General features: G+C 47.8%; 1 protein-coding gene across 1 annotated transcript; it reads left to right on the plus strand.

Moving 5' to 3' along the window:
• The first annotated feature begins 5,416 nt into the window (after positions 1 to 5,416).
• Positions 5,417 to 31,031, plus strand: LIMK1 (LIM domain kinase 1). The gene is made up of 16 exons (XM_081255518.1): positions 5,417 to 5,674; positions 7,378 to 7,474; positions 14,138 to 14,276; positions 14,600 to 14,709; positions 16,194 to 16,400; positions 21,265 to 21,370; positions 21,460 to 21,626; positions 22,721 to 22,904; positions 23,756 to 23,842; positions 24,165 to 24,296; positions 25,600 to 25,659; positions 26,033 to 26,098; positions 26,476 to 26,632; positions 28,635 to 28,690; positions 28,912 to 29,069; positions 29,147 to 31,031. Exons 1-16 carry the CDS (start codon positions 5,620 to 5,622, stop codon positions 29,307 to 29,309), a joined length of 1,944 nt encoding a protein of 647 aa, XP_081111644.1. The 5' UTR covers positions 5,417 to 5,619; the 3' UTR covers positions 29,310 to 31,031.
• Positions 31,032 to 71,463: the final 40,432 nt, after the last annotated feature.

Here is a 71,463-nt window from a genome sequence, read left to right on the forward strand (position 1 = left end):
ACCGATGAAATGGGAGAAGATCTTTTCAGACCATACATTTGATACAGGTTAATATCCAAAACATATCTAGAACCCAAGAAACTCAACATTTGAAAAAGAAAAAGAACTGGGCTTCCCTGGTGGCGCAGTGGATGAGAGGCGGCCTGCCGATGTAGGGGACACGAGTTCGTGCCCTGGTCCGAGAAGATCCCACATGCTGTGGAGCTGCTGGGCCCGTGAGCCATGGCCACTGAGCCTGCGCGTCCGGAGTCTGTGCTCCACAACGGGAGAGGCCACAACAGTGAGAGGCCCACGTACCGCAAAAAAAAAAAAAGAAAAAGAAAAAGAACTAATTTTAAAATAAGCAAAGAACTTGAGCAGACATTTCTCAGGAGAACACATATAAAGAGCCAATAGGTATAAGAAAAGGTGCTCAGCATCACCAATCACCAGGTCATGCAAATACAAATCAAAACCACAATGAGATATCACCCTCTACCTGTTTAAATGGCTATTATCAAAAAAAAAAAAAAAGATAAGCATTGGAGAGGATGTGGAGAAAAGGACACCCTTGTATACTGCTAGTAGGAATGTAAGGTGGAACAACCGTCATGGAAAACAGTGTGGAGGTTCCTCAAAAGAATTAAAATAGAGCTATCATATGATCCAGCAATTCCACTTCTGGTATATAACCGAAGGAAATGAAATCACCATCTTTTTTTTTTTTTTTGCGGTATGTGGGCCTCTCACTGCTGTGGCCTCTCCCATTGCAGAGCACAGGCTTCGGACGCGCAGGCTCAGCAGCCATGGCTCACGGGCCCAGCCGGTCCACGGCATGTGGGATCTTCCCGGACCGGGGCACGAACCCGTGTCCCCCGCATCGGCAGGCGGACTCCCAACCACTGTGCCACCAGGGAAGCCCGAAATCACTATCTTGAAGAGATATTTGCACTCTCATGTTTATTGCAGCATTATCCACAATAGCCAAGCTGTGGAAACAACCTACGTATCCAACAACAGATGAATGAATAAAGAAAATGTGTTGTATATCTACAGTGGAATATTATTCAACCTTATAAAGGAAGGAAATCCTAAATAAATAAATAAATACAGGAAGGAAGGAAGGAAGGAAACCCTGCCACATGCTACAACATGGATGAACCTAGGGGGCGTTATGCTAAGTAAAATAAGCCAGTCACAGACAAATACTGTGTGATCCCACTTATATGAAGCATCTAAAGTAGTCAGATTCATGGAAACAGAAAGTAGAATGGTGGTCACAAGGGCCTGAGGGAGGGGAAGAAGGGAGTCTGTTTAATGGGTACACAGCTTCAAATTTGCAAGATGAAAAATTTGGGGACTCTGTAATGACCAATATGGGAAAACAATCTTTAAAAAAAGTGGATAATGATTAGTATAACTGATTCACTGTGCTGTATGCCTGAAACTAACACAACACTGTAAGTCAACTATATTCCATATAAAGAAAGAAGTAAAGAAAAGGTTAAAAAAAAAGCTTTGGAGATCTGTTTCACAACAGTGTGAATATACAGTTTACCCTTGAACAACGCTGGTTTGAACCGGGAGAATTCACTTATATGCAGATTTTTTTTCAATAAATATAACACCTGTATCTTCATTTTACAGGTCTTTAAGTGTGGGAAAAAGTTTGTGTGTGATTAGAGATCACAATATGTAGAATCAAAAGAACAGGGGGTTGAGTCCTGATTCTCTCCAAACGGTTTCTGCTTCCTGACCTTGAGTGAGTCATTTATCAATTCCTTTGTTTTTGAGGCAGAGATAGCAGCGTTCAGATTTTCCACTGTGTGTGTGTGTGTGTGTGTGTGTGTGTGTGTGTGTGTGTTGAGGGCAGCGGGGGGAGGAGAGTGTGTGTTGGTGCCCCTAACCCCTGAATCATTCAAAGGTCAACTGTACTTAACACTATTGAAACGTACACTTAAAAGTGGTTAAGATGATAAATTTATATTATGTGTTTTGATGACACAGTTTTAAAAAGAAAAGAACCCGGAAGGGAGAAGGAACTGATTTCTCCTCTAGAGACTCTGGAATGAATGCAGCCCTTGTTTTTAGCCCAAAGCCACTGAGTTAGGACTTCTGGCCTCCAAAACGGTGAGCAAAATAATTTGTGACCACAGCCACAGGAAACGAATACAGTGAATAAATGATTAATTCTAACATCAGGTGAATCAGTGTTATGAGGATTAAAAGCCAGGGAAGGAGACGGAGAGTGAGAAAGAATGTTAAGTTAGCTGGGATGGTTGGGGCCACCTAATCTCAGGTCAAAGGCCCTGTGACGAACACATGCTTGGGAAGTTAGAAGAGCAGAGAGGTGCCCCGTAGTTAACTAGAAAGAGCAAAGGAGAGAAGAAATATGAGCACATAAGTAGCCAGGGACTAGGTCCCATAAAGGTTGCAGTAAGGGCTTTGGGTTTGAAAGCAAGGAAATGTCACACTTTGACCCTTCAGAGGCTCTGGAGGGTCACAGGGGTGCATGACTCAGGGGCTGTCATACTGTACACCCAGTTAGACCAGGGAGGGGAGAGGAGTGGAGGGAGAAGTGGTAGAATTCTAGATCTGCTTTGTACAGGGAGCCAATAGGATCTGCCAGTAGGATCTGCTGATGGATCGATCAAGTGCAAGGAAAAGGAATAGGGAGAGAGGAGAGAAGTCGAGGATGCCTTCAAATTTTGGCTGAGCCACTGAAGGACGGGGATGTCATTTCCTGAGATGAGAAACACTGGGGGAGGAGCAGATCCAGGCACAAATCAAGAGCTCTGATCCGGATGCATTAAGTTTGAGGTGCCCGTTTGCCATCCAAGTGGAGATGCCCAGTAGATATTTGGGTTCTCACATCCGCAGCTCAAGGAGAGGGCAGGGGAGTCAACGAGCCACGTGTCTGGCTGATGTCACGCAGAGTGGGCAAGGAGGAGGCAGGCTGCATCTGACAGCAGGGATCCCCTGATGCCAGCTCTCTTTTCCTCCCTAGGCTAGGACAGTTCAGGCTCTGGCCCCTGCCCTGGGTCACAGTCTTGGGCTAATCCAGTGAGTACCCCCACGGAGCCTCTTGTCGCCAACTTAACACATCCAAGCCAGAGCTCTTAATTTGCACCCAAATTAATATTTGTTCCCCAACACACACATAGACACATTCACTTATAAATTACATACATAATTGACTATATAAATAATAAAAAATATTCATCACATAACAATACAAGAGCAGAGTTTAAGAAGAATGTTCGAAAGATGAAATGAACAACAGTTGAATGCTTTTATTTATTAAAAGTACAAAATTGCATTTTTCCTTCATTTAAAAAAAGTCTTAATAACTTGGATGAGCAATGTGACCTAATATGTCAGATCTGTTGAGTTGGTCCTTGGTTTCACCGGGAAACGGGAAACGGGGCTGACAAGGAGCTCCGACAAGAGAGGGAAGTGCCAGCTCTGTCTTTTCGCTCGTCTTGCAGCATCAGCATCATCTTCAACCTGCTTTCTTTTCAAGACTCTTTTGCAGCCACAAGTCTACTCTGTAAGGGTTAGTTGTGTTATAAAAGTGGGTGAAAGGGGCTTTCCTGGTGGTGCAGTGGTTGGGACTGTGCCTGCCAATGCAGGGGACACGGGTTCGAGCCCTGGTCTGGGAAGATCCCGTGTGCCGCGGAGCAACGGAGCCCGTGTGCCACAGCTGCTGAGCCTGTGCTCTGGAGCCTGCGAGCCACAACTGCTGAGCCTGTGAGCCACAACTGCTGAGCCCACGTGCCACGGCTGCTGAGGCCCGTGCACCTGGAGCCCGTGCTCCGCAGCGGGAGAGGCCGCCGCGGTGAGGGGCCCGCACGCCGCAGCAAGGAGTGGCCCCCGCTCGCTGCAACTGGAGAGGGCCCGCACACAGCAAATATATATATAAATGAATAGATAAAAAACAAATAAATACATTTAAAAACAAAAAAACAAAAAACAAACGGTGAGATCCTCTACTTAACCAGGCACAGGCCCACGGCCCCTCTAGGTCCACTCAGTATCACCCTGCACCATGCACTGGGGCCCTCTCCCAAGCCCCTTCACCCAGGGGTGCTACCTGCTGCCACCTCCTGAGGCCATGAGTGTCTTCATGGGTTTCCCTTAATGCTGCCCAGTCCGTTGTAAAATCCCCTTTATTAAACTCTCCTCAATAATCCCTGCTGAGCGCTTCTCTGTTTCCTGCCAGGACCCTGCCTGATATATACCCTATAGGAAAGCAACAAACAAGCAAAACACGGTGCTGTCCAGCCTCCAAGGACCTCCACACCTCCTTGGGACACTTTACTATAACTGCTTTAGGGCCATCTGACCAGCAGACAGAATGAGGGCACCAGCATCAATCTGAATATTAAGAAAGGTGGGAGGGAGGGAGGAAAAGAAAGAAGGAGAGAGGGAGGGAGGAAGGAAGAAAGAAAAATTACATTTTGTTCCCTCCCCCAGGTAATTGTTTTGCACCCAGGGGTGAATGGCCCACCTTGCAGGCCACTGGACCCAAGCCCTGACCAGAGAAAAATCTATACAAACTTGATGGCTGGAGCTGGAGTGTGGGCAGTTCTTGTTCACTGGGTGAACTTAAGCATGTGGCTCAACCTCTCCCCGAATAGGCTCCCAGGCAGTAGGACGACGAAGTGGGCGGTGGGCCTCGCGGAGATAAGATTCTCCACTTGTTGGCAGGGTGCTCCACGCTTCCAGTGCTGGACTGAGCACCTGTGCGTTGGGGACCACCCAATTCCTCTGGCCACTTCCCTCAGCCAAAACCCCATTCAGCCGTGCCTCCTCCGCAACGCCGGGCAGGGCGGCGCCGGCTCCAGGTCTCCAGCACTGGGAGCAGTAAATCCCTGAGCACGGTTGTCACAGTCTCCCCCAGAGGCTGCTCCTTTAGCGCCCTGCCTAGCTGGTGAGAGCCTGAGACGTGGGCCATAGCCTTCCCCCCCAAACCCTGCTGGGGCCTGCCCTCCCTGCAGGCCTCAGAGAGGGAGAGGACCTGGCCGGCGCCCCTGCCCAAGGCAACCACTATGGTCCTCAGGGTCCATCCACAACGTCTCCTCCGGGTCGGATCTCGGTTCTTGGACCCCATACAGCAGGCTTGGGTCTAGGGGCTCCCCGCAGGGAAACCGAGGCCCCTAATTGGCGCTTCTACACCCCCTAGGTTGCCGCGTCAGAGAACGCATTCCACCTAAGCCGCAGCTTTGAGCTTATGCGTCTTGGCCAAGTGGCGCGGAGCAGTGTGTTGTCACTCCAGGAAGAATGAATGAAAGGAGGAGCTGAGCGGGGCGGGGCGCCGCCGAGGGCACGGGGCGGGGCCGCGCAGGGCAGTTCGGCCGCTCGCCCGCGCCCCGCCCCACCCCCGTGCCGCAGCTCCGAGGCCCCGCCCCGGCCCGCCTCTCCGCTTGCTCCCCAGGCCGCCGCGGCGCGGAGCCGGTGCTGGAGCCGGTGTCTGAGAGGCGGCGGCGGCGCCACGAGCCCCGAGCCCATCCCGGCCCGGCCCGCGCTCTCCGCCCCCGCCTCCCGGGCCGGCGGCGGCGGCGGCGACTGCGGGCGAGCGTGCGGGGCCCGGGCCGCCCCCAGCCCCAGCCCCGCCGGGCCCCGCCCCCCGCCGAGTGCATGAGGTTGACGCTACTTTGTTGCACCTGGAGGGAAGAACGTATGGGAGAGGAAGGTGCGCGGGGTGCGGGCCGGCGAGGCGCCGACCCAGGGGCCGGGCGGGCGGGGACGCCGCGCTGGGGGAGACGGGGAAGCGGGGGGCACGGGTGGGGGCCGGGCCTGGCCGCCGCGGAGGCTGGGTCTGCCGCGAGGCCGCGCCCCTGTGTCCTCAGGGATGAGCTCGTCCTTCCGAAGCCCGCAGGCCCCTCCCTGAAAAGCACCCACCCTGTTTCCCCCTCCTCGGCCCCGGTGGGCTGCCCTCCCGCAGTCTGAGGGCCCCTCCTCCCTTTCATCCCCGCCTTCTCCCAACCCCCGACCGACGACCACCCGGGAGGAATCCCAGGCACAGCCCGCCCAGCCCTGGCCTCCATCCGCGTGCTGTGTCCACCCGGGGCTCGCCCTTATCCCGTCTCTAACCGCCCTTGGAAGAAAGAGTCTCTGGGAACGCCTCAGCCCTGACTCGCAGCCCAGCGTTTGGCCGGCTCCGTGACCTTGAGCCAGGTGCTGCCTGCTGGGCCTCAGTTTCCTCGTTTGTACAGTTGAGGGCCGCACAGTTGGCCCGTGGTGCTGGTGGTTGGGAGCCTGGGGGCAGGATGGACAGAGCAGAGATGCGCCTCTGGGGAAGCTTTGGATGTATGCTGGGGCCCCCACCCCCTCTCCCTGCACCAAACCCAGTGCCTGCCATCAGTCTTGGCTGGGAGGATGACTCTCATCCTAGCCTCCTCTTCTGACCCTTCCCCCTACTGGGGCCCAAGGCTTGGGTTTGCAGGACAGTTAGGGTTATGAAGACCCCAAGATTCCTTCCCTGGGGGTCTCCTTTCCTGGGTTTCTTCATCTGAGCCATCTCATAGGTCCACCAGGTTCAACAAAAGTCCTATTATGCCAGCTCCTCCAGCCCTGCCCTCCCCTGGGGCTACTGCCAACCCTCCCCCAGGTCCTTGAAGGCCCACTTGGAGCAGGGGCCCACCTTACGGTAGCTCCTAGGTCACTGGGTCCTCATGGAGGGGCAGACTGTGGCCTTGGAGCCTGGCTGGTGACCCAGCAAGCCTTACCTTCTCCAGGGCTCAGTCTCCCCATCTGTACAATGGGAAGGGGCAGGCTGGGAGATCTTCCAGGGCCCACCCAGCTCCAAGGGTGTCAGGCCCCAGGGATGACTAAGCATGCCTAGTGGCCGTCTTGAAGAGGTGTCAGGCCTCCCTGGAGCAGGTGTCTGGGAGCCCAGCCCGATGGCCCTGGCCCCTTGTTAGGCCACGGCATAGCCAAGCCTTCCAGGGGGCTTCAGTACAGGATGCACCAACCTAGCCCTGTCCAGTCCCTGCCCTTTGAAGGGACTGGGCAGGCAGGAGAGGAAGGGGGCCTGTGACAAGAGTGTCACCCACTGCCTTATTTCTAAATCGTGCTGCTTTCTTTCTCCGCATTTACCGTGCCAGACCCTGAGTTGAAGGATGCCATTGCTGGGAGTTGGCAGACATCTGCTGCTCCTCCTCAGTTTACAGAGAGAGAAACTGAGGCCCAGAGGAGCTTGGTAGTTCAGCTGTGGTCTCAGCAAGACTCTCAGACCTGCATTCTTTCTGATGCTCTGTACAGTGACTGCTCAGCCTGGGCGCTGCGTGTGTACAGGAGGATTTGTGGAGGTGCATGTGGAGTTGGGGCAGGGCCGGGCCTGCAGCAAACCGCGCCTCCTGAGAATGCTTCCTAACGCCCTTTCCACCCCCGCAGGAAGCGAGTTGCCCGTGTGTGCAAGCTGCGGCCAGAGGATCTATGATGGCCAGTACCTCCAGGCCCTGAATGCTGACTGGCACGCAGACTGCTTCAGGTAGGGCAGGCTGACCTGAGCTCGGGTGCCCTAAGCAAGGCCTGCCAGAGACGTGGCGATTCCTCCTGGTGCCATCTCTGGTTGTGACTTCCAGCAAGTCCTTGGCTTCAGTTTTCCCCATCTGTGAAATGAAGCATTTGGACTAGAAGATCCCTGGAGGCCTTTCGTTTTTCTCATTCTAGACAGAAAAGGAGAGAAAAGGCGACACTTGCGTTTATGCTCGTAATACCAAGGCCTTTTGGCACCTTGGTGGGGGAGGAGTGGAGGGCAGTGCGCCCCTGCCTGCTGGGTGCTGGTGCTCCAGAGAGAGGCCTTGGGAGGAGCTGGGCCTCCTTCATGGGCCCCAGGCAAGTTTGGAAGATGCATATCCAGTAAGACCAGTCCCTTCCCTCCGGACACCCAACTCCCAAGTGTAGGAGAGTAGGATCAGAGCTGTGGTGGAGCACATGGGGACCCAGAGGTGGCCCGGCAATCCAGGAGCACCATCCTGAGAAACAGGGGCAGGGGGTAGCCTTAGATAGCTCTATAGGGCCAGAAATGGGTATGTGAGATTTCCCACATGGAGAAGTGTGGTAGGAAGCAGTTCCAGACAGAGGGCCCAGCAGGTGCAAAGGGTAGAATGGTGATGGGGCCTGGCCCAGTCAGTGAACAGCAGAGTTCAGGCAGGAAAGCACCAAAAAGGAGGGAAGGTAAAGTGGCAAGGCCCAGCTGGGGTCAGGGCATCAACCACCGGCTGAAGGAGTTTAATTTAGGCAGTGGAGGCTCCGACAGGGATTTTTTTTTTTCTTTTATAAAAATAATGTCTAGGGCTTCCCTGGTGGCGCAGTGGTTGAGAGTCTGCCTGCCGATGTAGGGGACACGGGTTCGTGCCCAGGTCCGGGAAGAACCCACATGCCACGGAGCAGCTGGGCCCGTGAGCCATGGCCACTGGGCCTGCACGTCCAGAGCCTGTGCTCCGCAATGCGAGAGGCCACAACAGTGAGAGGCCCACGTACCACAAAAGAAAAAAAAATGTCTAACATCTTCTACAATTTAGGAAGGGCCAGGCACTGTTTTAAGGACTTTTTACAGTTGGATACGTGTTGTCTCCATGAATCGGAACACAGAGAGGTTAATTCTCTTGACCAAAGATACACAGCCAGTGAGCGAAATGAGCACACAGTACCCACACTGGCTGGGGAGCCCAGAGGAGAGGCGGGCTCCGTGTCCTGGGGTTCCCAATCAAGTGTTGGGAAGGAGGCCTTCAGGGAGGAAAGGGCCTTTGAACAGGCAGAGACAGGGAGGTGGGACAGTGCAAACCGTGGAAGGCCCAGGATCAGCTCATCTGGTTGGAACAGAGTGAGTCGAGGGACATGATGAGGAGGCAAAGTTAGGATTGATTCAGTGAAGGGCCCTGAAGGCCAAGATAAGTAGCTTCTGAGGGCAGTAGGGAGCCAGCAGAGAGTGTCAGAAAGCAGGGGAGGGATGTGGGCAGAAGTGCTATTGAAAAATGCCATCCCAGTGGGCAGATGGTGGTAACATGACAGGGAAGGGACTGTCAGTAGTTCGGGGCTCTGTGCCCATAAGACCTGACATAGGACAGTGACTAAGAGTGGAGAGAGTTTCAGATCTAGAAGGGACAATATTTGGCAAGGATTAATCATATTAGCCACTATCCATTGGTGACTCTTTTAATGTCATTTCATTAAACCTTCACCATAACCGTAGGAGGTGCCATTATTTGCTCAATTTCCATGTAAGAAATGGAGGTCGGAGAAATCAAGTAACTTGCTGAAAGTTGCCACAGCCAGAGCTGGGACTCGAACCTATGTCTGTCTCACTCCAAGTCACTGCAGAGCTGAAGAAGTCAGGGGCTGTGGGGTGGAGCTGGGGGCTGGTGAGTGGCAGGGGCAGAATCTACAGCAGTCTGGTTTTTCACCCCGGGTGCAGAGGAGGCCAGTGGTCTGTTGGCTCTGGTGGAGCTGGGGGCCAGGTTGGTAAGGAGTTGTGCCCTGTCCTCGTTGAGGTGGAGGTGCAGTAGGCTAGCCAGGGTGGCAGTGCCCTCCCGAGAGCTGGCCGAGGTGATCTGAGACCGGTCAGAGGTGGGAAGGCCAGAGAGAACAGCCCACTCAGTGCTGGGGGATGGGATTTGAGAAGAGGCTGAGAGAAATCCAGGGAAGAACTTTGGGGGCCCCGGTGCATGGCGTGGGGAGGGAGGTAGAGCCTTGGGAGACATGGGGGAGAGCCAGGCTTGCAGCCACAGAAGCCACAGAAGGGCAGCAGTGGGGCAGGAGGCATGGAACCTAGCTTTGGAGGGGTCCCTGCCCTGTTAACCAGCAGGGCTGGTTAACCAGAGGGCTGAGGCCCCGGGAGGGGGCGGTAGGGAGGGGGCACGTTGGGTTTGGCCCTGGTGCGGTGGGGACACAGGGAAGGCTCCCACAGTGAGGGAGGGCCCACAGGCAGTAAGAGCCGTGGCTTCTACGTGATTCCACGACTTACACAGTGTTTCTGGCCCCGTGGCGTGTGGTTCTCCCAACAGCCCCCAAATCTGGTTGAGGCCAACGGTGTCCTCACTCCCATGACAGTCAGGAAAGCAGCTCAGAGAGGAGTCGCTGCTTGCTGGGCCCCTGGAAGCATCTCAGTGCCGTGAAGCGGGGCTGCCACCAGCCCCTGGGCTCCGAGAGCCTTGCAGCGAGAGAGTTGCTGTGGGCCCACAGAATGCCTCTGGCATTAGCACTAGGTGTCATTGTCACCGCAGAGCCAGCCCCTTTCTCTGTTCCAGTCTCCTGGAAGGTCATGGCCAGGCCCAGGGGCGTCCAGGCTTCCCCTTGCCCAGCTGCTGCCTCTGGGAGGTCCCTTCCCAGAAGCCTGCAGCGCAGGAGCCCTGGGGCTGCCGTAACTCAGGTAACATCTCCCTGGGGGCTGGTTGGGCTGACCCTGGATGAGGAGGGCTGAGTGCACAGCTGGCACTGGGGGCCGGAGCCTGGGCTGGGACGCCCCCCTCGTTGGGGGACTTTCAGGCAAAGAGGATGGACTGTCCATGGAAGTCAAGCTCTGTTCCCTCGGGGGCAGCACCAGAAGAAGCAGCTGCTCCCTGTCCCCAGAGAGTCTCCAGTGCCTTTGTCACAGCAGAGGCCGGGGGGCACGGAGCGTGCCTTTCTCGGGTGTGCAGGGCTGAGGACACAGTACCGGCCAAGCTTCCCCGCCTGCACCAGAGCCCAGGCAGTAGGCCCTTCAGCTGCTTCCTGTTGTGAGCTAAGACCAAGTCCTCTTGCACCCACATCACTGCATTATCCTCCTCCCCTGCCGTGTGGCCACGCTGGCCCCTCCCTCTGCAGCCTCCAATCCTGAGTGCCTGGAGCAGGATGGGGAAACAGCCTGTCCGGCCCACCCCTGCACTCCCCGTAGGCCTCTGGGGCCCCCCTGCGATAGGTGGCAGCAAAGGATGCTGGCCTCGAACCTGAGAAGATGCCGCTTCCTCCGAGGGGCTAAGTAAGTGGAAAGCCCCCTCCCCACCTGTCCCAGGCCTCGGGCAGGGCCCCTGGTGTGAGGGCTGGGGCCGGAGGCCATGGTGGGACAGACCCACCTGAGGCCGGGCAGTGGAGCAGGAGAACTGAAACTCCTTGGTCGCTGTTGGCCGCCTGTCGAGGGGAAGCAGGCCACCGCTGAGGCTGCTGGCCCTTCTGGTACAGGTCTCCCTTGAGGCTGGTCCCCCAGCTGCTCATTTTCACCCTTGGTTTCCAGGGATGTGGCTCTGGGTAGAGGGCACCCCTGGGAGGGAAGGACCTGTCGCTGTAGGGGTTGCCACTGCTTCCCAGCCTGGCCTGTTCGTGCCCCCCTCCAGCCCCACAGTGGCCTCCTCTCCTGCTCAAGCCTGGCTCTGCCTTTGCCTGCTCTGGGAGAGGGTTACACTGTACCTGGTATTACTCTCTTGACACCCTTTGTAGGGGCAGGGGCATTGGGGGGCACCCCAAGAGCCAGGCATGTCCTGCCCCACCTGCCTCCTCTGGCTCCTGGCCAGATGTGGGCCTGAGGGGTGAGGGGATGCACAGGGTCAGGGGCTTCTGTGTGCCTTCTTCCATCGGCAAAGGTCCACTGAGGCCCCAGGCGCCAGCCACCAAACCACTATGTGAGCCTGGTCTAGATCCCCTATCTGAGATGGAGGCTGAGCCGGGGCACCTTGGAGCAGTTCTGAGGACGCTGGGGGTGGGAACTGCTCCTGGTTGAGTGCACAGAGTGAGCCAGTCTGGCAGGAAGCACTTCTGTTCTCTTCGGGGACCAGCGTTTGTAGGTGCCTGGCCTGGGACCTCAGGGAGCCGGCAGGTTAATGGCAGAGGCTGGCGGTGCAGGCTGCGTGGGGGGCCATGGGCGCATCTGAGCAGGCTTCAGGGAAGTGGTTATCAGGGAGCTGACTGCGCTCACAGAGCTTGAGTGAAGCAACGTGGGGTCTTCCAGGGCTGCTACGGTGATGAATGTTTGTGCGTGAGAAGGACTAGGAGTTTGCAGGCAGAAGAGCATTCTCTCCCCTGTAGGAAGGCGGCCGCTCCAGAGCCCCGACTGACCCGCCCACCGAGGTGGGGTGGGGGGCTGCTTCCTGCAGCCTGGGGCTGTGGGGGAGACTCCCGCGGAGACACTCCTGTGACGCGCTTCGTGTCTGGCGGGTCTGGTCAGCGGAAGGGCGAAGTGAATCATCGATCCGCACAGGGAGTGGGGTATCTCCCCAAGGTCACCCTGCGCTGACTGCGCCCCGCCTCTTTGCGGAGCCTGCTCTCCTGCTGCGCACCTTCCTGCTAGGTTAGAGCCCCCTGGGGGCTGCGCCGGGGACCTCCCCGTCCCCGAGTGTCCTCCCTCCTGGCTCGGTGCCTTCGTTGCCTTGTCGCCCCGCCCGCCCCGTGGTAAGATGCCCACCCACTGCAGTCGCAGCGATTGTGGGGGCAGGAAGGGCTGCGGGGGCAACAGATGACGTCATGGCTCCCGTCCAGCCGCTGCTTCCGCTGCAGCCTCTCGCATCCCAGCGCTGCCTCCAGAGGCTTTCCCTCCCCACTCGCCATCCCTTTAAGAGACCTCATCAGACCCTGCCTTCCTGGCTTCCAAAACCCGGGCATTTTGTGTTCCCCAGCCCGCCCCCTGCCCAAAGCCCCAAGCTGTGGTCCCCAGCCCCTCCCCTCAGGCTACCAGACAATGGGGAACTGGCTGGATCCGCTTAAAGGGACAGTGTCCAGCAGCACTCTTGGCTGCTATGCGCTCCCTCCTTCTCCACCCTCCTCCCCCTCCCCCTCCCCAGTTCCCTAGTTCAGGAGCAGTCATTGAGTGGAGGCTTTCCGGGCTGCCTGAGGCACAGTGCTCTCTGACCCAGCCCCAGTCTTTCCTGCCCTCCTGTGACCTGGTTTGTTCCCCCACTGAGCCATGAGCTCTGAGCCTGGGCCCTCCTATCCCTATGCGACCTTGGTACATCACCCGGAGCACCCAAACAGCAGCAGAGCTGGACGGGTCCCCTAGCCATTCTCTGCGTAGTGTGTACTCTGGCCCAGACATACCTATGCATGCCAGGACCCTGGGTCAGGCTCTGCAGAACCCAGTGGGGCTCATGCCTGGGGTTGAGAGGGGTGTCGGTCACTGGGGGTCCCACATTTTTGCATTTGCTTATTACCCTGGCTTAGCTGAGCTGCTGGTCCCCACCCGACCAGGACGCTTGAAGGGAAAGATGTCAGGCATGTAGGTCTAGCTCCTGGCCTGGAGGGTGGCACCTAGAAAGAAGCCTGTACATCATTTCTCCCCATCTGCCCTTCAGGGGCCCCACCAGCCAGGCCTTCCTGCTACCTATGCTGAACCCCGTTCTTCTGACGGGCAGCACCTGTGGGGCTGGCTGAAGCCTAGGAAGCCGGGAGATCCTCTCTCTCAACTGACTGACTGGTCTATACTGAGCTGAACTCCTGCCTTGTATCTTGGTGGAACTGGGAGTATCTTCTTGGGGCCTATGGTGCCCATCTCTGTGACCTTGGGCAGGGTAGACCCTCCGAAGTTCATCTGCCTCATCTCTAAAATGAGGATAGCCATGCCTGCCTCATGGTGGCCTGTGAGGATTAATAAATTTATTAAGCAAGAAAATGGGAAGGTGCCAGCACTTAGTAGGTCTTCACAGCACCGAAAGGTCACTACCATCTACATCAGCGGCCAGAGCTGCCTCCACTTTGCTGGGAGGGGGAGGACGCAGATTAGACTGAAGAGTGGGGCTCACAGTTTGTTCCAGCCCCGCCCCCCGCCCCAACCTGAATCCCGGGCTCCCAGGTTCCAGCCCTCCCTGGGCCTGACTGGTGGGTGACTGAGAGTAACTTGCCTGCCCTCTCTGGCCATCTTCCTTCACGACAAGGGACAGGGGGCTCAGATGAGTAGCACCTCTCAGCCCAGGTCTAGCAAGTGGGCCAGACACCCTGGGTGCAGAACTGCTGAGGGTGGTTGTCCAGGCTGCACACAGTACCAGGGCTTCTGGCTGAGGGACCACGGCAGAGGGGGTGGGGGTGGGCGCTGAATCCATCCCCGGCTCCACTTGCCAAGCCCTGTGCCCCAGCACAGGCTGCTCCCGTCCAGAGGGCACACCTTTCTCTAGTGCTGCCTGTAGACTGGAAGGGCCCAGGTGTACGGGGCGGGTGGGCCCTTCTGAGCCCCAGCTCCCCTTCCACCCAGGTGTTGCGAATGCAGTGCCTCCCTTTCACACCAGTACTATGAGAAGGATGGGCAGCTCTTCTGCAAGAAGGACTACTGGACCCGCTATGGCGAGTCTTGCCACGGGTGCTCAGAGCACATCACCAAGGGGCTGGTCATGGTAAGCACCCCTCCCCCACTCACACACCTCACCTGTGTGTGTGTGTGTGTGTGCGTGCATGTGTATGTGTTTTCACAGGTTTCCCTGCTCCAGATCTCTCTCCCATCATCTCTGTTGTTCTTCTCTTCACTAGTTCTCTGATTCCTCTGTGCCTCCTGAGCCTGTTTGTCTGTATCCCTCAGCCCGCTATTATGGAGGCAACTCTGTCTGCCCCGACGTTGGTTTGGGGCTGCCCTTCTGAGAGGAGGCCGAGGGGAGGAGCTATGGGGGCTGAAGGGGCTGCTGAGGTGGCTTGTCCCCACCTCCCCCAACTCCCCTTCCAGGTGGCCGGGGAGCTGAAGTACCACCCCGAATGCTTCATCTGCCTCACATGTGGGACCTTCATCGGTGACGGAGACACCTACACTCTGGTGGAGCACTCCAAGCTGTACTGGTGAGTGCCCCGCCCCTCCCGGCACCTGGCGTGCCCACCTGTGTCACACGTCTCCCACGCCAGGGCCCTTCCCCTTTCCATGTGGGGGGCGGTCATAGTGACAGTGTAGAAACCACTGGGAAATATAAGACACAGCAATCAGATGGAGAAAGCCTCAGACATGAGCTTTCTTTTCTCTTCTTCTTTTTTTAAAAAATATTTATCTAATATTTTGGCTGCGTCCGGTCTTAGTTGCGGCACGCAGGATCTTTTGTTGTGGCGCGCGGGCTTCTCTCTAGTTGTGGCGCACGGGCTCTCTAGTTGCGGCGCGTGGGCTCAGTAGTTGCAGTGCACGGGCTTAGTTGCCCTGTGGCATGTGGGATCTTAATTCCCCGACCAGGGATCAAACCCACATCCCCTGCCTTGGAAGGCTTATTCTCAACCACTGGACCACCAGGGAAGTCCCACAGACATCAGCTTTCTTACTGACATCACTGCTGTGCAGTTCTGGCACCAACCCTCAGAGTTAGCACCAACCCTGTGAGCTCAGGACCTGTCCCCAGCAAGTTCGCCCTGACTTCAGTCACCGGCCACAAGTTTGGGGGTCCCCAGGCCGCTCGCATTTCTGACTGATTGGCTGCAAAGTCAGGGATTCCCACAACTCTCTCAGCTTTGATACTTCGCTCAATAACTCAGAGCTCAAGAGAGCACTATACTCACAATTATAGTTTTTTACTAAAGGCTACAAATCAGGACCAGCCAGATGAAGAGATGCAAAGGGCGAGGTCCGGGAGGGTCTCGAATGCACAGCTTCTGTGCATTCCACCCGTGGAATCAAGACGTGTGACCCGTCCTCCCTGGCATCACCAGAGTTTTTATTGGGGGTTCATTATGTAGCATAATTGATTGAATCACTGGGCACGGATTGAACTTAGTTTCCTCGAGGTCAGGCTGGGTTAGAGCCGCAGCCCTCTCACCTTGTGGTCAGTCTTGTGACCAGCAACCCCCTCCCCGCCGCCTGAGTCATCTCACTAACATTAGCTCAAGTGTGTGAAGGGCTCAAGAAAAAGGAAGATACTCCTGTTCCAAGGATTTAGAGCCTCTTTCCCAGGAGCCAGGGACAAAGACCAGACAAATTCTTTATTATGGCAACACTGATAAAGCTGGATTTGAGGGCAGCATGACTTTTGAGGATCCCAAATGGACTCTTAATGACTTCCTGCTGAACTGGATTTATCCCCAGGCCTCATCTTGGCCAGCTGACGGAGCATAGACAACCCAGAATGAGCCCCGGAGAGGGGCAAGGCTGGGCTGAGCATGCCCAGTTCCTGCTCCCAGCCCATCAGGCAGCCAAGGTCCTCCTCTTCCCTTGGGGAGCAGTGAGGGGAGGGTGGGAGGAGAAGAGAGCCTGGGGCTGAGGGATCGGGGTTGGGGTGATGCTGGTGACTGTCCTGACACACTTTTCTTCCCGCTCTTTGGGTCCCCACCGCCTGTGGCTCTTGCAGCGGACACTGCTACTACCAGACTGTGGTGACCCCCGTCATTGAGCAGATCCTGCCTGATTCCCCCAGCTCCCACCTGCCCCACACAGTCACCCTCGTATCCATCCCAGCCTCAGCTCATGGCAAACGTGGCCTCTCGGTCTCCATCGACCCCCCTCATGGCCCGCCAGGCTGCAGCACAGAGCACTCCCACACCGTCCGCGTCCAGGGGTGAGTGGCTGGCCTGCTGAGGCTGCAGCTGGTGCAGCTGTGGGCACGGATGCTCTAGGTGGGTGGCCGACTCTGGGGCAGGGGAGCCCTGAGACTGGGTGAGCACATGAGGCCAGTTGGAACCCAGCTCTGACAACCTGTATACCAGATGCCTGGTCCAGTCATTCCTCCAAAAAAACATAAGAAATGTTAGATAAAATATTTTAAATGTTTTCTTTAATCCCTGCATGACCCAACAAGAAAGAGAAGTAACCAGGTCAGGAATAAGTGAAGGAAGGAGCCCAGGGGTGTCATCAGAGCATGGAAGGCAGCCATGACTTAAGGGCAAATCTGAATTGGGTGAATTAAGCTTCAGTTTTCGAGTCTTCTCATGGCTGAGCCTCTCAAAGCCCTGACTTGCTCAAGGAAAGTGAGTCTGATAAGAGAACACCTCCCCACCCCATAAAACTGCAACCCCCAAAGGGCTCTCAGGGTGAGGAGGAACAAGAAATAAACCATACCTTCCACCAGCCCCCGCCCCCCCGCCGCCCCTGACAACCAACTCCCAGAACTAGAAAATTAACTGATTTGAACCTAAATGGAAGGGGAGATGGAATCTCCCCTGAGAATTCATACACTTGGGTTTGCCAACCAAGTTCACATGCCTGGGTTGTTCAGAAAACCTCCAGGCAGAATTGTAAAAGTTTAAAGTACTTCTCCACTAGGGGTAATGTCCTTAGGCCCTGACAGAATCAGATGCAGATCCTTTCTGGAGGAACCCACCTCCAGGCTTCACAGAATTTCTCGAGATAAGCATCCCAAGGAAGGTGAGCCGTTTGGTCAAAAATCATAGAGAACAAGGCACTGTGAGCAAGAACCAGCAGAAACAACAGGTGGCAGAAGCAGACCTACAAAACCTGCAGATAGTAGGATTATCAGAAACAATACAAAATAATTATGCTCCATATGTTTTTTTTTTTTTTTTTTTGCAGTATGCGGGCCTCTCACTGTTGTGGCCTCTCCCGTTGCGGAGCACAGGCTCCGGACGCGCAGGCTCAGCGGCCATGGCTCACGGGGCCAGCCGCTCCGCGGCATGTGGGATCTTCCCAGACCGGGGCACGAACCCGTGTCCCCTGCATCGGCAGGCGGACTCTCAACCACTGCGCCACCAGGGAAGCCCGCTCCATATGTTTTAATAAATAAGAGATCCTTGGAAAAAGTGAGTAAAGAGCAAATGAATTTGGAAAAGAACCACATAGAACCCCTAGAAGTGAAAGATGGGTTTAGCAGTAGAGGAGGGTTTTAAACAACTGAAGGGAGGGCTTCCCTGGTGGCGCAGTGGTTGAGAGTCCGCCTGCCGATGCAGGGGACACGGGTTCGTGCCCCGGTCCGGGAAGATCCCACGTGCCGCGGAGCGGCTGTGCCCGTGAGCCACGGCCGCTGAGCCTGCGCGTCCGGAGCCTGTGCTCCGCAACTGGAGAGGCCACAACAGTGAGAGGCCTGTGTACCGCAAAAAAATAAAAATATAAATAAATAAATAAATAAACAGCTGAAGGGAGAAGCAGAAACACAACAAGGTGAAAATAGGGAAAGAGAGGTTAAGACGTACGGAGGACAGAGTGAGCAGCTCTAATCCATCTAGAATCACAGGAGAAGAGAGAATGGGAGAGAGGCAGTATTTGAAGATATGATGGCTGAGAACTTCCCAGAGCTGATAAAAGATACCAATCCACAGACTGAAACCCAGTAAATCCCAAACAGGAAAACTAAAAAGAAATTCACCCATAGATTCCCCGACCTGGTGAAACTACTACACCAAAGGCAAAAGAAAAGACTTTAAAAGTAGCCATTGGGAGGACTTCCCTGGTGGCTCAGTGGTTAAGAATCCGCCTGCCAATGTAGGGGACATGGGTTTGAGCCCTGGTCTGGGAAGATCCCACATGCCGAGGAGCAGCTAAACCTGTGTGCCGCAACTACTGAGCCTGTGTTCTAGAGCCCGCGAGCCACAACTACTGAGCCCGTGTGCCAGAGCTACTGAAGCCCTTGCATCTAGAGCCCGTGCTCCGCAACAAGAGAAGCCACTGCAATGAGAAGCCTGTGCACTGCAACGAAGAGTAGCCCCGACTCGCCGCAATAGAGAGGAAGCCTGCGTGCAGCAGCAACGAAGACCCAATGCAGCCAAAAATAAATTTACTTAAAAAACAAAAATTTCCTCCAAAACCAGAACAGGCTGACAGCTGATTTCTCAACAGAAACAATGAAAGCCAGAAATAGTGAAATGATATAGTCAATGCACTCAGCAAAAAAGAACCATCAACCTAGAATTCTATACTTGATGACAATGTCCTTCAAGTATGAAGGTGAAATAAAGACATGTTAAGGCAGACAAAATGGGACTTGATACCAGCAGATCATCCCTAAAGAAAACTCTGAAGGTTGTAGAAAAGGTCCAAGATGTAAGAAGAAATGAAGGTTGAGGGGCTGACGCAGTTGATAACATGCTGTGAGACGTTGAGCAGGTCCCTTGTCCTCTCGGGGCTTTGGGGTCTCTGTCTGAACAACGAGGGAGTCAGATACCTTGGAGCCGTCTAGGATTTCTCCTGGGCCTTCATGGACCCTTGAAAAATAGTTTTAAACATTCCCTATGTCTGGGTGTGGGAGCCACGTGCCAGCTTTCTTTGGATTCAGTGAACGTTTCTCACATACCTGCCAGGTACCAGACCCCATGCCTAAGCACTGGTGAGAAGTGAAGATGGTACTGGGGGAGGAGGAGGAGGCTGGGCTTGACTCTGTATCTCCACCCCCATCTTGAGCATCAGCCAGGCCAGCAGCTGCCTTCCATACACAAGTGAGCAGACAGATTGGTGAGAGAGATGGGGAAACTCCCAGACCAGCTGGCCCCTGACAACTGGGCAGAATTTTAGAAGTAGAGGGTGCATGGCACCTCCTCCCTGCCTCCCTCACTGGGTGAGCATTCTTTCCTGCTTCTTTTCCCCGCTTTGGCCACACCGTGCAGCTTGTGGGATCTTAGTTCCCCCACCAGGGATCGACCTGGGCCACAGCAGTGAAAGCACCAAGTCCTAACCACTGGACCACCAGGCTGTTCCCTAAGGAATATATTTTTAAGGCTATATCCATAAGAAGTCTTTATCCATGAAAATATATTCACTATTTTTTAACTTTTTTAATCCTGAAAATTTCAAATTTACAGAAAAATTACTAAAATAATAAGTATATTGAATACCTGTACACCTTTTACCTAAGTTCACCAGTTTTAACTTTCTGCCACACTTGAGGTATGTGTGTCTCTCCCTGTGTCTATATATTTGCGTGTATATACATATATATACTTATTTGTATGTACACACGTACATATTGCTATTTTTTACTAAATCATATGAGTGGAGGTTGACCATCCTCCCCCCACATAGTTCAGACCTTCTCCTAAAAACAAGGGCATTCCCTTACATAATTATCCATTGTATCTTATAGTGTAGTTATGAAATTTAGGAAGTTTAACATTGATACTTTTATTCAGTATACAATCCACATTCAAATTTTGCCAGTTGTCTCAATACTGTCCTTTATGGCAGTTTGCCCCTTGATCCAAGATCCAATCCAGGATCACACATTGCATTGAATCCTCGTGTCTCTTCAGTCTCTTTTAATCTGTGCCAGTTCCTCAGCTTTTCATTGTCCTTTATGACCTTGACATTTGTGAAGAGTGCAAGTCAGTTAAGGAAGCGTGCCCCTCCATTTGGGTTTGGCGGAGGCTTCCTCTTCCTTAGGTTTAAGTCATGCATTTTAACCAGATACCTGATTTTGAGTCCTTCTCTGTGCATCTTACTGGTCGACACAGGATGTCAGTGAAGAGCGCCCTTTATTGGGGATGTCAACTTCGATCATTTGGTTAAAATGCAGTCCACTCTCTCTGCTGTAAAGGATTTTTTTCCCCTTTGCAATGTAACCAGTTTGAGTCATCTGTGAGATACGAGTCTGTAAATATCCTGTTCCCAACAGCCTTTCACTAACTCTAGCATCCACAGATAATTCTGTGATGGCTACAAAGTGGTGATTTTCTGTGTTCTTCCTGCTGTATTTATTAACTGACTTTCCTGTGTAAGGAAGCACTTCTCCCCCATGTGAGAATATACTCTCATAATTGAAAAATTGCTAACAATCTGTTTTTCTTAAAGCTCTCAGTCTCCTTTCTGTCCTGCCCACCCTCCCCCAGCCCTTCCCCATCTCAGGGCACAGACAAAGTGACCATTCTTTGAAAAGCTTTTACAAAGACAAAATGACAATCAGATAGTTAACACCAAGGAGTTAAAAGAAGCAAGTAAATTTGGCCAGTTGGCCATTCTGTGAGTTAGTTTATGGCCAAGTAATCCAGGGCACCAGCCCCATCTCCACCCTGCAGCTGTGGCTCAGCCCAGGCTGCTCGCTCCTTCCCGCCGATCCCAGAGGAGTGGAAGCCTTAGCTTCATCTTGCAGGGCAAGTTTGGGGGTCAGGTAGGAAGCAGTGGGTCCAGACCCTCTTAGGACTCTTTGACACTTCTCTGCCCCACACGTACCAGCCAGGTAGAAGGAGAGGTCTGTCCTCTATGGCAGAGACAATGCTCTGTTGAACAGGAGGCCCCGAGCATCTAGTGTAGGGGGGCAAATACCTGGAGGGCATGCCACTTTTCTCCAGTTCCACACCCACAGCAAGCATTGTATTAGTACAGAGCTCTTCCCACCAAACCAGAATTCGGTGTTCCTGCCAGTTGCCACCTGCTGATCACACGAGATAGAACGGTTTGCCCCCACGCTCCCGATCTGATCCCCTTGGCCTTGGTTTCCTAGCGGGGTGAGCAGGGGTCTGACCACCACTCTGTGCCCACAGAGTGGACCCGGGCTGCATGAGCCCGGATGTGAAGAATTCCATCCACGTTGGAGACCGGATCCTGGAAATCAATGGCACGCCCATCCGGAATGTGCCCTTGGACGAGGTACGGGTCCTGAGTCTGTGGTTGGAGGTGGTGCTCCCCTGAGAGCACCACCCCTGAGACTCACCTGTCCACACTCCTGCTCTCCCCAGATTGATCTGCTGATCCAGGAAACCAGCCGCCTGCTCCAGCTGACTCTTGAGCATGACCCCCATGACACACTGGGCCACGGGCCGGGGCCTGAGTCCAGCCCGCTGGTCTCCCCGGTTCACACTCCCAGCGGGGAGGCGGGCAGCTCCGGCCGGCAGAAGCCTGTCCTGTAAGTCAGCCCTGCACCTTGATGTACTGTATCTTGGTACTTTCACTGACGCTGGGCCTCAGGGGGCATGGGACCTGGTCCCTACCCTCCGGTAGCTCACGGTCTGATGGGGGAGTCAGCCCTGCAAAAAGGAGGCCGGCAAGGGGTGCAGGGGGCTAGAAAGAGGAAGGAGAATGAGAAGGAGCAAACGGGGAAAGCAGCGCCCCCAGCTGGGGATGACAGAGCGCTTCCAGGGTGGACCAGCGCCCTGGCTTCGAGGAGCAGCTGGCCAGCAGCTCAGGATGCTGGGGCATCGGATGTATTGGGGAGTGGTGGGCTCTGAGGCAGAAACTCGTGGCCAGAGTCTTTGGGCTTTGCCCAATCCGGGGCGCCACCGAAGGGTGTTGCAGCACAGTGATGTGTTTCACAGAGACCACTCTGGTCCCCTTTGCAGGGAGGTGCCCAGGACCAGTGACAGCTGGGGGCCTGTTGTGGTGGTCCAGGCCAGAGGGGCCAAGTGCCCTGTACCCTCTTAAAGGGAGGTGGGGGGGCACCAGGAAGAAGCCCAGAAGCAGCCTGGTCCTCATGCCACTCACTGCGGGGGTCTGCTCAGGACTCCTGGTCAAGGCTTTGAGGGGGACACCTGGGATGACAGCTTTTATGCTAAGAAACAGTGATACTGAAGGCATGTGTTTCCTCCTCCCCTGCATTTGTCTGGAGCTCAGGCCGCCCTGCAAGACCACCTGTGGGCGTCCTGGGCAGGTAGTCTGCCTCTGCACTCCAAGGCCTGGGACTCAAGTGCTGGGAGGCAGAGCGTCTGATCCAGGGTCACCAGGCAGAGAAGGCCAAGGGCAAACATTCCTACCTTAACAGGAAGTGCAAGCCAGACAGGGCACTGGGTGCTGGCATCGGGATGGGGCGAGAGCCTCATGACTCCCCCAGGAGAGCTGTCCTGTGCCGCCCTTTCTGGCTGTATGGGTGACTGTATGTAGAGTGGCATCGATGGGGCATGGAAGGCAGGGGGAAGGGGGCAGGGCCAAGACCTGGCCTCCCCCCAAGGGGGCCTCGTCCAGGTGCCCACCTGGTGGCAGCGGGCGCTGGGTGTGTCCCCCCAGGAGGAGCTGCAGCATCGACACGTCCCCGGGCGCCGGCTCGCTGGGCTCCCCGGCCTCCCAGCGCGAGGACCTGGGTCGCTCCGGGTCCCTCCGTGTGGTCTGCCGGCCGCACCGCATCTTCCGGCCTTCGGACCTCATCCACGGGGAGGTGTTGGGCAAGGGCTGCTTCGGCCAGGCCATCAAGGTACAGGGCACGCCAGGCAGGGATGGGGTCGTGGGTGGGAGCAGGGGGGGCAGTCTGTGTGTGACCCATTGGTCTTCCACCCTCTTCCCACCAGTGTCCCCAGGAAGCCCCACTGGAAGGGTATCTGGCTTCCAGACTCGCTGGCCAGAGCTCTCTTCTACCTGGGCCTCCCTGAGCTAGTTAGGGGGAGGGGACTTACTATAGACAGACCGCGTGGAGGAGGTTGTGGGAAAGTGGCTCCTCAGGGCGGGGGATGGGAGGGCAGCCCAGACTGACCCTGAAGGCTCCCTTCCCCAGGCCCCCTTACTGAGCCCAATGCCAGCCCCCTCCTGGCCTCTGGGCTGCTCACCCGCTTCACACTCTCCCCCAGCAAGACACGAGCCCTTCCCTGGCTCTGATGTCACCTGGCTATGACCAGACTGGAAGGTTCAGAGTTATACAAAAGGCACCAGCCAGGTTGCCCACGTGTGCAGACAGGCCCCAGCCCCTGTCCCTGGTCAGAATCTCTGGTAGAGCTACCATTTGACTTCCAGGAGGCAGCCCAGCAGAGGAGAAGAAAGAGGGCTGGCCTCTGGGTCAGGCGGTCCTGGACCCAAGCCCTGGCCATCCCCCTTCCTGCCACCTGGGTGACCGTGGGCCCTGGTAGGAAACCTTCTTGAGCCTCAGTTTCCTCACCTATAAAGGACTTAAGTCCCACCCCCTCGGGGGCTGGGAGCATCCCATGAAAAGTCTGCGAAGAGCGTGAAGCCGTCTGCCCATCTGCCTGGGGTGGGGATGGGCCTCCTGCAGGGCGGGCCTAGAGCACAGCATGTGCCTGTGCTGAGTCTCAACCCTTGGGCGTCCCCACGCAGGTGACACACCGGGAGACAGGCGAGGTGATGGTGATGAAGGAGCTGATCCGCTTCGATGAGGAGACCCAGCGGACGTTCCTCAAGGAGGTGGGTGAGGGGCCTGCTGCACCCTCTGCACCAGACTCCTAGGACCTGCCCCACCCTTCGCCATTGAGAGGGGGTGGGTAGCAGAGGGCTGCGGGAGGATGTGACGCTCAAGCCCACGCTGGAAGAAGAGAAACTATCTGCCAGGAGGGCGAGAGGGGCAAGGACGTCCCTGGGGGTGGGAGCAGCCCAAGCAAAGAGCACGGCAGCCAGCAGGTGTGACCCCGGGGGCTTGAAGGCTCCTCCATCTTTGGAACTGTCCGTGGGCCTCTGGTGGGAAACGGGGAGAAGGAGACATGGGCCCAGCCTGTTTACACCCCACCAGGTGAAGGTCATGCGATGCCTGGAGCACCCCAACGTGCTTAAGTTCATCGGGGTGCTCTACAAGGACAAGAGGCTCAATTTCATCACCGAGTACATCAAGGGTGGCACGCTCCGGAGCCTCATCAAGGGCATGGTGAGTGCAGGGCAGAGCCCCTGCCTGAGACCCGTCCCAGCTGCTCCTGCCCTAGGACCCTGGGCCCAGCGGCTCCTCTGTGGGTCCCAGTCTCCTCCCAGGCTCTTCACTGGGGATGGGCCTCTGGTGTCAAAGGCCCTCCAGACCCTGATTCTGAATCAAATAAGGGAGCAACTGACTCCATCTAAGGTGGGGGGAAAGATGGGGCCCAGAGAAGGGTGGCAGCTTCGCTGAGGGGACGCACAGGCTGTCAGGTTAACCCCGCGCACCTGCCATAGGTTACCTCTCCCAGAGGGTCTTTGTTTTGCTTCTAAGCAAAACCAAGTCACTTACTGTTTGCCATGATGTATAAAATTCAGAACTTGCTGTAAGAGCTTGGATGAAATTACCGATCCTCCTCTAAAAAAGAAGCGTTCGGAGGGGGAGCTTCCAGCTCTCCCGGGATGCTGACGGTGCCCCGGGATCCAACGCTCACCCACCCCAGCATCACCCTCAGACCCGGAGACCCTGTTCCCTTCCCTCGCCGCTGAGTCCTGAGTCCCTCAGGTTGGATTACCTGTTGTCGCCAGAGTGTGGTCCCTGCGGGCTCCGGACAGGTGTAACTTCTCAGAGGGATTCTGTGATCCAGTGCAACTTAGAAATGCTGGGCTGCACCAGCGCAGCCTTCCTGGCTGCACCTGAATCTTTAATACGCTCTGATGTCCTTGCTCTCCCACTTGAGGTCTCCAAGGAGATGGGGGGAGAGAATGGGGTGTTTCCCCAAATGATTTGAGTCCAGAGCCCTGCTCTCCAGAGTGACTCACCGCAGCTCTCTGCAGGCGACCTCGCCAGGCCCGTCTCTGCTGGTCCATGAAAGCAGGTTCAGGTTTTTTAAAAACTCGAAAAAATGGGATTTTGTAGAAAAAGTTTTTGTTCTCAGAGGAAGTGGGTCAGGAACTATAGAAGAGTATCTCCCACCCCATCACTGTTTGGAACCAGTTCTGTTAGAAAATTGTTTTGAATTATTCACCCACAGCCCTTAGAGGGGACAGTTGTGAGGGACTTCCCTGGCAGTCCAGTGGTTAGGACTCAGCACTCTCACTGCTGGGGCCACAGGTTCAGTCCCTGGTTGGGGAGCTAAGATCCCACAAGCCACGTGGCAAAAAAAAAAAAAAAAAAAGAAGGGACAGTTGTGGGTGTAGAAGAGAGTTGGGGGTGCGTCATCGGACCCTGCAGGACACTCACCCCTTCCTGTCTCTCTCTCACCCTATGTCCTGCAACTGTGGCCCTGATGGCTCATCCTGGTCATTCTTCCCACCTCCAGGACAGCCAGTACCCGTGGAGTCAGAGGGTGAGCTTTGCCAAGGACATCGCTTCAGGGATGGTGAGTAGGCTCTGATTGCCGGGGGCCATGTGGGCTGGGTGATCTGGCCCCACTTATAAAAGCATCTCGGGGCTTCCCTGGTGGTCCAGTGGCTAAGACTCTGCGCTTCCACTGCAGGGGGCGCGGGTTCCATCCCTGGTCGGGGAAGTAGGATCCCGCAGGCCACATGGTGCGGCAAAAAACAAAAAACAAAACACGTTCTCCAGCGCTCACCTCAACTTCACAAGTTTAGAAATGGAAGCCACAGGAAGCTTTGAGAGAGGACAGAGGAGATCCAGTGGGAGGGGGGAAGGTGGGACCCTCGGGGCGACCAGGGCGGGGCTGGGGGCCCTCAGCACGGCTGCCCCCTGACCCCTGTGCCCCCCACCCTCAGGCCTACCTCCACTCCATGAACATCATCCACCGGGACCTGAACTCCCACAACTGCCTGGTTCGTGAGGTGAGCGGCTTGGGCGGGAGGGGACAGCGGGGGGCCCGCCCACCAAACTGCTAGACGTGCGGGGGCAGGGCCTCTGCTGTGAGCATGGCCTTCACGGAGAGCGGCCCACAGGGTGGCTGCAGCCTACACCGGGCTGCACCAGGGGCTGCGGGCCCGGAGGAGGGCCCGGGTGTGTGGACTGGGGTGGTCAGGGCAAGCTTCCTGAAAGAAGCTTTGGGGGGGGATGTACTTCAGTGGGGGACAAGTGGGCCCAGGGAGCCCGGCGTCTAAGGGGTAGTGACTAAGGGACCACAGGCTGTCCCCAGAAGGCCGAGGAGGGAGTGGGCAGGTGGTGCCAGAGGCGTGTCTCAGTGTGGCTCTGCTTCCGGGTCACCCAGAACAAGAACGTGGTGGTGGCCGACTTCGGGCTGGCGCGGCTTATGGTGGATGAGAAGACGCAGCCCGAGGACCTGCGGAGCCTCAAGAAGCCAGACCGGAAAAAGCGTTACACGGTTGTGGGCAACCCCTACTGGATGGCGCCCGAGATGATCCACGGTGAGTCGGCAGCCCCGCCTGGCACATCCCCTAGGGCCCCGCGGTCCCAGGCGGAGCTGCAGGAGGTGGAGGTCCTGCCCTGCCCCTCTTTGAGTCCTGTCGTTGGTTTCCTTGTGCTGCTGCAACCAGTCATCACACACTTGGCTTAAAAAACACAAATTAGGGCTTCCCTGGTGATGCAGTGGTTGGGAATCCGCCTGCCGATGCAGGGGACACAGGTTCGAGCCCTGGTCCGGGAAGATCCCACATGCCGCGCGGAGCAACCAAGCCTGTGCGCCACAACTACTGAGCCTGTGCTCTGGAGCCCGCAAGCCACAGCTACTGAACCCCACGTGCCTAGAGCCCGTGCTCCACAGCAAGAGAAGCCACCGCAAATGAGAAGCCCGTGCACCGCAACGAAGAGTAGCCTCCACTCGCCGCAACTAGAGAAGGCCTGCACGCAGCAATGAAGACCCAGTGCAGCCAAAAATAAAATAAATAAGTAAATAAATTTATTTTAAAAACCCCACAAATTATCCTGTAGTTCTGGAGGTCAGGAGTCCAGTATCAGGCTCACTGAGCTGAAGTCTGGTGTCAGCAGGGCTGCATTCCTTCTGGAGGCTCAAGGGGAGAGGATCTGTTTCCTTTCCTTTTCCAGTTTCTAGAGGCTGCCTCATTCCCTGGCTCCTGGTCCCTCCTTCAGCAAGGCCGGCAACGTAGCCTCTTCTCTCTGACATCTGTGTCCATTGTCACATCTCCTTCCCTGACCCTGACCCTCCGCCCTCCTTCATAAAGACCTTGGTGATCCCATAGGGCTCAGCTGAAAGATCCAAGATAATCTCATCTCGAGATCCCTAACTGAGTCACACCTGCAAAGTCCCGTATAAGGCAGCGTGTTCACAGGGTCCAGGAATTAGGACGGGGACACCTCCGGGGCCATTATTCAGCCTCCCACAGATCCCCTTTCTCCCACTCCATTTCTTTTTTTTTCAGGCCTGTTACACAGTGGTCCCACGTGTGCCCAGACTGGGGCTTATAAAGCCTCTCCACAGGCAGGGGACATGCAAACACAGGGTCAGGGCCGCAGAACCAGGGTCATCTCAACACCAGCTCTGACCAAAGTTAACATAACCCACCCCCCAATAACTTAACCTGTAAATTGGGGTTAATAGCCCCTATCTTTAAGGAGTAATGTGAGAATTAGATAAGGTTTGTAAGCTAGTCAGAATTCAGTAAATGAGAGTGGCTGTCCTGATTATTTTTAATGTCGTTATAGAGGGTATTGTTTCCATTTTACAGCTGAGGCAACTGAGGCTCAGAGAGTATGTATCAGTCCCTGAGGCTGCTGTAACAAATTGCCACAAACCGGGTGGCTTAACAACAGACACTTATTCTCTTGTAGTTCTGGAAGCCAGAAGTCTGAAATCCAGTAGAGCTGTGCTCCCTCCAGGGATTTTAAGGGAGAATCCATTCATTGCTGCTTACAGGTTCTGATCCTGGCGTTCCCGGACCTCTGTCTTCATGTGACTGCCTCCTCCTCTGTGTCTTTTCCTTTTCAGTCTCTTTTATAAGGACAGTTGTGATGGCATTTAGGGCCTGCCCGGATAATCCAGGACTGTTGTCATCTCAGGATCTTTAACTTAATCGTAACTTCAGAGACCCTTTTTCCAATAATATTCACAGGTTCCAGGGGTCTGACACAGTTATCTTTCGGGGTCACCACAAGGTCCATGACCTGCCCGGAGTCACATAGCTGGTTAGTGACTGAGCTGGGCCTGGAACCCCTTGCCCAGGGCTTTCAGCTTTACCCACCGCCCTCCCCCGCCAACAGGTTGGCTTAGACTGGGTGGGCTCAGATAGTGTCAGAGCCTAAGGCCTGATCCTACAGAGGTTTCTAGCATCTGCCTCCTGTCCTGACCTGCTGGCCAGGGCATCCCCCCGGTGGGCGGGTCCCTGGCCCAGCACCCTCACCAGCTGGCATCCCTGGCCCCGTGCCCCTGCTAACAGTGGTCTCTTCATCCAGGCCGCAGCTACGATGAGAAGGTGGATGTGTTTTCCTTTGGAATCGTCCTGTGCGAGGTAGGTCCGGGGTGGGCGCACACTCCCAGGCTGCAGGCTGAAGTCTGCAGGGGCCCCAGGCCAGGGAGGCTCTGGGAATGGGGCTGCCCACAGCAACCTGCATTCCCGGGGGTGTGGTGGTCCAGGGGGTGCCAGACCCTGGTGTGACCTGCCCTCGAACCCACCTGGGTGATGCCCAGTCCCAGGGGCCCCGGGTAACTGCTGGGCTTCGTGCTGGACAGATCATCGGGCGGGTGAACGCTGACCCAGACTACCTGCCGCGCACCATGGATTTTGGCCTCAATGTGCGAGGCTTCCTGGACCGCTACTGCCCCCCAAACTGCCCCCCAAGCTTCTTCCCCATTACTGTGCGCTGCTGCGATCTGGACCCGGAGAAGAGGTGAGTGGGGTGGGGGCTTAGGGTGGGGTGGTCCCCAGCAGAGCCCGAACCCACCATCCCCCCGCCTGTCTCCCCAGGCCCTCTTTCGTGAAGCTGGAGCAGTGGCTGGAGACCCTCCGCATGCACTTGGCCGGCCACCTGCCACTGGGCCCACAGCTGGAGCAGCTAGACAGGGGCTTCTGGGAGACCTACCGGCGCGGCGAGAGTGGACTGCCCGCCCACCCCGAGGTCCCCGACTGAGACCGGCCTGCCCAGCTGCCCCTGTCCCCGACTTGGGAGAATCCACCCTGCACCAGATTCCTCTGTATGCGGTGGCCAGGTGTGGCACCCTCAGCGGGGCAGCGGACACCCAGACCCCTCCCCAGCGCCAGGCCCTAACTTGCCTTCTACCCTGTGGGCCGTGGCCCCTGCCCTTTCTCTGCCCCTGGCCCCAGAGCTGGCCTGGCTGCACAGACACCATCACCTCACCCTGCCTTACCTCTGTCTTAGTGGGGCCACCCCCTCACGCTTCTCCTTGCATGAGCTGGAGGACCCGTGTGAGCTGTACCCCATCCCATACCCGGTACCCTATCCGACACCCGCTGCCCCGGCTGTCCTGTGCACACTCTACCCATCTGCAGCTCCTCCGAGGCTGGGCCAGAGGACAGACAGCCTCAGACCGTGGCTCATCACGTGTATTCCCAGGAGCCAAACGGAGTCTGGGGCCCATCACCCCACAGGGGGTGTCTAGGTAGCGTCAGGTATTGATAATTATCCAAACCCCCAAAGCAGAGAGAGGTCGTCTCCTGTGGGGTGGAAATCCCCGTGGCTGGGCAACGGCCCTCCCTCGCTTTGGGTCTTTTTCTTTCTTTATTGAAGCCACTTTAGTGAGAAGCAGGTACCAGGCCTCAGGGTGAAGGGAGGGTCCCTGGAGGGAGAGGGGAGCCATGGTCCCAGGGCCAGAGCTGCTGGGAGGAGCAGCAGAAGGAGGCTGGGCAGAGTGGAGAGGCAGTGTCCACCAGCATCCCAGCCCCCTGAAGTTCATCTCAGCACCCATCCCAGGCCTCTCCCGGAGGCTCCCTGCCAGTGGCCAGAGCAGCCCCTGCCCCTCCCCATGCCCCTCTGTCCTCTGGGTTCTTTCTGTGTAATCTATTTTTTAAGAAGAGTTTGTATTATTTTTTCATATGGCTGCAGCAGCAGCAGCTGCTGGGGGCTTGGGGTTTTATTTTTTTGGCGGGCGGGGGTGGGGGGGGCCATTTTGTCACTTTGCCTCAGTTGAGCATCTAGGAAGTATTAAGACTGTGAAGCCTTCTCAGTGCACTTTGAACCTGGAAAGCAATTGAAACAGGCCCATGGGACTATGACTCAGGGAGGTGGGACACAGTCACCTCCATCCAGGAATCACGATGTCTAAGGAACAAAACCCAGACTCAGAATAATAAAATAAATTCTGTACTCCCCACCAGATCCCGCTTTGTGACATGTGTCTGGGGGCCCTGAGGAAACAGGAGGAGAGAGGAACTTTTTGGATTAGAAGCCTTGTGGGAAGACAGGAATGGAGGTGTGGACGGAGGGCATAGAGGGTGGGAATGGAGGTGGTGGCCCAGCTGGGACAAGTGAGGACTTTCCAAAGCTGGGTTTGGGGTTGGGGGGAGGATTGGGGAAGAGTGAGAGAGACTAGGGAATGGATTGCTCTTATTGCATGCTTGTTTTTTTCCTAAAATGTAAAGGGTCCAATCAGGAAAACAGAAACCACCCTAGTTATTTCTTTTTTTTTTCTTTTTTTAACATTTTTATTGGAGTATAATTGCTTTACAATGGTGTGTTAGTTTCTGCTTTATAACAAAGTGAATCAGTTATACATGTGTTCCCATATAGTTGTTTTTTTTTTTTTTTTTTTTAGTTTCTGCTTTATAACAAAGTGAATCAGTCATACATACACATCTGTTCCCACATCCCTTCCCTCTTGCGTCTCCCTCCCTCCCACCCTCCCCATCCCACCCCTCCAGGCAGTCACAAAGCACCGAGCTGATCTCCCTGCGCCATGCTGCTGCTTCCCACTATCTATCTACCCTACGTTTGGTACTGTATATATGTCCATGTCTCTCTTTCGCTTTGTCACAGCTTACCCTTCCCCCTCCCCACATCCTCAAGTCCATTCTCAAGTAGGTCTGTGTCTTTATTCCTGTTTTACCCCTAGGTTCTTCATGACATTTTTTTTCTTAAATTCCATATATATGTGTTAGCATACGGTATTTGTCTTTCTCTTTCTGAGTTACTTCACTCTGTATGACAGACTCTAGGTCCATCCACCTCATTACAAATAGCTCAGTTTCGTTTCTTTTTATGGCTGAGTAATATTCCATTGTATATATGTGCCACATCTTTATCCATTCATCCGATGATGGACACTTAGGTTGTTTCCATCTCCGGGCTATTGTGAATAGAGCTGCAATGAACATTTTGGTACATGTCTCTTTTTGAATTATGGTTTTCTCAGGGTATATGCCTAGTAGTGGGATTGCTGGGTCATGTGGTAGTTCTATTTTTAGTTTTTTAAGGAACCTCCATGCTGTTCTCCATAGTGGCTGTACCAATTCACATTCCCACCAGCAGTGCAAGAGTGTTCCCTTTTCTCCACACCCTCTCCAGCATTTATTGTTTCTAGATTTCTTGATGATGGCCATTCTGACCACCCTAGTTATTTCAAATATAGGTCATTTAATCCAGGGAATTGTTTATACAGGTGGCGAAAACACAGTGGAAGGGCGAAAAGTGGATACTGAGAGAACCATTTCTGATGAACTGCAGGAAGCAGCTGCTACCCCTTGGCTGGGGCATTTAAGGAAAGAGGAGGTTAGTTTAGTTATCTGGTGTCAGGTAACCCTTCACCCCTTAAATTTGGTGGCTTGAAATAACTGATCACTCATGGATCACAGCCGCTCTGTCAAGGATATGGGAGCAGCTTGGGTGGGTGGTTTTGGTCTGGGTTCTCTCCTAGGGTTGTGTTGGTGTTTTGGGTCTGGGGTCTCTCCTAAGTTTGTGGTCAGATACCGCCTGGGGCTACAGACATTTGAGGGCTTGAGTGGGACCAGAGGGTCCACTTCCAGGGGCCCTCTGTATGTGGCTCACACCCATGGCTGCAAATTGATGCTGGCTGTTGATGAGAAGCCTCAGTCCCTGTCAGGGGCCTCGCCATAGGGCTCCTTGAATGTCCCTACACCATCCTCTAGGGGTGAGTATCCCCTAGGGTGAGCGTCCCAAGAGACGAAAGCAGAGGCTCCACTGCCTTTTAGGACCTGCTCTCAGAAGCCACACAGGGTCACTTTCACCGTACTTCACTGGTCACACAGACCAACCCTGATTCAACGTGGGAAGTGTCTACACAAGGCTAGAAGTAACGGTCCAGGAGATATCACTGGGGTCTTCTTGGACACTGGCTAGAGACGTGGAGGGCGGAGCCCCAAGAGACCAGTGCTTGGATTTTTTATTTTATTGGGGGGGAAAGGTTGGATTCCAGTTGGTGCTGGAACTTCTAAGAAGGTAGATGCAGAAATAGTGCTAGAGCTAAACATTTGCTCCTGCTGCACTGGAGGGCAGTAGAAAGTCCTTCCTCCTCGTTCACATTCCAGTCTCCCTCAGCAGGTCCCTATTAGCAGGCCCACCTCAACAGGAATCCAGTTGCAAGGGGGTCTGGGAAATGTAGTTTTCAGTGGTCCAGCAGCTGTATCACAGAACAGAAAGTGGAGTGGGCTTGAGGCTGAGGTACCACAAGCAAGCAGCACAACCCACCCCTTTGGCTACTCATCACCCATACACATCTTTCTACCATATTTGATTTCCATACAACTCTAACAGCTTCATGCCTCCACCTAACAAGACGCAAGTATCCTTTGTACACAGATGTGTCATTCTCTTCCTAATACCGAAATCAGAAATAGTACAAGAGGAAAATTACACACCATTATCATTCTAGAAATATCTGAAAAGAATAATACACTATGACCAAGTAGGGTTTATCCCAGGAATGTAATAGTGTTTCAGTATTTCAAAAGTAAATCCATGGAAAACCACAGTGAGACACCACTTAACACCCACAAGGATGGCAGTAATTTTTTTTAATTTTATTTTATTTATTTATTTATTTTTGGCTGCATTGGGTCTTTGTTGCTGTGCGTGGGCTTTCTCTAGTTGCAGAGAGTGGGGGCTACTCTTTGTTGCAGTGTGCAGGGCTTCTCATTACGGTGGCTTCTCGTTGTGGAGCACAGGCTATGGGCATGCGGGCTCTAGAGCACAGGCTCAGTAGTTGTGGCGCACAGGCTTAGTTGCTCCGCAGCATGTGGGCTCTTCCTGGACCAAGGATTGAACCCGTGTCTCCTGCATTGACAGGCGGATTCTCAACCACTGTGCGACCAGGGAAGTCCCCATAATTTTTAAAAAGAAAGAAAAATGGTGGTGAGGACGTGGAGAAATTGGAAACTTCATTCTCTGCTAATGGGAATATAAAATGGTGCAGCTGCTGTGCAGAACAGTCTGGCAGTTCCTCAAAATGTTAAACAGAGTTCTGACCCAGCAATGCCACTCTCAGGTATATAAACAGGAGAAATGGAAACATACACACAGAAACTTGTACATGAAGGTGCATAGCAACATTATTCATAACAGCCAAAAAGTGGGAATAACCCAAATGTCCACCACCTGCTGAATGGATAAACAAAATCTGGTCTATACATACAATGGAATATTATTCAGCCATGAAAATGAATGAAATACTGATACATGCTACAACATGGATGAACCTTGAAAACATGCTAAGAGAAAGAAGCCAGACAGAAAAAGTCACATGCTGATAATTCTGTGTACATGAAATGTCCAGAATAAGCCAATTCATAGAGACAGAAAGTAGATTAGTTGGGGGAAGAAGGGTGCATAGGGAGTGATTGCTAATGGGTATGGAGTTTATTTGGGAGATGAAGAAAATGTTCTGGAATTAGACAGTGGTGATGGTTGCACAACTCTGTGAGCATGTTAAAAACCACTGAATTGTACAATTTAAAATGGTGAATTTTAAGGTATGTGAATTACCTCAATTTTTAATCCATCAGTCAACAAAATCCATCATATGACCAGATTATATCACATGATGTTGATAGTGTCTGACAAAAATTCAACATCCATTCCTGGTTTAAAAAAAAAATCTCGGGCTTCCCTGGTGGCGCAGTGGTTGGGAGTCCGCCTGCCGATGCAGGGGACACAGGTTTGTGCCCCCGTCCGGGAGGATCCCACATGCCGCGGAGCAACTGGGCCCGTGAGCCATGGCCTCTGAGCCTGCGCGTCTGGAGCCTGTGCTCCGCAGTGGGAGAGGCCACGTCGGTGAGAGGCCCGTGTACCGCAAAAAAAAAAAAAAAAAAAAAATCTCAGCAAACTAAAAATAGAAGGTAACTTCCTTAAGCCAAGTGAAGGCAGCTACAAAAAAAAAAAAAAAAAAAAAACCCACAGCTCACACTATACTTAATGGTTAAATAATGCACGCTTTCTTCCTAAGATCAGGAAAAAAAAGGTAAGGAGGTGTAGCCTCACCACTCCTATTCACCATTGAACTGAAGTCCTGGTCACTGCAGGAACAGAAGGAAACAGACAAGAAGTAAGATGTGTACAGTTTGGGAAGGAAGAAATAAAACTGTTCCTATTTCAGAAGACATGATTGTCTAGGTAGACAATACAAACAAATCTACCAAAACAAACAAACAAACACCCTCCTAAGAACTAAATTCAGCAAAGTCAGAAAATAAAAAGGTCAAAGTCAGCCTGAAAAATCAGTCTACGTACTACCAATGCACAATTGGAAACCAAAATTTTTATTTATTTATTTATTTATTTTGGGCCATGCCACGTGGCTTGCGGAATCTTAGTTTCCCAACCAGGGATCGAACCCGTGCCCTCTGCAATGGAAGCATGAAGTCCTAACCACTGGACTGCCAGGGAATTCCAAAATACTTTAAAAACACCATTCACAATAGTCCCTCCTGAAAGGAAATAGATCTAACAAAATCTAAAAGTTACAGATCTAACAAAATATGTGTAAGATCTGTATGCTGAAAACTGTAAAATGCTGAAGAAAGAACTCAAAGAAGACCTAAATAAATAGACATAGTGCTCATGAACTGGATTACTCAATACAGTTAAGATGTTAATTCTCCCCAAATTGATGTTGATTTCACACAATTCCAATAAAAATCCCAAGAACATTTTTTGTAGAAATAGACAAGTTGAGTCTAAAATTTATATGTAGGGGCTTCCCTGGTGGCGCAGTGGTTGAGAGTCCGCCTGCCGATGCAGGGGACACAGGTTCGTGACCCGGTCTGGGAAGATCCCACGTGCCGTGGAGCGGCTGGGCCCGTGAGCCATGGCCGCTGAGCCTGCGCGTCCGGAGCCTGTGCTCTGCCACGGGAGAGGCCACAACAGTGAGAGGCCCAAGTACCGCAAAAAAATAAAAAAATAAAATTTATATGTAATAGCAAAAGGACTAGAAAAGTTAAAGTCCTTTTGAAAAATGAAAAAGTTGAAAGACACACACTACCCAATTTCATGACCTGTAGGAACTATAGTAATCATGACAGGTTTGGTGAAGGGATAGACATGTGCACCAATGGAACAGAAGAGAGTCCAGAAATAGACCCACGTGTATATAGCCAATTGCTTTTTTTAAATTAATTAATTTCTTTATTTTTGGCTGTGTTGGGTCTTTGTTGCTGTGCGTGGGCTTTCTCTAGTTGCGGCGAGCAGGGGCTACTCTTCATTGTGGTAGGCAGGCTTCTCATTGCGGTGGCTTCTCTTGTTGCAGACCACAGACTCTAGGCACGTGGGCTTCAGTAGTTGTGGCACACGGGCTTAGTTGCTCCACGGCATGTGGGATCTTCCCGGACCAGGGATCGAACCCGTATCCCTTGCACTGGAAGGCGGATTCTTAACCACTGCACCACCAGGGAAGTCCAGTTGCTTTTGACAAAGATGCAAAGGTAATTCAATGAAGAAAGGATAGTCTTTCTAACAAATGGTGTTGGAAAAGTTAGACATCCATATATCCTAAATAAATAAAGATCCCAACCTAAACCTCAAACTCTATAGAAAAATTAACTCAAAATGGATCATAGATGGACTTGCCTGGTGGCCCAGTGGCTAAGACTCTGCACTCCCAATGCCGGGGGCCCGGGGTTCGATCCCTGGTCAGGGAACTAGACCCCACATGCCACAACTAAGAGTTCACATGCCACAACTAAAGATCCCACATTGCCGCAATGAAGATCCCACATGCAGCAATGAAGATCCCACGTGCTGCAACTGAGACCCAGCACGGCCAAATAAATAAATAAATAAATAAATATATATATATATATATATATTTTTTTTTTTTTTCTTTTTGCGGTATGCGGGCCTCTCACTGTTGTGGCCTCTCCCGTTGCGGAGCACAGGCTCCGGACGCGCAGGCCCAGAGGCCATGGCTCACGGGCCCAGCCGCTCCGCGGCATATGGGATCCTCCCAGACCGGGGCACGAACCCGTATCCCCTGCATCGGCAGGCGGACTCTCAACCACTGCGCCACCAGGGAGGTCCAATATATATATATTTTTAAAATGGATCATAGATCTAAATGTAAAATGTGAAAGTATAAAATGTTTATACGAAAACAAAGAAGAAAATCTGCATGACTTGGGTTAAACAAAGATTTCTTAGATGTGACACCAAAAGCACAATCAAAAAAAAAAAAAGGTTGATAAATTAGACTTCATCAAAATTAAAACACTTCCTCTGTAAAATACAATGATTGTGGTGGTGGTTATATGAATCTATACATGTGTTAAAACACCTAGAACTGTAAGTGGAAAAAGAAGTTAATTTTACTCTGTGTACATTTAAAATAATTTTTTAAAAATCATACCAAAGCAGATGGCAAGCCAGAAGAAATATTTGCAACATACAGAAAATATTTGCAAACCATGTAATAGTCAAAGAATTCTATAATATATCGAATATAAAGTGTTCCTACAAAAAAAAAAGATTGTCAAATTGGTTTCAAAAAATAATTTATATGCTGCTTACAAGAAACCAAATTGAAATGTAATTATATAGATAAAGTAAAAGGACGAAACGATACACCACACAAACACTAATTTTTTTAAAGGTGGACTGGCTGTATTTAGATTAGATGAAATAGATTAGATTAATATCAATCAAAGTAGACTTCAGAACTGGGAAGATGATTAGGGATAAAGAGAGAATTACATGATAATAAAAGAATCAACTAGCCAAGAAGACATAACTATCTGAAATGTGTATGCATCTAAAAACATTGTTTTGAAATACATAGAGCAAAAATTCCTAGAACTGAAAGGAAAAATAGATATTATAGAAGTACCACCTTTACAGCCATGTGAAGTAGTACCTTTGAAGTGGATTCCCCAGCCCTAGTAAAGCCTTCAGCTGACTGTGGTCCCAGTCAATACCTTGAATGCAACCTTATGAGAGACCCTGAGCCAGAACTGTCCAGATAAGTCACTCCTGAATTCCAGACCATCAGAAACTGATAAGTGTTTATTAATATTTTAAGACACCAACTTCTAGATGAATTTGTTACACAGCAATAGATACCTAATAAAGCCACCATAAAGCCTCTCTGGTTCTTTGACCATGTCTTAAGCTGAGAATTAAAAGCCCTAAGCTAGTCCCTTTCTTCCTGTAACTCTGCAGTGCAGTCAGAAATAGCCAGCCCACCTCACCATTCTTACAGTTTTCCTTAGCTGTTTGTTTTCACATGGCACTGGGCACTTCTCAAGCAACCACGAGTGGTAATCAGTTTATCTGAGATGTCTCTTTATGCCAGGGGACATCAGAATCCCATTTACATTGGCAAGGTGCTCAGCACTGAGTTCAAGGTCAGGGGCGTAACCAAATCAATTTCATGGTTCCACCTTTTAAGGTCTACTTCTCTTGCCAGCTGGCTTTCTTCTAACTTCTGACAACGGGAATCACTAAAGGGACCTTGGAAGATGGACAAAGAGGAAAAAGGGCTCCTTCCAGCTTTCCAGGGATTGTCTGTATTTCTCAAGCAACAACAAACACTTGACTTCTGCCCCCAACTACTTGCAGCAGGCATAGCCCAGGCTGCCCATAGCTCTCTCTTCACAGGTCTGAGTACCAGCCACATGACACAGCCTCCTCAGTAGTCTGGGTACCACCCAAGGGCTCCGTTTCCTCAGGGTTCTGAACACCAGCTACATGGAGATACAATGTAGAGCTCCTAGGTCTTGGTAAATTATAGGTTTGGTTTCCATTATCCTGACTAGTCCCTGATTGATATAGTACTTGGTACTGGAGTGGGGTTGAAATATTTGCTGGATAAATGAACAGAATAATGAATAATTGAGCTTGTAAGATCTAGGACTCCCAACTGCCATCTTACTCTCAGGAGGAGCAACTAAATTATTCCTTCAGTAATTAAATCATTCAACATCTGCTCTTTGTCTATGTTAACCTCTTTACCACTCCATCAAACGAGTCCATCAACGCCTTTCTGCTTCCACCTCTTAGCCCGATAAATTTATTTTTTTAAATTTATTTCACTGAAGTAGAGTTGATTTACAACGTTGTGTTAATTTCTACTGTAGAGCAAAGTGAGTCAGTTATACATGTATATACATTCTTTTTCATTTCTTTTCCATTGTGGTTTATCAGAGGATATTGAATATAGTTCCCTATGCTATACAGTAGGACCTTGTTGTTTAATCCGTTCTATATATAATAGTTTGCATCTGCTAATCCCAAGCTCCCACTCCATCCCTCACCTAACCCCCTCCCCCTTGGCAACCACAAGACTGTTTTCTATGTCTGTGAGTCTGTTCCTGTTTCACAGATATGTTCATTTGTGTCGTATTTTAGGTTCCACATATAAGTGATATCATATGGTATTTGTCTTTCTCTGTCTGTCTTACTTCACTTAGTATGATAATCTCTAGATTCATCCATGTTGCTGCAAATGGCATTTTTCATTCTTTTTTATGGCTGAGTAGTTTTCCATTGTATATATGTACCACATCTTCTTTATCCATTCATCTGTCAATGGACATTTAGGTTGTTTCCATGTCTTGGCTATTGTGAATAGTGCTGCTATGTATATAGAGATGCAGGTATCTTTTTGAAGTATGGTTTTGTCCATATATATGCCAGGAATGGGATTGCTGGATCATATGGCAACTCCATTTTTAGTTTTTTGAGAAACATCCATACTGTTTTCCATAGTGGCTGCATCAATTTACATTCCCACCAACAATATAGGAGGGTTCCCTTTTTTCCACACCTCTCCAGCATTTGTTATTTGTAAATTTTTAAAATGATGGCCATTCTGACCAGTGTGAGGTGGTACCTCATTGTACTTTTGATTTGCATTTCTCTAACAGTTAGCGATGTTGAGCATCTTTTCATGCGCCTGTTGGCCATCTGTATGTCTTCTTTGGAGAAATGTCTATTTAAGTCTTCTGCCCATTTTTTGATTGGGTGGGTTGTTTTTTGTTGTTGTTGAGTTGTATGAGCTGTTGTATATTTTGGAAATTAAGCCCTTGTCGGTCACATCATTTGCAAATATTTTCTCCCAGTCTGTAGGTTGTCTTTTTGTTTTATTTATGGTTTCCTTTGCTGTACAAGAGCTTGCAAGTTTGATTAGGTCCCATTTGTTTATTTTTGCTTTTATCTCTGTTGCTTTGGGAGACTGACCTAAAAAAACATTGGTACAATTTATGTCAGAGAATGTTTTGCCTATGTTCTCTTCTAGGAGTTTTATGATGTCATGTCTTATATTTAAGTCGTTAAGCCATTTTGAATTTATTTTTGTGTACGGCGTAAAGGAGTGTTCTAACTTCACTGATTTACATGAGGCTGTCCAGCTTTCCCAACACCACTTGCTGAAGTGACTGTCTTTTTTGCATAGTATATTCTTGGCTCCTTTGTTGAAGATTAATTGACCGCAGGTGGGTCGGTTTATTTCTGGTTAGCCCAATAAATTTAAATAAGACTCAGACTCTGCAACCCTCTGTTTGAATAAGAAATCCAATAGGTTTGGAGTTTTATTAAATTTTTGCAGGTAGGGAAAGGAAAAAATTGCCAATGATCCTTTCTTGACTTAATAAAAAGAAGATTAATTATATATATCTTTTGGAAAGCATATACATCAAATTAAACACTACTATAAGTGCAACAAATTATTAAATGAGATAACCAGAGGACTTCCCTGGTGGTGCAATGGTTAAGAATCCACGTGACAATGCAGGGGACACGGGTTTGAGCCCTGGTCCAGGAAGATCCCACATTCAATGGAGCAGCTAAGCCCGTGCACCACAGCTACTGAGCCTGCGTTCTAGAGCCCACAAGCACAACTACTGAGCCCACGTGCCACAACTACTGAAGCCCCCGTGCCTAGAACCTGTGCTTCACGACAAGAAAAGCCACCGTAATGAGAAGCCTGTGCACCGCAATGAAGAGTAGCCCCCGCTTGCTGCAACTAGAGAAAGCTGGTGTGCAGCAACGAAGACTCAATGCAACCAAAAATTAATTCATTAATTTTTTTAAAAAGGTAACCAGAATGTAGACTTTCAGGGATTATTGGTTACAGTTCACATAATATAGTGAAAGACCGTGAAGTCTGAGTGTCTTAAAAGACTCATTTGGGGCTTCCGTGGTGGCACAGTGGTTAAGAATCCGCCTGCCAATGCAGGGGGACATGAGTTCAAACCCTGGTCTGGGAAGATCCCATATGCTGTGGGGCAACCAAGCCCATGCGCCACAACTACTGAGCCCACATGCCACAACTACTGAAGCCCACGTGCCTAGAGCCTGTGCTCCTCCACAACAAGAAGAGCCACCGCAGTGAGAAGCCCACGCACCACAACAAAGAGTAGCCCCCACTCACTGTAACTAGAGAAAGCCTGTGCACAACAGTGAAGACCCAACACAGGCAAAAATAATAAATAAATTAAATAACTTTTAAAAAATAAAAATAAAAAAGACTCATTTGAACAAATACCATTTCTAGAAGAAGATTATACATTTGCAAACTCTCACATCAGATAGGAGTACAGAATTGATACTTTGGTGAATGCTCTATCATAAATAGCTTTATGATGCTCAGTGATGGTCTGCATCTCTGCAGCTGTAGGACAAGGCAACATATACTTCTCTTAGATTTTCTTTACTAGCAGCATTTTCAAACCTACTCCCCAGAATTCCACTAATTAGCACCGAAAAACAGAAGAGGCCTAATAAACCTAAAACATAAAGTAGGGAAAAGAACTGCCAAGATAATTTTTAGATAAAATCTACACACAAATGAGATGCACAAATCTTAAGTGCTCAATTTGAAGAATTTTAATAAAGTTTACACCCATGTAGCCACCACCCCAATCAAGAAATAGAGCATTTTCATATCCCCAGAAAGTCCCCTTGGGGCTTTTCCCATCAATCCCCACCCCCTACCCCATGGGCAACCACTGTTATGACTTCTATCACATAGGACACGTTTTCCAGTTCTTAAACTTCAAATAAATGGAATCATACAGCATGTACTCTATTATGTCTGACTTCTTTTGTTCAACCTAATTCCTTCCAGGTGTGTCCATATTGTTGAGTATAGTTGAACTTTATTCTTTTTATTGCTCATTTTGTATTCCATTGCAGGAATATACTGTAATTTGTTTATATATTCTTCTGTTAATGGACATTTTGGTTATTTCTGGGTTTCGGATATTATACATTTATATACAGTCATTGTGAGGACATATGTCTTCATTTCCATTGAATAAATTCCCAGGAGTGAAATTGCTGGGTCACGTGGTAAGTATATCTTTAGCTTTATAAGAAACTGTCACAGTGGCCGCACCATTGTTCATTTCTACCAATAATGAGAGTTCTGGTTTCTCTGCATTCTTGCCAGAAATAGATACCATCAGTCGTTTTAATTGTAGCCACTGGCATCTCATTGTGAGCTTAACGTGCATTTCTCTAGTGACCAGTTATTTTGAGCATCTTCTCATTTGCTTATTTGCCATCCATGTACTTTATCTGGTCAAGTATCTGTTCAAAGCTTTTGCCAGTTCTTTCTTTTGTTTGTTTTGTTTTGGCCAGGCCACGCGGCATGAGGCATCTTAGTTCCCCGACCAGGGATCGAACCCATGCCCCCTGCAGTGGAAGTGTGGAATCCTAACCATAGGACCGCCAGGGAATTCCCAGCTTTTGCCATTTCTTATCGGTTTTGTTCTTCGTATTATTGAGTTTTAAGGGTTCTTAAATATTCTACATTCAAGTCCTTTTTCAGATGGGTTTTACAAATACTTTTTCCCAGTTTGTGACTTGTTTTTCATTTTCTGAGCTGTATCATTTGAAGACCAGAAGCTCTTAATTTTGATGAAGTTCCATATATCAGTTTTTTCTTTTACAGTTTGTGCTTTTTGTCTCCTAAGAAATACTTGCTTATCCTAAGGTCAAAACTTTTCTTTCTGTTTTCTTCTAGAACATTTATAGTTTCAAGCTTTTACATTTAGGCCTGTGCTCCATTTTGACTTAATTTTTTATTAGAATGTGAACTTAGTGGGACTTCCCTGGTGGCACAGTGGTTAAGAATCTGCCTGCCAGTGCAGGGGACATTTGAGCCCTGGTCCGGGAAGATCCCACATGCCGCGGAGCAACTAAGCCCGTGTGCCACAATTACTGATCCTGCGCTCTAGGGCTCGCGAGCCACAACTGCTGAACCTGCGTGCCACAACTACTGAAGCCTGCGCGCCTAGATCCCGTGCTCCACAACAACAGAAGCCACCACAATGAGAAGTCCATACACCACAACAAAGAGTAGCCCCTGCTCGCCGCAACAGAGAAAGCCTGCATGCAGCAACAAAGACCCAACGCAGCCAAAAATTAATTAATTAATTGATTGATTAATTTTTTTAAAAAAGAATGTGAACTTAGTGATCAGGTTCATTTTGTGAGCCATATATTGATATTTATATATAGCTAATTGTTCTAGCACCATTAGGGTTTTTTAAATTTAAAAATTCTTTTAAAATTGAGATATAATTGGCACATAATATTATATTAGTTTCAGGTGTACAACATAATGATTTGATATATGTATACATTGTGAAATGATTAACACAGTAAGTTTAGGTGACACCATTTATTGAAAAAACAATCCTTTCTCTGCTTCTTGTTTTTGGAAGCTGTATTAATAGGTACCTACACATTTAGGATTTCTGTGTCTTCTTGAAAAATTGACCCATTTATCATCATGAAATGTCCTTCTGTATCTCTGATATTGATGTAACCATTTCACCTTTCTTATGGTTAGTGGTTCCATGGTATATCTTTTTGCATCCTTTTGTTTAGAACCTATCTATGTATTTATATTCAAGCTGCATCTCTTGAAAACAGCATATGATTTGGTAGTGTTTTGTTATTCAGTCTTTCATACTTTGCCTTAATAATGTTTTGTCCATTTACATTTAATATCGTTGGTAATTATTGCTTTTATTTTCTAGTTGTCCATCTGTTCTTTGTTCCTATATTTTTCTCTTTCTCGCTTCTTTTGAATTGAGTTCTTTGTTTTTTAGAATTCCAGTTTATCTCCTTCTTTGGCTTTTTTTTTTAAGTTTTATTTATTTTTTGGCTGCATTAGGTCTTTGTTGCTGAGTGTGGGCTTTCTCTAGTTGCAGTGAGTGGGGGCTACTCTTTGTTGCGGTGTGCAGGCTTCTCACTGCGGTGGCTTCTCTTGTGGAGTGTGGGCTCTAGGCACTCAGGTTTCAGTAGTTGTGGTGTGAGGCCTCAGTAGCTGTGGCTCACGGGCTTAGTTGTTCTGCGGCATGTGGGATCTTCCTGGGCCAGGAATCGAACCCATGTCCTCTGCATTGGCAAGCGGATTCTTAACCACTGCACCACCAGGGAAGTCCCTTCTTTGGCTTTTTAGTTATACCTCTTTGTAGTACGTCTTACTGATTGCTCTATAAATTATAAAACTAACCCTCCACTTAACTCAGTTTACCTTGAATTAATGCTTATCACTTCACATATAACATAGAGACCTCTCAACCATGTAATTCCATTTATCTCTTCCCATCCTTTGTGTGTTTATTGTGACATGTTTTGCTTCTACTATGCTATAAACCTCACAATGCATTGTTATTTTTGTTGTTGTTTTGCTTTAACCACCAACTTTCTTGAGTAAATTAAGAAAAGAAAAAAATAGTCTTTATTTTTATCTTTGTACTTACAATCTGTGGTGCTTCTCATTCCTCCCTTTAGATCTGAGTTTCCATCTGGTATCATTTCCCCTCTGATGGACAAACATCCTATTGCAATTTTCATAGTGCCTGTCTGCTAGAGACAAATTCTCTCTACTTTGTTTATCAAAAAACAGGTATTGGGCTTCCCTGGTGGCACAGTGGTTGAGAGTTCGGCTGCCAATGCAGGGGACACAGGTTCGTGCCCCGGTCCAGGAAGATCCCACATGCTGCACGCAGAGCGGCTGGGCCCATGAGCCATGGCTGCTGAGCCTGCACGTCCGGAGCCTGTGCTCCGCAAGGGAGAGGCCACAACAGTGAGAGGCCCGCATACTGAAAAAACAAACAAACAAACAAAAGGTATTTATTTTACCTTCATTTTTGAGAGCTATTTTCACTGAGTATAGAATTCCAAGCTGACAAGTTGCATATTCAGCCTTTACATATGCCTTTCTATTGCCTTCTGGTTTCCAGTGTTTCTAATTAGATGTAAGCCATTTTTCTAACTGTTCCCTTGTATGTTATGTCTTTTTTCTTTGTCTCTTTCTGAGATTTTCTCTTCACTTTTGGTTTTCAGCAGCTTTACTCTGGTTTGCTTAGGTGTGGTTTCCTTTCTGTTTATCCAGTTTGGGCTTTATGAAGTTTTTATTAATCTATGGGTTAATGCTTTTCATCAAAGTTGGAAATTTTGGTTTCACTTCCAGCATGGCCAAGTAAACCCCTAACAAACCCAACCCTCCCACAGATAATAACTGTAAACACTAGATAAATACTTGTAAATAGCATGGAGGCACTGGAGTGTGAAGAGAGGCAGATTCTGAAGGGGAGTTGAAAATTGGAAGAAGGGACTAGCACAGTATGAGTTCCATTTTTACAGCTTTTAGCCTGAGGTCAAGACAAAGTCAGGGTCATATAGTAAGCGCTCTGTCCAAACTAAAAGTAATCTTTCTGGCTTGAAGAACCAGAGGGCAGTATTTGGGACAAGTACAGCTGATGGAACTAAAGGGGATTCCTGGAAAGAAGAGAGCCAGGGGAGTCCCGGATGCTGGTATAAGTTGCCAAAGTCTCTGGCTGATCCCTACACCACGTGTGCAAGGGCAGATTCAAGGCAGCCAAAAGAACCAAATGAAAATTTAAGCTGCTGCCCAAAAGACAGAGCTTGAATTTGAGGCCACCCAAGTAATTGCCTTTAAAAAATCAACACAGAGTTATATAAAAGAATCTAGAGGGGCTTCCCTGGTGGCGCAGTGCTTAAGAATCCACCTGCCAATGCAGGGGACACAGGTTCGAGCCCTGGTCTGGGAAGATCCCACATGCCACGGAGCAACTAAGCCCACGAGCCACAATTACTGAGCCTGCGCTCCAGAGCCTGCAAGCCACAACTACGGAAGCCCGCACGCCTAGAGCCCGTGCTCCGCAACAAGAGAAGCCACCACAATTAGAAGCCCGTGCACTGCAATGAAGAGTAGCCCCCTCTCGCCTCAACTAGAGAAAGCCCACACCCAGCAACAAAGACCCAACACAGTCAAAAGTAAATAAATAAGAATCTAGAATCTCTTCAGCATAATATTCACAAGGTTCAGGATAAAATCCAAAATCTTCAATACAAAACCAATAGGAAAATGAGACCAATCTCAACACAAAAGAAAATCAATCATCCAAAGCCAATCCCAAAATAATCCAAATGTCGACATTAGCACTATGGAATTTTATTTTAAAGTAGCTATTATAATTATGCCAGTGAAGTAAAGGAAAATTTTTTCATGATGAATTAGGAAATCTTAGTGGAAAAATGGAAACTATGAACAAGAAGCAAATTGAAATTCTAGAACTTAAAAATAAAATATCTAACATAAAAAATTTGGGAATTCCCTGGTGGTCCAGCAGTTAGGACTCTGTGCTTCCACTGCAGGGAGGCTGGGTTCAGTCCCTGGTCGGGGAACAAAGATCCTGCAAGCCATGCGGTGAGGCCAAAAAAAGGGAAAAAAAGGAATTGAATTCAGAAGGAGTTGCAGTGTAGCCTTGGTTAGTTTGGCTTCACTTTTATATTTAACTCTAGTAGTGTCCTGGAATCTAAGCACCATGAGACTGTGCCAACTCTCTCTGCTTTGTAGCCTCAATCCCATCACTCCATACCCAGCAAATTCCCCGAGGAAGTAGGGGCTGTAGGCTTGTCAGGTTGTTCAACCTATTTATCTGTTTTTATGAAATGTATAATCATTTGAACATAACACTTTTTAAGGAACAAATCTACCTTACACATATTCTACAAACCAACTTGTTTCCAAATATAAATAGTTACCCACATTTTGTCTAGTTAAAATGTTTTGGGGACTTCCCTGGCGGTCCAGTGGTTAGGACTCCGTGCTTCCACTGCAGCGGGCATGGGTTCCATCCCTGGTCGGGGAACTAAGATCCCACATGCCGCGAGGTGTGGCCAAAAATTTTTTTTAAAAGTTGTTTTGGTTGTAAAACCAATCTTCTGTTTCCAAAAAAAATCAAATACTTCATATATTTGAGCTGCTTTTACAAATGGACTAATAAACCTTAAGCTAAACAATATTTTATACATGTATTTTTCATTAAGATATAATTCACATAAAATTCATCCTTCTACAGATATTCAAGCATTTTTTTAAGTGAATCATGTTTTTTTTTAATTCCATCTTTTTTTTTTTTTTTTTCGCGGTATGCGGGCCTCTCACTGTTGTGGCCTCTCCCATTGCGGAGCACAGGCTCCGGACGCACAGGCTCAGCAGCCATGGCTCACGGGCCCAGCTGCTCTGCGGCATGTGGGATCTTCCCAGACCGGGACACGAATCCGTGTCCCCTGCATCAGCAGGTGGACTCTCAACCACTGCACCACCAGGGAAGCCCCCATCGGTATTTTTATTTGTTTTGTTTGTTTGTTTGTTTATTTTTGGCTGCATTGGGTCTTTGCTGCATGCGGGTTTTCTCTAGTTGCAGCAAGTGGGGGCTACTCTTGCTTGTGGTGCGCGGGCTTCTCATTGCGGTGGTTTCTCTTGTTGCAGAGCACGGGCTCTAGGCGCACAGGCTTCAGTAGTTGTGGCATGTGGACTCAGTAGTTGTGGCTCGCGGGCTTAGTTGCTCCGCGGCATGTGGGATCTTCCCGGACCAGGGCTTGAACCCATTGGCAGGCAGATTCTTAACCACTGTGCCACCAGGGAAGTCCCTCAAGCGGTTTTTAATGTATTTACAAAGTTATATTTACAACCATCAGCACGATCAAATCACAGAACATTTCATCTCCCCTAAAAGAAATACCATCCACACTAGTAGCCACTCCCCTTTCCCCCCCTCCACAGCCTCTGAAAACCACAAATCTACTTTCCGTTTCTATGGATTTTCCTATTCTGGACATTCCAGAATCATACAGTATGTGGCCTTTGGTGTTTGGCTTCTTCCATTTAGAATAATGTTTTCAAGGTTCATCCATCTTGTAGCATGATTCATCCATTCCTCTTTAGGGCTGAATAATGTTCCATTGTATTCATGTACTGCATTTTGTTTATCCATTCATGAGCTGATGGACATTTGGATTGTTGCCACCTTTTGACTATTATAATACTGCTATGGACATCTGTTACCAGTTTTTGTATGAACATGCATTTTCAGTTCTCTTCAGCATATACCTAAGAGTGGATTGCTGGCAGATATGACAACTCTATGTTTAACTTTTTGAAGAACTGCCAAACTGTTTTTCAAAGTGCCAAGAGTTTTATAGTTTCAGATCTTACATTTAGACCTATGATTTGAGTTAATTTTTGTATATGACATGAGGTAGGGGTCCAACTTCATTCTTTTGCATGTAGATAGTGAGTTGTCCCACTACCATTTGTTGAAGAGACTATTCTTCCTCCATTGAATGATCTTGGCACTCTTGTCAAAAATCGATTGACCATATTCGTATGGGTTTATTTCTGAACGTTCCATTCTATTCTATTGATTAATATGTTTATCTTTATTGCCAGTATCAACAGTCTTGATCTCTGTTACTTTGTAGTAACCTTTGGAATCAGGAAATGTGAGCCCTCCAACTTTGTTCTTCTTTTTCAAGATTGTTTTGGCTATTTGGGGTCCATTAAATTTCCATATGAATTTTAGGAACAGCTTGTCCGTTTCTGGGGCAAAAAAAAAAAAACCAGCTAGGGTTTTTTTGTTTTGGTTTTTTTTGTTTGTTTTGTGTGGGGGGGTGTTTTTAGTTTGGGGGTTTTTGTTGTTGTTTTTTTGGCTTTTTCTGTTTGTGTTTTTTTTGGCTGCTTTGGGTCTTCGTTCCTGTGCACGGGCTTTCTTTAGTTGCGGCGAGCGGGGGCTACTCTTGGTCGCAGTGCGTGGGCTTCTCATTGCAGTGGCTTCTCTTGTTGTGGAGCACAGGCTCTAGGCACGCGGGCTTCAGTAGTTGTGGCACTTGGGTTCAGTAGTTGTGGCTCCTGGGCTCTAGAGCACAGGCTCAGCAGTTGTGGCTCGAGGGCTTAGTTGCTCCGTGGCACGTGGGATCTTCCCGGACCAGGGCTTGAACATGTGTCCCCTGCATTGGCAGGTGGATTCTTAAGCACTGCGCCACCGGAGAAGTCCCCTAGCTAGGGTTTTTGATAGAGATTGCTTTGAATCTGTAGATCAATTGAGGAGTATTGGAGTATTGATATCTTAGCAATATCAACTCTTCTAATCCATGAACATGTCTTTCCATTTATTTGGGTCTTAAATTTCTTTCAATGACGTTTTGAAGTTTTCATTGTATAAATTGTGCACTTCTTTTGTTACATTTATTCCTAAGCACTTTGTTCTTTTAATGAAATTGTTCATTTTTGGGGAGGTTGTTCATTGCTAGTGAATGCAAATACAATTGATTTTTGTATATTAATCTTGTTTCCTTGCTGAACTCTTTTATTAGCTCTACTAATTTTTTGTGGATTTCTCAGGATTTTCTATATACAAGATCATGTCATCTGCAAATAAAGATAGTTTTTATTTTTCCCTTCCAGTCTGAATGCCTTTATCTGCCTTTCTTCACTAATTGCCCTGACTAGAACCTCCAGTACAATGTTGAACAGACGTGGCAAGAGCAGACACCCTTGTCTTGTTCCTGATCTTAGAAAGCTTTCGATTTTTCACCATTATGTATGATGTTAAGCTGTGGGTTTATGCCCTTTATCAGGCTGAGGAAGTTTCCTTCTGTTCTTAGTTTGTTGAGTGTTATCATGACAGGGTGTTGAATTTTGTCAGATGCTTCTTCTGCATCTATTGAGATGATCACACGGGTTTTGTAACCAATATTCTAAGTAGAAAAAACTCTATTTTTCAAATAAGTTAGTATCTGTTTCTGTAGTTTACATGCATATATTAACTTTCTCTTTTATAAGAAACTTTAAGTTGATCACTTACATTAAGCATTATAAAATAAAGGCAAAGTGGGCTTCCCTGGTGGCGCAGTGGATAAGAATCTGCCTGCCAGTGCAGGAGACACAGGTTCGATCCCTGGTCCGGGAAGATCCCACATGTTGCGGAGCAACTAAGCCCGTGCACCACAACTACCGAGCCTGCGCTCTAGAGCCTGTGAGCCATAACTACTGAAGCTCGCGTGCTTAGAGCCCGTGCACCGCAATGAAGAGAAGCCCCCACTCACCACAACTAGAGAAAGCCCGCACATAGCAACTAAGACCCAATGCAGCCAAAAATAAATAAATTTATAAATTTTTAAAAAAATAAAAATAACTTTTAATTTAAAAAAACTATTAAAATATAAATAAATAAAGGGAAAGCTAATTGCCTATTATCAAACTACTCTGTATGCAACAATTGCCAATATCAGAAATACTATTTAGTGGTTGTCAATTACATGACCTGAAATAGGAAACAAAATTCACTTACTGTATTGTTTTTCAGATAGCCCCTGGCCTTCAGAATCAGAAATAGGGACTTGCCTGGCAGTCCAGTGGTTAAGACTCCACACTTTCACTGCAGGGGGGCGGGTTCGATCCCTGATTGGGGAACTAAGATCCCACATGCCACATGGTGTAGCAAATATATATATATATATATATATATATATATATATATATATATATATATATATATATATATGTATGTATGTATACACACACACACATACATACAGAATCAGAAATAAGGATTTCCCATAAATAAGAACCACTGCAGTGCATCTAGTGGTTAAGTCAGTTGTTTTTCCGCAGCTGTGGCACCACATTATAAAAAGTGTTAAGCACCTAGGAATTATGCTGCAGTTAGTTGATAAGTCAAATAATGCCTGTCTCCTTTTAAAAAGAATGTTCTGTGTTCACAATTACTTCAAAATGTGATTACATTCAAATAATCTGATATATCATGCTCTAGCAATTACAGAAGTGTGATTTTTGACACACGGCAATTTTATAAATTAGGCAAATGTAAAATGCTAAAAGATGTGAACAACTGTTCTGTTTAAGCTTAGAGTGGTGCGAAATGTAGGTAATAGATTTCAGTTAACATAATCAGCCTATAATACAGCCTTCTAAATCATAAAGACTTTTAGAAATACAAATATAAACAAGGTAATTACTTTTCCAAATTACAAAATTTTGGCAAATCAATACAGTACTTTGTAATACAATAAAACTGTGTTGTATTTGTTGGAATCATATATCACTTTAACGATAATTCCCACCACAAAAATACTATTTAAGTATGAAATCAAATTACTAAGTCTTTTTATCAGAGTTTATAGCAGAACCAGCTGTTTTATACAGATTAATATGGCTTTTAAAATTATATACTTTCCTTCTTTTAGAGTGGATTCCTTCTTGTAAGTTGCTGAGTTAATACAGCAAAGCAATCACATGTATGTAAAATGGGCTCTGTTTCCTTCTGAGCTTGGCCCAAAACCATTCATGAAAAGGTTTAAAATTCTACTTTAAGAAGCTCAAACACGCCAATAACAAATTAATTTTGCAAATATTGTTAATTCTTCCATAAATAGGAAAACCCTCAATGATAGATGATCACATATATAGTTTTTTTTTTTAAATTGTGAACCAACATGACCTATTTGAAGCCCAATACCCTTAGATTATTTTTCTGGTTTCGATGTACTGGCTAGTACCACCTATACATTGTTGAACAGAAGTGGATATTGGGCAAGCTTTTCTTGTTCCTAATTTTAAAAGGATACTTTCAATATTTCTCTTTTGAAAGTTATTTTTATTATAGGATTTTGGTAAATACTCTGTATCCAGTTAAAGAAGTTCCCTGCTTTCATTATTTGCTAAGAGGTTGTAACATTAATAGATTTTGAAAAGTATGGAATATTTCCTATTCATCTATTGGGGTGCTTATGGTTTTTCTTTGTAAAACTGACAATGTGATAACTTACATTAATTTTTTTAAGATTATTTTATTTTATTTTATTTTGGCCACACCACGCGGCATGCAGGATCTTAGTTCCCTGACCAGAGATCGAACCCATGCCCCCTGCAGTGGAAGCGCAGAGTCTTAACCACTGGACTGCCAGAGAAGTCCCTACCTTAATTTTTTTTAATGTTAAAAACCTTGCATTCTTGGAACAGACCCAATTTTGCTATAATGTGTTCATTTTTGTATATACTGTTGGATTTTATTGGCTAAGATTTTTTTATGATACTTACACCTGTAATTCAGAGGAAGATGGTCCTCTAGCTTTCCATTCCCCTGTTATCCTTGTTTTGTTTTGGCATTGAGCTTATATAAGCCTCATATAATATTTGGGTACTCTTCTTTTTTCTTTTTCTATTCTCTAGAAGACTATGTATTACACTTTTGTGAAATTCCTTGAATGTTTGGCAGAAGTCACCTATAAAGCTGCTGTGAATGTTGTCATTTTTAAAAGATTTAACATACCATTCAATTTCTTTCATTGACTGAAAGAAAAGCACACAACGTTAAGAGCTGTGAGTTGAATTTTATTCAGTGTTTTGCTGAGGACTATAGCCCAGGAGACAGCCTCTCAGATAGCTCTGAGAAACTGCTCTGAAGATGTGGTGGGAGAAGCCAGTATATATATGATTTTGGCTAAGGAACACATGCAATCAGGCATACATCTCAGTAGGAAGTTAGTGCTAGACACAAGGAACAGATATCCCAGTTAATGATTCTAGTGCTTTTCTAAGTATGGGAAGGTGCAAGCATCTGGGTTCATAAAAATTTTTCCCGAAATATAGCTAACTATCTAAGGACCTGTTTTGCCTGTTTTCCTAAAGCACAAACTGCCTCATCCTGTTCTTGGTCTTGAATTCCTTTCAGGGTGCACTGTAGGTCAGCGACTGCAGTGGCTAATGACTTGATTCTTGTAAAACTGTATGGTATGCAACATTTTTGTTTTACACTTTGATGATTTTCTATGTCATCTTGAGTCAGTTTTGATAATTTGCATTTTTCTAGAAAACTCACCATTCGACTTAAGATTTTAAATTATTGTTAGAAAATGATAGATAGTTTAAATCTCTCTGTCCTCTTTATCATTTCTGAAAATGTTAATTTGTGCCTCTTTTTTTTCTCGATAATTTTCCCAGAGGTTTCTTTTTATAGATCTTCTTTATTATTTAGTTGTTTGATGGTTCATTAATTTTTGCTCTTGTTTAGGTTCCTTCCTTCTAATTTCTTTGCACTTGCTCCATTTTTCTTTTTCTACATTTCTGAGATTATTTGCTCTTTCTTATTTTATATATTATTTATTTATTTATTTATTTATTTTGCGGTACACGGGCCTCTCACTGTTGTGGCCTCTCCCGTTGCGGAGCACAGGCTCTGGACGCGCAGGCTCAGCGGCCATGGCTCACGGGCCCAGTTGCTCCACGGCACGTGGGATCTTCCCGTCCCGGGGCACGAACCCCTGTCCCCTGCATCGGCAGGCGGACTCTAAGCCACTGCGCCACCAGGGAAGCCCCTATAATTTATTTTTAAATACAGGTATTTATGGTTGTACATTGAACTCCTATAGCCACATCCTACAGTTCTTATTTTTTTAATATTAATTAATTTATTAATTTATTTATTTGGGTGCGCTGGGTCTTAGTAGCGGCATGCGGGATCTTTTAGTTGCGGCATGTGGGATCTAGTTCCCTGACCAGGGATCAAACCCGGGCCCCCTGCATTGGGAGTGCAGCGTCTTAACCACTGGACCACCAGGGAAGTCCCTACAGATATTTAGTGTTTGTATTAGTTTCCTATGGCTGCGATAACATATTGCCACAAACTTGGTGGCTTAAAACAACAAAAATATTTTCTCTCACTGTTTTGGAAATCTGAAATTCAGTGTCACTGGGCCAAAATCAGGGTGTCAGCAGGTTTCCGTATAACATTTACAAGTCCCACAAGTATCTCCAAGCCTGTAAGTGCACAACATTAAATAGCAAATTAAAAAACACCATGAAAAGTCAACACATTTTCATGGAATAAAGAAAAAGTCCTCACATTTTCATTTTGCACTGGGACCCACAAATTACATAGCTGGCCCTGCTTCTGGGACTCCCGTTACATGTATGTTGATATACTTGACAGCATTCCACTCAACAATTTTTCTTTATTCTATTTTCCGTCTAGTCTTCAGACTGGATCATCTGTATGGACCTACGTATCTTCAAATTTGCTAATGCCTTCTTCTGTCAACTCAAACCTGTTGTTGAGTCTCTCTAGTGAGTTTTTTATTTCAGTTATTGTACTTTTCAACTCCAGAATTCCTATTTGGTTCTTTTTAAGCCATTTCCATTTCTTTATTTATGTTCTTTATTTGATGCATAATTGTCATACTTTCCTTTAATTCAATAAACATGTATTCTTTAGTTCTTTGAACATATTTATAATAGCTGATTTAAAGTCTTTGTCTACTAAGTCCAGTGTCTGGGCCCCTTCAGACAGTTTATTACTTCTTTTCCCCCTGTGTTTGGGCTATACTTTCCTGTTCCTTTGCATGTCAGTCAGACCAAAATTTGTGTGTCAGTGCAGCCGTGTCCTAGCTGTGTGATTCGGAGCAAGCTCCTTTATCACTCTGAGCCTCATTTTCCACAAATGTGAGTTAGAAATAGCTCTGTTGGGAGGATTAAATGAGATCTGCCTCATAATTTTTTACTGAAAACTGAACATTTTAGAGAGTATATTGTAACTCTGGATCCTGATCTCCCAGGGACCGTTGTTGTTGATTCTATCATTGCTGTTGTTGTTTGCTGCTTGGCTGGTTGGTTGACTTAGTGACTTGTCTGGACTACTTCTTTATAGTTTGTCTTCCCCACAGTGTGCAGCCACCAAAGTCTCTGTTCAGTTTTATTCTGGTGTGGTGTTGTTGTTGTTCTTTTTTTCATCTTGTTTTTACTTTTAAGCTTGACTTCCTAGGTATCACCCTTAGGTCAGCATAGCTTAGTGGCAGCCAGTGGTTGGTCAGAAGTTTTTCTTAAACACCTTGAGCCCGTGCCTTCCACCCTTTGCCAAGTGGGTCTGTGTGTGGACTGGGGCACACAAAGTTCAGGAAGCTTACAAGTCTGCCTTGGTTTTTACTTTCTGCTTGCACAAGGCCTGATGTTCAGCCAGGGATCTGGAGTGGGGGTCCTCAACTGCACGCACATGTGTGTGCACACCTCTAGATCCCCAGGAATATGTCAGAGCTTCTCAAAGCCCCCTGTGGCTATCTTGTGCCCTACATCTCCTTTTCAAACTTTTGACTGCTCTCTTGCTTGCCCCAGGCAGCATTGTAGCCTTAGGCAACTGTGACAGTGGCCTTTCCCAATTGTTTGCCATCAATTGATATTATTTTCAACATCACCCCTCACCATGAGCTTTTTTTGCAGAGCTCCAAATCAGGTCAGCTCCTCCAGCAGCAGAAGTGAGGGTGCCAGTTTTCATGGCTACCATGTCTTGGCATTGGGGGTGGGGGAAGGGAAATGGAAGCAGCCTGGAGATAAAATGCCACAGACCCACTGTTATTACTGGTTCAATTTTTCTTGAATAAATGCCTTTCAATTTGCTGTATGCCTTTAGTTACCTTCCAGAGTACTGAAATAGTTGTACTGGATAATTTTGCCAGTTTTATCATTGCTTTTTCTGAGGAGAGGATTTGCCAAGGTCACTTCCCTCTGTCACTTCCCCTCCTCATTCTTCACTGCTTCTTATAATGCTCTAAGTAGACATTTCTTCTTCCTGAAGTACATCCATTAGGAATTCTTTCAGAAAGGATCTGTGAGAAATAAAATCTTTTTTTTTTACCTTTATCTGCTTTTTATTACCATGGGAATCTATTTGGACCTATTTTAAATTATATTTAGTATTCATAGTGTTTCTTCATTCTTGAGAATCGTGTCTCAACAATTCTGGAAAATCCTTAGTCATTATATCTTCAAATATCTCTACTTCATTCTTTTCATACTCTTTCTGGAATCTCTATTAGACGTATGTTGAATATTCTGATTCTATTATCTGTGTCTCCTAACTTCTTTTTCACCATTTCAGTTCTCTGTGCTTCTTCAACTCTCTTTTCCAGTTCATTAATCCTCCCTTCTACTGTGTTCAATCTGCTGTTAAATCCACCCCTTGAGGGCTTTATTGTGCTGTTTGTTTCAGTGACTACATTTTCTGTTTTTAGAAACTTTGTTTCTTTGTCAAATTCTGGGGGTTTTATTGTTTGTTTTCTTAGAGTTTGGATTTCTAACATTGAACTTTATGTTCTCTTCCATGCTATTGTTGTGTAATCTCAAGATCTAGGGGCTCTGATTGTCCTAATTGTAATTTTTAGTCTCGTATGTGAAAAATTGTGTCAGGGCTTTGACATTTTTAACTGTAATAATGGGCACAATTTCCACTGTAGGTGGGTCCAAGTGCCATACTTAGCCAAAAAAAAGAAAAAAATATATGTATATATGCTTGTTTATACATATATATTTTATATTTTATATACATAAATATATATACACACACACATAATACAGGATGCCTATATACATGTATATATATGTATTTAGGCATCCTGTATTGTTCTGTATTTTTTTTCTTGTAACCCTAGTGCAGGGTCTCATCTCCTGTCACTCCTGGTTATTGACCCTCACTGACACCTAAGGAAAGACACATTATCAACTCATTGACTGTCATCTATGCTGTTTAGTCCCCTCTCTGTTTCTGGACTCGAGTTTTCTCTTTCTTCCATGGGAACTCAGCTGCATATCTAAAATCATTTTAATTTAATCAAACATTTCAAACAATTTTACTAGTAGAGTTTTCTGGTTATCCTAGATGACAAATCAGAAACATATGGGGAGATTTTTCAGAACATGTTTCATAGTTCTTCTTCGCCTGCCAAAATTCTGATACCACCTCCTAAAGAGTCTGCCAAAATCTGGGTGGGGCTGGGACCAGAAATGGGGTGGCGGTGGGGATCATTCCTGTATAATTTGAAAAACAACACAACTCACTTCCTTAGTGTTCTGATTCAGTTCCTGGTGTCTTAGACTTCTGTGCCTAATGCAGTTTCATGGCCCACAGGAGATACCGGGTAAAGATATGCTGAATACATGAATGCATGACTGATTACTGACTGATACTTGTGTTCAGCATAATGCCCATCGTGCAGGTCCGACATGTGATTAAACTAGATAGTAACTGCTCGATAAAGATCATTTTCCCTTCCCCTCAAACAGGAAGGAGGAGTTTACCAGCACCCCACGGGCATGGCAGGCTCAGGTCAGACTACTCTCAAGGTGGACAACCTGTATTCCAGCCTTGGTCCAGGTCTCTGAGGACTGTGATGGAGGTCACGAGGGAAGCATGTGAGTTGGCCTGGATTCCATTCTGTGGATTTTCACCATGTGCTTGATGAATGGGCCAATCAGCCTGGAGGACAGGCCCTAGGGAGTGCCTCAGGGGTCTGGATTAGGCCCTACCTATTTATCTGTTTGGGGTGTGACACAGAGTTGAGAAGGATCAGGACACCTTAGGTGACAGTCAGGACCCTGGATCCCCTCTTTTGCCCCTTAAAGCCTCAGCTTTCCTTCTCCATCCCCTCCCCACTCTTCCAATCTGTCCCCAGCCCTTTCCTGACTCTGTCTCTCTGCAGAGGACTCCTCCTTCAGCAGGGCTGCCCACACCAGCGCCTCCAGCTCATCTCTCCAGGTCACCAGCCCATTGCAGGAAGACCCAAAGGCTCTTCAAAGGCCAAGTGCACAGACACAGACTCCCCTTTCCCCTAGCATCCTGCCCTCCTTCTGTGATCCCAAATCGAGAGTGTCATCCTTACCCATCCAACCCATGCAGGCACCTGGGAGTCACCCTGAACTCCACCCTCCTCTTTCCGAATCTGTTTAGACCAAGTCTCCTGGATGGAATCCACTTCTGGGTATGTCTGCAATCAGGCTTCTGCCTGCCACCTTCCCTCTGCACCATCGCCTGAGGTCAGTCACCAGCATGGCCCTCTGGATTATCATACCTCCTAACTCACCTGCAGCCTCTAGTCCGGGGTTGGTGGCCCCTAAGCCTGATCAGGGCCTCAGACTTGCTTTGTCTGCCTCCAACTGTGGTTTGCTTTGCTTCTGCTTTTAAATGAGCTAACCCTATAAACTAGAAGATTTCACATACAAGGAAAGAATTCTGGCTGCTCCTGAGTAATTTATGGGGCCCAAATGCATGCTGTCCCCTTGGAGGGGCTATTAGCTGTCCCCAAGTGGCAGCTGTTCCCTGATGATCACAGACCCCTAACCAGTCTGCCTTGCCCCTCAGGGCACTTGAGATTAAGGTTTTTCTCCGTTGGTAATCATCCTCACTGCTCCCAGCTAAAACTCAAAGTTGACGCTGTCATTCAGCAGTTTGTCCAACCTCCTGCAGAGGAAATCAGCCTCTTTAATCTGGCATTCGAGACCCTTCCCCACTCCACCCAGGCCAACCCTCCAGCCTCACCCCAGTCCTTCTCCCCTGGAGAAGCACAGCTTATCGGTCTCACAATTCCCATACACATCCTGCTTTCCCAAACCTCTCTGCCTATAATTGGGCTTTTGGTCCTACTTAGTTTACGAAAGAATGATTGCACTGGACCATATACACAAAAATGAGTACATTGAGTATAAAAAACTGTCTCAATGAATGAGAGCTGTCTTGGAGGAAAGGCTTTTTTTTTTTTTTTGCAAGCTTTTCATTATGATAAATTTCAAATACTAAGAAATAATAAGTTAATGAGTCCCTTATGCCCACTACCTATATTCAGTAATTGTTAACATTTGTTGATGTATGTGTAGGGTTAGCTAGTTGGTTGGTTGGTTTTGCTGAACTATTTGAAATCAATTTGCAAATATCATTACATTTCACTTCCTGAATATATCAAATACTTAAGCATGCATCTCCTAAAAACACATTTTCTTCAAAACCACAAAACCATTATCAGACTCAAGAAAATTAACAATAATTCCCAGTATTATCTAATATCTAGTCCATAGTCAGTTTCCCCAGTTTTCTCAGCTAAGCATTTCTCAGCTGTGTTGTCATTGTTGTTTTGTTGGTCACATCAGGATTCAACTGAGGCTTTACGGCAACTTTGCCTGTTGTGTCTCTTTGTTCTTGTGCCCCCACCAATCCTTTTATTCCTGACATTTTTTTGTCCCAGACCAATCGTCTTGTATAAGTCCCACCTTCTGGACTTGTCATGTTTCCTTGAGGTGTCATTTAACTTGTTCCTCTATCCCCTTTATTTCCTGTAAATGGGGAGGGAGGTTAAATATAAAGGCTTGACTGGGCTCAGTTAAACATTTTGACAGGAACATCTCATGGGTGATGCGGTGTAAATAGGGGAAAGGAGTTTGATTTAGTCTCCATGGTTTTCTGCTGTTGTTGTTTTTGTGGCAGTGGTGCACAGCCTGTGGGACCTTAGTTCCCCAACCAGGGACCAAACCCATGCCCCCTTCCGTGGAAGCACAGAGTCTTAACCACTGGACTGCCAGGGAAGTCCCAAGTCTCCATGTTTAGACTGATGTCTGGAACTGGTGGACATTACAGGGAAAAAGGGACCTGTGTACAGACATCAGAGCTGCTGAATGTGGCATGGGCTGCCTTGTGAGGTGGTGAGCTCCTCATCACCAGGGGCATCCCAGCAGGCGCTGGTGGACCATCAAGTACATTGGTGAGGAATCTGCTGCTTTGGTTAGAGTGCCAGACCCTTCACCTGCTGGATACTTTAAGGGGTGCTTTTGGTCATCACAATGACTGCAAATGTTGTTGATAGACAGTGGACGCTGAGAGCCTTGCAACTTGTGGGACAGTCCCATAAAAAGAGTTGTGTACCCAAGATGCTGTTGAGAACCCTGGGCAAGGGCTTGGTTAGAAAAGGGGCTTTCGAACCACTTTTAGCGATGGAGCTATTTTTCAAACAATAGCTTCACAGAACTGAGTATACAGAATAGAATCACAGTGCTTAAAGCTGGGGTGGCTGCGCTGTGGCCCTTCTCCAGAACCCTAAGGCACCAAAGAACACACGTGAAAACCACAGAGCTGGGTAACCTGAGATCCAGATGCTTCTGAAATTCTCTATCACAGGAGCGGGGTGGTCCATTCCAGGCCCCACGGCCACCATCACTCACGCTGTGGGTACCTGCAGGCAAGTGCTGGCCCTCTCAGGCTCAGGTAAGGGGACAGCAGTGCCCACTTGCCCTTACAAGGACTGGAGGAAGCGTGGCCCAGCCAATGCCTGGCTTATGGCAGGGGCTCCATAATGTTTGTTAAAACTTAATCTGAAACTCATTTATTTTCTTGAATAAGAAATACATTCACATGGTAGGAAATTCAGAAGGCACACACAATTATACTGTGGCTTCCCGAGCAGATGGAGGTTAATGCTCTTCCCAGCACACACTTCTTTTTATTGGGCGTGTACTCCTCTGTGTTTTTTTTCCATCTCAGAATCTCAGCGATCACTTCATTCCAGTACATGGAAACATTTCTCATTCCTTTTCTGTAACTTCTTTTTTTAAGTATAATATACACATATAAAAGTGAACGTAAGGGAAAAGCTCAATGAATTTTCGCACACCCAAGAGACCAGCACCCGGATGAAGAGGCAGATTCCAGCCTCCCAATGCCAGCATGTGCTGCCCCAAAAGTAACCGCTATCCTGACTTCTAACGCTGGAGTTTAGTTTTGCCTGCTTTTGGACTTTTATTATATAAATAGACTCAGTATGTTCTCTTTTGTGTCTGGCTTCTTTCATTCAACATTATGTCCGTGAAATTCATCCACACCGTGTGTAGTTGTAGCTGATTCATTCTCACATTTGTGAGCTACTCCATTGAATGACATGACTATTTATTCATCTGTTCTACTGTTGCTGGGCTTCTGGGTGCGTTCCAAGGTTTTGTTATACCTAATAGTGCTGTTTATGGATCAGGCACTGCCCAGGAACAAATCCAGCTCCCACCCTTGGTGCCCTGGGGAAGCTGGTGGGTGCATTTTGCCGTTGCACTGTCATTCATTCTTGTGGCAGGGGTCCATGAGTTTGAGTTTCGGCCCAGACCCCTCATTACAGCTCCTTTATATTCCCTCTTACTTTCGCTGTCCTCAGATGGCCGTGGTTTACCCAAGCATCAAACCCTTCTGTATTTCCCAGAGAGCCTGCAGAGAACAAGATTATCCTGCCCTCCAGGCAATCCCTGTGAAATCCACATAGCCCTTGAGGAAGGGTGTTCACAGCCTTGAGGCACAGCAGTTGTCTTTGGGAAGGGGAATTGGGCGGCCCCGAAGCCCAGAGTGCTGGGGAGACAGACTTCTCACCTTAAACCCCTGGATGAATTTTGAATATTGTGTGTCATGCGTATAAAGCTTACTCTTTTTTTTTTCTTTTTTTTTTTTTTGCGGTACGCGGGCCTCTCACTGTTGTGGCCTCTCCCGTTGCGGAGCACAGGCTCCAGACGCGCAGGCTCAGCGGCCATGGCTCACGGGCCCAGCCGCTCCGTGGCATGTGGGATCCTCCGGGACCGGGGCACGAACCCGTGTCCCCTGCATTAGCAGGCAGACTCTCAACCACTGCGCTACCAGGGAAGCCCTATAAAGCTTACTCTTAAAAACAAATGTTATACATGTGTGTACATATACACATAGAATACGTATATTAGAGTGTTTGGGGAACATAGACGTCGGGTTTTCTAGGGGAGGTGACATTTGAGATTTTGGCTTTTAAAGGAATTGAGCCCATCAGGAAAGCGGGTGGGGGGTGATAGAGAGGGCCTGCGAGGAAGGGGGAATGGCTAGCGTGGGCAAAGGCCTTCAGGCTTGGGAAAGCGGGATGAGTTTGGGGAATCCCAAGATGTGTGAGGCTGTAATGGAGGCACCCAGGGGACCTGGAGCCCCTGGAGGAAGAGCTCTCCAGGGAGAGTCTGGGGTCAGGAAAGGGCTGAGGACGGAATGGAGTGGGGAAGGGATGGAGAAGGAAAGCTGAGGCTTTTAAGGGGCAAAAGAAGTCATCCAGGGTCCTGTCACCTAAGGTGTCCCTGTTCCTTCTCAACTTTGTGTCACCCCCCAAATAGATAAATAGATGGGGCCTAATACAGACCCCTGAGGTACCCCCTAGGGCCTGTCCTCCAGGCTGACTGGCTCTTTCATCAAGCGCATATGGGTCCAAATTCACAGAATGGAATCCAGGCCAACCCACATGCTTCCCATGTGAGCTCCATCAAGGTCCTCAGACACCTGGACCAAGGCTGGAATGCAGGTTGTCCACGCCCTGGGATTAGTCTGACCTGAGCCTGGGGAGGTGGTGAGCTCCTGCTTCCTTTCTAAGGCTGCACTGTCCAATACAGGAGCCACCAGCCACATTTGGCTATTTAAATCTCAATGTCAACTGGTTAAAATTAAATAAAATTTAAAAATCAGTTCCACAGCCACACGAGCTGCCTTTCAAATGCTCAAAACCTCCTCAAGGTGTCTAGAACAAAAATTATTTCAAATGCTCAGCTGAGGTCCCAGGAAAGAAAGAGAAATCCCAAATGCCAGAAACAAGAGGGGACTGACCCCTACAGACGACAGCTAATGAGCTCACCCTGCTTCTGGGGTGAGGATGGGGTGAGCAGCAGGGGCTTGTGCTTAAGCGCATGTGGGGACAGAAGACAGCCTTGGGAGCACACTTAAGGTCAGGGCAAGTCCTGAGATCTCTGTATAAAGCTGGACCCTTGAAAAGCCACACTCTCAGCAAAAGGGCGAACTTGAGAAAAAGTGCCCATCTACAAGGAGATGACAAGCAAGCCTGTCTGTTTCAGCCTGAGAATCCAAAAATCACAACTCAGCATTGCATGGTTTGGGATGTCAATTTACTGGACAGGAATGGTCCAGAAACGCCCAACTCTAAGCAATGACATAAATACTGAACAGAGTCTGGTGATACTTCTGGGAGATAAGCAAAAAGGGGAAAGCTTTGAAGCCATGCTCCCAAGACCCAGGCTGCAACAGGCTCTACTGGAGGAAAAAAATAAAAGAACCCACCACCCTAAGGGTGAGCTCATAGCAAGAAATGTCAAAATCCCTGGGGGAACAATCCATGAGGACTGAAAGTCAGAAGACACAACAAATAGAAGATAACAGGCCCAGAGTCTCCAGAATACAAAAATACACAACAACAGTCTCACAGAGAACACAAAATAAGTCTGTTAAAGATGAGTGGTTGGCCTTCCCTGGTGGTGCAGTGGTTGAGAGTCCGCCTGCCGATGCAGGGGACACGGGTTCGTGCCCCGGTCCGGGAAGATCCCACATGCCGCGGAGCGGCTGGGCCTGTGAGCCGTGGCCGCTAGGCCTGCGCATCCGGAGCCTGTGCTCCGCAATGGGAGAGGCCACAACAGTGAGAGGCCTGCATTCCGCAAAAAAAAAAAAAAAAAAAAAAAAGATGAGTGGTTGCCTTTGGGGGGAAGGAGTGGGCATGAGAGAGGCTTCTGGGGGTACTGAATGTTCTGTGTCCTGACCCAAGTGCTAGTTACATGTGTTTGTTCAGTTTTGAAAATTTAGTGAGGTACATACCTACGATTTGTGTACTTTTTCGGATGTATGAAAATATTAGGAATCAGAACTCCATAAAGAATAAGACATTGGGCTTCCCTGGTGGTGCAGTGGTTAAGAATCCGCCTGCCAATGCAGGAGACACGGGTTCGAGCCCTGGTCCGGGAAGATCCCACATGCCGTGGAGCAACTAAGCCCGTGCGCCACAACTACTGAGCCTGTGCTCTACAGCCCACGAGCCACAACTACTGAAGCCCTCACGCCTAAAGCCCATGCTCCGCAACAAGAGAAGCCGCCACAATGAGAAGCCCATGCACTGCAACCAAGAGTAGTCCCCACTTGCCGCAACTAGAAAAAGCCTGTGCAGCCACGAAGACACAGTGCAGCCAAAAATAAATAAATTAAATAAATAAATTTAAAAAAAAAAAAAAAAAAGAATAAGACATTATGGGGGTGGAAGCAGAGGAGGCAGGTTTTAAGAAGAATCAAACAGAACTTTTAAAGATGAAAAATGGGGACTTCCCTGGTGGCGCAGTGGTTAAGAATCCACCTGCCAATGCAGGTGACACGGGTTCGAGCCCTGGTCCGGGAAGATCCCACATGCCACAGAGCAACTAAGCCTGTGCGCCACAACTACTGAGCCTGCGCTCTAGAGCCCGCAAGCCACAAGTACTGAGCCCATGTGCCACAACTACTGAAGCCCACACACCTAGAGCCCCTGCTCCCCAATGAGAGAAGCCACCGCAATGAGAAGCCTGTGCATCACAACGAAGGGTAGCCCCCGCTCGCCACAACTAGAGAAAGCCCGTGCGCAGCAACAAAAACCCAACACTGCCAAAAATAAATAAATAATAAAATAAATAAATTTTAAAAATAAAGATGAAAAATGCACTCAATGAAACAAATTTTTATAAGGGAAATGAGTTATGTAACAGGTTAAATATACCTGAAATGAAAATTACTGACCTGGGAGACATATCTGAGGAACAGATTAAATGTGCCCAGAATGCACAGAAAGCCAAAATGGTGGGAAATATAAAAGAAAAGTTAGGGGACATAGAAAAGAGAATAACAAATTCAACACGGGTATAATAGGTTCTATAAGGAGAAAGAAAGAATGTGGGAAAGACAATATTTAAAGAGAGAATGATGACTAATTTTCCTGAGTTGATCAAAGACACAATTTTAAAGATTCAACAAGCAGAAACTCTACCCCTGCTCAGAAACAATAAGTCCACATTTATTTTTTTTTAATAAGTATTTTATTTATTTAGCCGCACCTTGCAGCTTTTGGGAACTTAATTCCCCAACCAGGGATTGAACCCAGGCCACAGCAGTGAAAGCACCAAGTCCTAACCACTGGACCACCAGGGAATTCCCAATAAGTCCACATTTAGAACCATCATAGTGAAAAGGCAGAACCAAGGCCAAAAGAAAAACTGTTTAAAGCTACCAGAGGGGAAAATGCTGATAATCTGACAGTGAGATTGACAGCAAAACAATAGCAACATCAGAAGACAAACAGGGCAATGGAACATCATCATCAGATTCTACAGGAAAATAATTCTCAACCGTAGGATCGATACCCAGCTTAGTCATCATTTAATATTGAAAGTAAAATAAAATTTTTTTTCAGAAACGACTCAGAGAATTTCTCTCTCATAAATCCTTTCTGAGAGTATTATAAAGGATGTACTCCAGGAAGAAAGAACTAGAATTCAGAACGAAGTGGTCAGTTGCAAGAAGTGATGAGAACAAAGACATTATTAGTACACATGTGGACGAATCTAAACAAGCATGGACTTTAAAGAAGACTAATTTTGGTGTTGAAAATAAAATACTGGAAATTGATAACTTGTGAGATGTTGTATTTGGTTTTTTGTTTTTTGTATAAATTTATTTATTTTATTTATTTATTTTTGGCTGAGTTGGGTCTTTGTTGCTGTGCACGGGCTTTCTCTTGTTGCAGTGAGCAGGGGCTACTCTTCGTTGCAGTGGCTTCTCTTGTTGCAGAGAATGGGCTGTAGGTGCATGGGCTTCAGTAGTTGTGGCACACAGGCTCAGTAGTTGTGGCTCATGGGCTCTAGAGCGCAGGCTCCGTAGTTGTGGCACACGGGCTTAGTTGCTCCGCGGCATATGGGATCTTCCCGGACCAGGGATCGAACCCCTCTCCCCTGTACTGGCAGGCGGATTCTCAACCACTGCACCACCAGGGAAGCCCCTGTATTTGTTTTCTTAGGTGTGCCCTAACCTAGGTGCCACAAACTGGGTGGCCTGAAACAACAGAAATATATTCTCTTGCAGTTCTGGAGGCCAGAAATCAAAGTGTCAGCAGGGTTGGTTCCTTCTGGAGGTTCTGAGGGAGAATCCACTCCACGCCTCTCTCCTGGCTTCTGGTAGCTGTTGGCGTTCCTTGGCGTTCCTTGGCTTGTAGCTGCATCACTCCAGTCTCTGCCTCCATCTTTACATGGCCTTCCCCTCTGTTTCTTTTATTTATTTATTTATTTATTTATTTATTTATTTAATTTTTTTTTTGGCTGCATTGGGTCTTAGTTGCAGCATGTGGGATCTTTCATTGCAACATGGGCTCTTCGTTGCGGCGCACCAGGGTTCTCTCTAGTTGTGGCGTGCGGATTTTCTCTCTCTAGTTGTGGCGTGCGGATTTTCTCTCTCTAGTTGTGGTACGGGGGCTCCAGGGCGTGTGGGCTCCAGAGCACGTGGGCTTAGTAGTTGTGCCACATGGGCTTAGTTGACCTGCGGCATGTGGGATCTCAGTTCCCCAAGCAGGGATAGAACCTGTGTTGGAAGGCAGATTCTTTTTTTTTAAATCAATTATTTATTACTATTATTATTATTTTTTAAATTTTTGGCTGCACTGGGTCTTCATTGCTGCATGGGCTTTCTCTAGTTGCAGCAAGCAGGGACTACTCTTTGTTGCGGTGTGCGGGCCTCTCATTGCAGTGGCTTCTCTTGTTGCAGAGCACAGGCTCTAGGTGCGCAGGCTTCAGTAGCTGTGGCGCATGGGCTCAGTATTTGTGGCACACGGTCTTAGTTGCTCCGCAGCATGTGGGATCTTCCCGGACCACAGCTCGAATGTCCCCTGCATTGGGAGGCGGATTCTTAACCACTGTGCCACCAGGGAAGCCCTGGAAGGCGGATTCTTTACCACTGGACCACCAGGGAAGTCCCTCCTCTGTGTTTCTATCTCACATCTCCCTCTGCCTTTCTCTTCTAAGAATCCCTGTCATTGGATTTAGGGCTCGCCCTAAACCCAGGATGATCTCATCTCTAGATCCTTAACTTAACTACATCTGCAAACACCCTTTTTCCTAACAAGATCACATTCACTTGGTTCAGAGGATTAAGACTTGTTTTGGGGGACTACTATTCAACTTACTACAGATGGCTAGAGAGTGATTAAAGAGTTCTAGGGTCCTTGTTTTGTTTTGGATTGATTTTAGACTTTGTGAAATCAAATATGTATGCTGGAAACTGAATGACAATTTCCCAAATATCTGAAATAAAATTATTATAAGTTGGGAAGGAATAAAAAATTTTGACCAATTTAATAGAAGATAGAACCAAAGAAAGGCAAAGAAAAAGCACAGTATATAGAAAGCACAAAATAGGATGACATAAATAATCCAAATATAGCAGGACTCACCATAAATGAAAATGCACTAACTCACCAATTAAAAGGTAGACATTACCTGATTACATGCTATTCATACTGTTTAACCATATACTATTTATATGAGAGGCCCACCTAAAAATATAAAGATTCAGAAAGGCTAAATATAAAGGGATGAAAGAAAATGTGCTAGGCAAAGAAAGCTGGTGTGCTTCTGTGTGTCCTACACATTAGTATAGACATATTTAAATAGACTTTGAGCCCTCCCCACCCCCCAAAAAAATCAGGAATAAAGAGAAGGCTCACTACATAATGTTAAAAGGATTAGCAGAACAAGAAGATAAGATTATTTAAACTCCTATGCAATAGCAACAGAGTCTCCAAATATACAGTGCCAAAATTACAGAGAATAAATTGACAAATCCACAGCCACAGTGTGGAGATTTTAATATATGTCTCCCACTAGTTGAGAGCTAGCTCAAGCAGACAAAAATTAGTGAGGACACAGAAGAGTTAACCTACCTTCACAAAACTCCATATTCAACAATTAGAGACTACACATGGAACATTTTCAAAAACTAACCACATGGTAAGTCAGAAATAAGCCTTAGGGACTTTCCTGGTGGCGCAGTGGTTAAGTATCCGCCTGCCAATGCAGGAGACATGGGTTAGAGCCCTGATCCGGGAAGATCCCATATGCCGCGGAGCAACTAAGCCCGTGTGCCACAACTACTGAGCCTGTGCCCTAGAGCCCGCGAGCCACAACTACTGAGCCCATGTGCCGCAACTACTGAAGCCCGCGCACCTAGAGCCCGTGCTCCGCAACAAGAGAAGCCACCACAATGAGAAGCCCACACACCGCAATGAAGAGTAGCGCCCGCTTGCCGCAACTAGAGAAAGCCCGCACACAGCAACGAAGACCCAACGCAGCCAAGAAATTAATGAATTTTTTTTAAAAAAGAAAGAAGCCTTAATAAATGCCAAAAATTTAATACCATACATACCACCTTCTCTGATGACAATAAAATGAGGAAGCAATAAGAGAAAACATACGCAAGTCCACGCACATTTGAAATTTTAAAATACACTTTCTGAGTATTTTACCGATCAAAGAAATGAAAATACCATGTAACAAAACTGGTAGGATGTGGCTATAAAAATACATACTAGGGCTTCCCTGGTGGCGCAGTGGTTGAGGGTCCGCCTGCCAATGCAGGGGACGCGGGTTCATGCCCCGGTCTGGGAGGATCCTACATGCTGCGGAGCGGCTGGGCCCGTGAGCCATGGCCGCTGAGCCTGCACGTCCGGAGCCTGTGCTCCGCAACGGGAGAGGCCACAACCGTGAGAGGCCCACATACCGCAAAAAAAAAAAAAAAAAAAGAAAGAAAAAAAATACTGATACTTAGGGGAAATTTTTTAACCTTAAATGTATATGTTAGAAATAAAGACCAAAAGTCAGTGAGCTGGGCATCCAACTCAAGAAGTTAGAGGGAAATAAACAAAATAGAAAAACCCCAAAGAAAAAAAAAGGAAACAATAAAATTGAGAACAAAGAAACAAGATAGAGAGCCCATAAACCCAAAACTGGCTCTTTTAAAGTCTAATAAATCCCCTGACAAAAGAAAGAGAGAGAGAGGGAGGAGAAAAACTATTGGAAAGAAAAAGGGCCATATTATAGATACAGCAGACTGTACTGAGAACCACTTTATGACATTAAATTTGAAATTTTAGATGGAATAGATAATTTATCTTAAAAATATAACTTACCAAAATGTATTCAAGAAGAAATAGAAACCCCTAATAAACCTATAACCATTTTTTAAATGGGTCATTTAATATCCAACCACCAATTGGTCCTAATAGGAAAATAAATAAATTGAGGTTTAGGCACCTAATGGAATACCATAGAGGTGCTAAAAAGAATGAACTAGTTTCACAAATGTCCACACAAATACAAGTAAGAAACAATTTGGAATGGAATCATGTGCAAAAGGAATTGTACAGTCTGATAACATTTCATAAAATGGTAAAATACAAACAATAATCATATCTATTCCTTAGAGATGAAGGGACTGACTGTTAAGTCAATGGCGAGTGGTGAGAGTGTGCAGGCCAGGAGGACTTGGGGGCCCAGCTGGCCTGGTGGGGGGTCCATACTCAGCTCCAGTGCTTGGTACCATGGAGAAATGAAGGCCCAGTGTCACCAGATCTTCCCAGTTTTTGAAAGTGAACAAGAAATCAAGGCATTTATGTGAATTATGTTCCAATTCTTTGAAAGGCTGAACTTGGGGGAGGGGGTCTTCCATAGGAGGATCACATTTGGTCTATGGCTCCCCCAGTTTCTGACTTTTGGCCCAGGCCACAAGAAGTTGGGTCTGGGTTTGAACAGGAGCTCTGGGGAGAACAGGCTGGATCAGCCACCCTGGAAGCAGCCTAAATTCTGCCCAATGAAAACTCCTTGGCTTAGGCAATAGGTTCTTAGATATGACATTTAAAGCATAAACAACTGAAGAAAAAAATAGATAAATTGGACATCATTAAAATTTTAATGTTTCAAACACCGCCATAATGAAAGTGAAAAAAAAAAAACACCCCACAAAACTGGAGAACATTTTTGCAAATCATATCTGATAACGGTGTTGTATCTAGAATAGATAAACTCTTACAGCTCAATAATAACAAGACCAATAATTCAATTTAAAAACAATGGCTCTGATTACACATTTCTCCAAATAAGATATATAAATGACCAATAAGCACATGAAAAGATGTTCATAGCCATCAGGAAAATGCAAATCAAAACAACAACGAGATACCACTTCATAACCACAAGATGGTCATAATCAAAAAGATAAGTGTTGGGGAGGAAGGGGAGACATCGGAACCCTTATATACTGCTGGTAAGAATGTGAAATGGTGCAGCCACTTTGGAAAACAGTCCACAAGTTCCTCAAGTAGTTAAACGTAGAGTTAACCATATGGTCCACCATTTTCACTTCCAGGCATATACCCAAGAGAAGGGAAGACACACAAAAACTTGTACACAATATTCATAGCAGCATTATTCATACTGACCCCAAATGGAAACAATGCAAATGTCCATCAGCTGATGAATGGATAAATAAAATACGGCATACCCACACAATGGAATTTTATTTCACAATAAAAAAGAACGAAGTACTGCATGGATGTACTACATGATACAGCATGGACCTTGAAAATATTATGCTAAATGAAAGAAGCCAGTCACAAAGGATCACATATTGTATGATTCCATTTACAGGGAATGTCCAGAATGCACAACTCTATAGACAGTAGATTAGTTGGTCTCCGACTCTGGGAGAGCATATGGGGGTTGGGGAGTTAGGCTAAGGGGAGCAGAGTTTCTTCTGGGTATTGAAACTGTTCTGAATTGATAGTGTTGATGGTTGCACAATTCTGTGATTATCCTACAAACCACTGAATTATACACTTTAAATGGGTGAATGGCATGGTATGTGAATTATATCTCAAGAAAACTATTAAAAATATTACTAATGAAGCACATGAATGGTGCCATTGTTGAACCACAGGGTCTTTTTGTCCACAGAGCACCAGTGGCTGCGGAAGCTCTTTGCAATGCTACCCAAGTTGAGGGATGGGAGGAAATGGGATGATGAAGAAAGGGTTTTAATCAAACTCCAAATATTTTCATCTGATTCCCAGTTTTCATAGAAGCAACCAGTATTTATTGAACTTCCTCTATGAGACAGTCCCTGCTTTAGGTGCCAAGACTTCATCAGCCAGCAAAACAAATACCCTGCTCTCAGGGAAGATGGACTTTAAATACGAAAACAATAAATAGATAAGAAGTCAGGTGCGACAAGTGCTGGAAGAAAGAACCACCAGGGCAGGAAAGAGAAAACTGGAGGCTGTTGCTATTTCGAACAGAGCAGTTAGGAAGGCTCCTTTAAGCAGAAGCCCAAAGGAAGCAAAGGTGCGTGCCATGTGGGTTTCAGGGGGACAGGCAAAGCAAAGGCTTGAAGTGGTGAAGTGATCAGGGTGCTAGAGGAAGAGGAAAGAAAACAGGGTGACTGGGCGGACAAGTGACGGGAGAGACAGGGAGGAGGGGCTGGGAGGGGACAGAATAGGGCCTTTAGGCCATAGTAAGGGCACTGGCTCCTACCCAAGAAGATGGGAGGGTTGGAGCAGAGAAAATGACATGCCCTGATTTAGGGTTTAGAAAAAACACTATGACTGCTTTGTGAAAAATGGACCAAGGGGGCAGAGTTGAAGCATCCTTCTTCTCCAAATAGTTTCACTGCTTATTTGATATATTTGAGATCTTTTTAAACAGTTTTTTGAGTTACTTCCCAAAGTCTGCACAGTTTTAGTGCTAGTAAGCTATAGTTTTGGTTACAAAGAAAGCATATTCAGTACTCTTTTTCTTCTTTATTTTCATCATGTATAGGTAGAGATTTCATTTTTAATTTTTCTCATA

The sequence above is a fragment of the Mesoplodon bidens genome (assembly GCF_964165515.1).
Source record: "Mesoplodon bidens genome assembly, chromosome: 15".
Taxonomy (NCBI): Eukaryota; Metazoa; Chordata; class Mammalia; order Artiodactyla; family Ziphiidae; genus Mesoplodon; species Mesoplodon bidens.

Bases quoted from the DNA above. Each gene is read 5' to 3' on its own strand.
- LIMK1 (XM_081255518.1), top strand. From the start codon at position 5,620: ATGAGGTTGACGCTACTTTGTTGCACCTGGAGGGAAGAACGTATGGGA. The intron at 7,475-14,137 runs GTAGGGCAGGCT...CCTTCCACCCAG, and splicing joins TGGCACGCAGACTGCTTCAG to GTGTTGCGAATGCAGTGCCT. The intron at 26,633-28,634 runs GTGAGTCGGCAG...CTCTTCATCCAG, and splicing joins GGCGCCCGAGATGATCCACG to GCCGCAGCTACGATGAGAAG.